General features: G+C 39.2%; 2 protein-coding genes and 1 long non-coding RNA gene across 3 annotated transcripts; 1 reads left to right on the plus strand and 2 right to left on the minus strand.

Annotated features, from left to right (window-relative positions):
• Nucleotides 1-8,984: 8,984 nt before the first annotated feature.
• fgf6.L (fibroblast growth factor 6 L homeolog) lies at nt 8,985-25,121 on the minus strand. Its single transcript, XM_018251939.2, has 3 exons — nt 24,815-25,121; nt 20,639-20,742; nt 8,985-9,578 (listed from the first exon to the last, which is right to left on the minus strand). Exons 1-3 carry the CDS (start codon nt 25,119-25,121, stop codon nt 9,402-9,404), a joined length of 588 nt encoding a protein of 195 aa, XP_018107428.1. The 3' UTR covers nt 8,985-9,401.
• On the plus strand, nt 23,124-25,844 carry LOC108710782. The gene is made up of 2 exons (XR_001934793.2): nt 23,124-23,213; nt 24,857-25,844. It is a non-coding gene; the product is annotated as an uncharacterized LOC108710782 (long non-coding RNA).
• A 10,621-nt stretch (nt 25,845-36,465) lies between these two features.
• Nucleotides 36,466-65,589, minus strand: slc45a3.L (solute carrier family 45 member 3 L homeolog). Its single transcript, NM_001086538.1, is given in 5 exon segments — nt 36,466-38,943; nt 41,115-41,380; nt 43,862-44,686; nt 50,807-51,086; nt 65,422-65,589. Coding segments are annotated over 4 exon segments (1,683 nt in total). The 5' UTR covers nt 50,955-51,086; nt 65,422-65,589; the 3' UTR covers nt 36,466-38,499.
• Nucleotides 65,590-68,631: the final 3,042 nt, after the last annotated feature.

Below are 68,631 nucleotides of genomic sequence, written 5' to 3' on the forward strand. Positions count from 1 at the left end.
CCATTTAATAGTTTCAGAAAGAGCTTACAAGACTTGCAACATCGCAACAGCACAGAAGTCCCCTATATTGCCAATGGGAAATATGTTTTCTTTACATATTAATATAGTAAGTTACAGTTGAAAAAAGACAAAACTTCAATCAAGTTTAACCTTTTAACTCTATTTTAACCTGCCTAACTGCTAGTTGATCCAGAGGAGGCAAAAAACTCAATTTGAAGCCTCTGAAGGTGGAAAAAATTCACTGAATCCTTTATATTGTTATTTAAATTGAAATGCCTATATTGTGGCCCAAAGGATCTCAGCTAAAAATCTCGTTTTCTGTTCTTCTTGGTATCATACACATTCATTTTTTTTGTCTGTATCATAATAGTATTACCTTTCTATATTTTTAATAACACCTGGTGTCAGACTTTTGGGCCCTTCCTACTATCGCCAGTACCCAGATTTATCAGTGACTTTATAAAGAGGATATAATAAGATCAAGTGAAAAATATCTCAAGAACTTCCCTTGGTAGCAGGACACATAAATGGCAGTGCTAATAACTAATTGTGGCCTTGGTTCCCAGGAGCCGATGTGCAAATACAAACCTGACCTTTACTCTGTGCTTTATATTTTTAATCCTTCTAAATAAGCTTGGCATAAGGAACACAATCGATATTTGTGCTTGCCTGGTAGATTCTTGACATGAATAGGAGCCCTTAAAATAGGTATGTCCAGTACACTGGGAACTCCTAAGGAATGAGAAGGACACAGCCCTATACAGTTATATATAAAAAAACTACTTATGGAAAGTTATATGTTTTTGCCTGCTGTACTTTCTATTTTTGAACCATTGATGCTGACCATGACTCAGAGTGATGCTGTACGTGGAAGTACTTACTGTAGCAGAGGGTGGTGTCAGCACAAAGAAAACAGCATAGGTAATGTAACTTTATACTGTATGTGTATCAGACCACACCAAAAATCCAATGAAGCATGGCTTGAAGGGAAGCTTTATTTCCTATTTCTCAAACATAGTGTTTTGATCTTTCTTCTATGTTGGTAATTGTCAGCTTTTCAGGAGAGCTTTCCTATGTATTTTATTAAATGTATTATTTAGTTATAGGCATAATTTTGGTTGGTTAAATGCTGGTCAGATGGAAACCCAACTAATTACTGTCCTTGTCTGTTGCCCATTCACCCCCTTTGCTCTTGCCCTGCCTGCCTCACCTTCTTCCCACAATCACCTTTTGCCAGGGGCATAACTACAGAGGAAGCAGAGCCTGCGGCTGCAGGGGGCCCAGGAAGTATAGGGGCCCCATGAGGCCCTAATTCATATACGATTTCAATCAATATTGGTAAAACTTAGAGTCTCAGTTAATAAGTAATTTCATTTGAGAGTTGGCCATACCATTAGATCTGCTCATTTGTTGAGGTTGTCATAAGACTGTGGGGCTTATTTATAAACACTGGACAAATCTGCACCTGGGCAGTAACACATGGCAACCAATTAGATGATTGCTTTCAGTGTTCAACCTGCAGCTGGCTGAAAAAATCTAATCACTGATTGGTTGCTACGGGTTACTGCCCAGGTGCAGATTTGCCCAGTGTTTATAAATGAGCCCCTGTGCGTCTACAGAGACCTGTCAGCCAGGAACTGCATTAAAGGGTATTTTCCTGCCCAATAGGTAGTAACACTTGCATCAATGTTAATGGGGCTTTCTGTTGGCTTCTTGTGTGAATTTGGGTGTTTTTTACGCCTCACAGTGGGTGTTAGTGTCAGTGAGTATCTGTCTGTGAAGTTTTGGTCTGTGAGTTGCAACTAGGGTTGCCACCTTTTCTAAAAATTTTTACTGGCCGGTGGGGGGACGGGGACAAAAAGGGACGGGTCGTAACATAAAAGGGGCAGAGTCTTGCACAGTGATGCAAAAAGGGGGGGGAACAACAACCGAAATGAACAGAAACCTAAAAAAAAGTACTGAGTGAATTGGGGGCGGACCAAGGGCTTTTTCTTAACAGTATACAAATTACCGGCAACTACAAGGCCCCAGTCTTGGCAGGTGTTTTACCGGCTAGGCCGGTAAAATACCGGCCAGGTGGCAACCGTAGTTGCAATATAGATTGTTTGCGCCTCTACCCCTTCTGTTTGGCTTCACCTTCTACTATCCTGAGCAGGTGCTGGCCGAGGCTCCAGCACAACCCCCACCCTCCTGAAGTACACACATATATACACACACACACGCAGGCACACATACTCCATAACTTCTGCTACTGCAGCACGCAAACTTGCATCTGGGCTTCCATCAGGCCTGGACTGGGAGTCAAAATAGGCCCTGCCATTCCAAGTACACAGAGGCCCAAACAGCCCCCTACCAGCCCAAATAGCCCCCTACCAGCCCACTATATGGTAACTTTCTATGGAACCATACAGCAGCCCCTCTGGCATTTGCCAGAACCCACAGATTGCCAGTCCGGGCCTGGCTTCCATGCAGCCTTAACTTCTGCTCAGTACATAAACAACCAGTCTCATGCACACTACAATCACTATAGTCTGTCTACTGGCACTTTACCCTCCGCATACAATCCATACTGTTTATTAACTCACTCAGAGGGGACAGCTGTTTTTTGCTGACATACTACTGCAGCTTACACTAGTTCTAATCATTGCAATATACAGTATTACGGATCCCTATACTGGACACTAGTACTTTTACTGAGGAGATGTCGGGGGGGGATTCTCTGACCATATAAAGGCACAAGGCTGCAGGTTGGGTTACACAGGGAACTCTGAGTATCACTCATGTATTATAAGGATAATGTACCCCCTACTGTAAATGATAAGGATATTAGAAATCACTGAGGGGTTCCATGACTACATAAAGGCTCAAGTCAGCAGAATCTTGAACATATTTTACATTAATTACACTTACGTGAGAAATGCACATACTTTATTGCAGTTTTACTCCAATATATGAGTGGATGAGTACAAGACCATCACTTGTTTACATGTGGGCTGATTTGTTTTTTTTTGCCCAGGCTGCTTTTTACTCCCAGTCTGGCCCTGATATGCAGTAGGGGGTGCATTATCGCTTATAGTACATTAAAGTGATACTCAAAGTTCCCTTATAACTCACGGTCACAGAACACCACAGTGATTTTTATTAACCTTATACTTCACAATACAAGGTATGTTATACCCTATATTATTACCCTTCTTTAATTATCTGCATTATCAGCATTTACTTCAGCAATGTTACTAATTTGAAATGGTGATACATGCATTAAGCACCAAAGAATGATATTTACTGCACTGCTCCCATATTTTTTGAGCCTCAATTTACTTTTCATAACAAAACAGGGAAGGTTACACCTCTGGATGTTCAGTGAGAATCAGCTTCCGGTTTCAAACTAAGGCTAAGGATAGTGGGACTTGTAGTTCACAGCAGCTATAGAGATGGGGGTTTTACATCTTTACCCTAGAGAATATACTATTTCCAAACACCATATCCTCTTACATCTTGTAAACTAGTCTTTTCCATCTATCAGCCTTTGTATCTTCCGGATCCCTTTCATTCAAGTCAAAATATATTTCCATATTTAAACCGATGCTGCAAATAAAACACAGGCAGAGGAAAGTTATTCCATCTGGGGGCCTTTTGCTAAATAAATTACGGGATTCCTGGAGCAGCTCGTGACAGCTGGAGATGCCTACCCATGGCCTATGTATAGACGGTAAAGATAAACTTCCCAATTATAACCTGCTGCTCAGAGTTCTGAAGTGCCCTTTGCATTAGCAGAGACGTCAACTAACTCCAGATCTCAAGTGAGATAACCACCATGCACCCCAGTTATTTTCAGATTTTTGTTTCTCTTTAAAGGGTATATAAACCTACTATAAAATTATCCCATCTGCTCCAGTGTGGGCATTGCAAAGTCATTAGGATTTTCCAATGAAAATCATCAATTGTCTTGCTTTCATGTAGCATTGAAAGGTTATGAAACGATTTAGGCTTGGCCAAATAACAATATAATCAGAGATTCGAATGGTTTAGCATTTTTTAGGAGTTCAGAGTGGAAAGTAACATTTCTGAGTCTGATGCCTATAGTAGACGAGCACTTAAATGAAAAACTAGGCATTTCCGGGCATCTCAGAGAATGGAGAATCTTCTTGCATTAAATGAACAGTAACACCAACCTATAAAAGTGTTTTAAAGTAATTAATATATAATATACTGTGACTTGCACCAATAAAAGCTGTGTGTTTATTTCATAAAGACTAGTATGGTTTATACAAACAAGCTGCTGTGTAGCCATGGGGGCAGCCATTGAAGCTGCTGTAAAAAAGGAGAAAAGACACAGGTTACATAGCAGATAAGCCCTGTATAATACAACAGTTTTTTTTTTTATCAGTTATGTGCTGCCATGTAACTCGTGCCTTTTCTTGAATAGCTGCCCCATGGCTACACAGCAGGTTATTTATATAAACTATAGTAGTCTTTCTGAAGCAAACACACAACTTTTACCAGTGAAGGTCAACACTACATTATATTTTTATTACTTTGATACACTTTCAGTTTTTGGTGTAACTGTTCCTTTAAGAAAGCTTTAAGAATCTAGTCCTGGTGTTTCTGGATTACCTTTAAATGGAGGATGCTAACAGATGGAGTTCAACAACATTTACCAATACTGCTGTGGAGTCTCTTCTTTAAGATCAATGAATGGCTTTCCAAGCAGATTGTCCTGCTCTGGTTTAGCTCTCTGGGTTCAGAACTGGAGGTATTAAATACATTTGATTTCTTGCACCCTATACCTACACCATATAGGTCTGCCGAGGCCTCGTGATCCCCAAAGCACTGCAGGCATGTTGATGTTATGGGGGTAGGGGGCACCACTGCAAAGGTGAAGCCTTTAGTAACATCACTGACCATAAGCCTAAAGTTATATGACCCCATTTGGATTTGATATCACTGTCTCTATGCCTTCTGTACTGTGCTAGAGAAACTTTCTAAATACCTTCAACTTACTCTAAGGTTTATACACTTGACTTTAAACTTCAGCTTGTGTTTTTGGACTAGTATTAATCTCACTTCCTAATGGAGAATTTGAGATAATTTTAGTGTTACATTTTATTGATTTCGATGCAGACCCTCTCCTATTCATCTTCCAGTCTCTCATTCAAACCCACTGGCTGCTAGGGTAACTTGAACCCTAGCAACCAGATAGCTGCTAAAATGCCAAACTGGAACACCTAATACAGGTATGGGACCTGTTATCCAGAATGCTCGGGACCTGGGTTTTTCTGGATAACGGATCTTTCAGTAATTTGGATCTTCATACCTTAAGTCTAGGAAAAAATATAGTAAACATTAAATAAACCAAACAGGTTGATTTTGATTCCATTTAAGATTAACTATATTTAAGTTTGGATCAAGTACAAAGAACTGCTTTTTTATATAGGAAATTATTTTAAAAAAATGTGGATTATTTGAAATAACATGAGACGGCCTTTCCATAATTCAGAGCTTTCTGGAGAATGGGTTTCCAGATAACAGAATACCTGTACTTCTAAAAACACTAAAAATAAAGACCAATTGCACGTTGTCTCGGAATATCACTGCATCAGTCTAAATCTACCTTTAAAGGATACCAATACATTCTGAACATAAAATGCAGCATCTAACTGTAGCAGGAAGTAGAGTGGGAATAAAAGACTACATACATTCATTGGCTGATATAACCTAGCATGTATGGGTTCCTTTGGTTTGTGTGTGAGAGCAGTGCCTCATATGAACCTTTAGTATAGACAATGAGAGTTCTTCTGCAATATCCAATAGCACATACTGCTAAAAAAAAGTATATATTGATTTTAATGTTACATGAAACAGTATTTTTAACATTCATGTCTGCCCTTGCAAGATCAGAGACATTGTACCTAGGCGTCTCTCATGAAGTTCAACATAAAAGCTGTCATAGTGTGAATTCCCACTGACACTATAGGGATCTCGGAGAAAAATGCCAAAGATTTGTATGTGAGGAGCCTTGTCAGCAAGCCCGTTATTACTTGTCACATTGCAAAATGTTTCTGTTCATTAGTGACACCAAAATATAACATGCAAGGTCAAACTATGGGGAGGGTGACAATCCCAGCATCCCCTTCCCGAACAGAACTCAATCCATAAAACAGAACAGGGCTCATTTACATCCCATATCCAGATGTGCTGGATTAAAACTCCCAGAGTTTTGCTTCTTATAATGTAACGTTGATACATGATGCAAGCTTTAGTTACGCAAACACAGAGATGGAACTCTGACCATAATAAAGCTTTTTTTTCTGAGTATTTCAAGGCCAGCAGCCCAACAGAGTACAGGTATGAGACCTGTTATCCAGAATGGTTGGGACCTGGAGTTTTCCAAATAAGGGATCTTTTTGTCATTTGGATCTTCATACCATACGTCTAGTATAAATTTATGTAAATATTAAATAAACTCAGTAGGCTGGTTATGCTTCCAATAAGGATTAATTATATCTTAGTTTGGATCAAGTACAAGCTACTGATTTATTATTACAGAGAAAAAGGAAATCATTTTTAAAAATTTGGAATATTCAGTTAAAATGGAGTCAATGAGAGGTGGCCTTTCCGTAATTCAGAACTTTCTGGATAACGGGTTTCCGGATAACAGATCCCATACCTGTAGATGATCCTAATAATAATTCTGCAAGTATTCTGTGGCATTTTTTGGCTCACATGCCTGTATCAACAGAACAGACAGCCAGCACTCACCAAACGTAAACATTTCAAAAGGGAGGAGAACATCGCATGGTGTCCTCTACAACCAGTTCTGTAGATCATTGCTGTACAGCACCATCAAAGAAATACATTTAAAAAGCCTTTTATTAGCAGCATTGGACTGGGGTGCCCAGGGCCCACCAGCCGCAGAGCCCCCTCTCCCCTCATCCCAGCTGCAACCTGCACCTCACCCCCGCCTTGCGTGTTTTGCACATTTTCCTGTTTGCCACAGCCAGGGTCAGGGAGGGAAGTTAACAACGGCAGAGCTGGTCTGGGCTGGCGGAACCCACCAGGTCCCACTGGCCCAGTCCGACCCTGCTTATTAGCATCACATGGTTTAGATCCGAAAAAATGTGACGTTTCAGGCCAGTACTCTGCTTTTTATCAAGCTACAGTATCTTGATGAAAGGCAGAGTACTGGCATTAATGTAAAGGTGAACCATGCCTTTAAACCTTGTTATCTCTAAACACATATGCAGAGAGGCCAATTATTTCCAAGTCACCTGATCCTTTTTAAAGGACACTATACTGAGTTATTGATTTTTCTTTTAGAGTAAAACAAAAAGGCATCAAAATTCAAAATGAAGCATGCATGATTAAGACATATTTGGCCAATTGGAGTACTGCCTCAATGGCAACCATTAAGTATCAGTATCTTACCTATGTAGAAACAGCAGCATGATTATTCCTACCTGTATTTAATAAGTATATCTAAAATAAATAAGGGTCTATGTTCATATGTCTTTTTGACCAGTGATATAGCTTGGCATAATCTCACCTGGATCATTATTATAACAGAGGTTGAGTCTACCATTGGTTTTCATCCAGTTTAAGAACCAACTTCAATTTCCATTTCATTTTAACTGTTTAATCCCCATTTTTCTTAAGAAGTACCTTTTGTTCAAATGCTAAAAGTGCAGTGTCCAGTAATACCCCCCTTTCAATTAAATACATATTGGTGCAAGCTATTCTCTTCCATTTTAAATCAAGTAGCAGATTTAGAGACCCTTTAAGCAGTCTCATAAAATTCCTCTTTTGAGTGATATTAGGACGTTAGAATATTTCTTATTCATTACAGCTATAAACATGCACATAATATTCAGAAATAAAAAAAGAAATACAGAAAATCTTAGATTGAGGTAACCGATGTATCTAAAATACTTCTAGAAGTTTGCAAGGACTTAAATGTTCACTTTTCCTACAGAAAAATAGAATGGTCAAAAGTCCTTTAAAGAACAATATTTGTCCTCTATCCTTCAGGGATAAATTAACTTTACTTTAAGGGCCTTATTTATTAAAGTCCGAATTTTTCTGGCCAGGTGGTAATATAGTAAGTTAGGTTAAAAAATTTAAAATTTTAATTTTAATTAAAAAAAGTCTGACCAAACTAGAATCCACAATTGGAGTTTATTTATTATTAAAAAAGCATGATTTGATCGGATCGGGGACAAACCCGAAAAAAAAAGACCAGAAATCAGAATCGTACAAATTTTTCGGAATTTTTTCTGAGTTTTTTCACGAATCCATTTTTTCGGATTTTTGCCCGAAAAGTCCGAAATAGTCAGATTTTCAGTCTAATTCCAACGTAGACCACAGAAAATTACAAATAGGATAGAGACCTCTCCCACTGACTTACTGTATCTACAACCTCAATAGGTCTGAGATGCCGAATTTTCAGATTGGATTTTTCCATCCTCGGAGTATAATAAATCTCAAAAAATCCAAGTTTTTTTTAAAATAAAAATTTAGATTTTATAGTTAAAAAGAAACTAAATTTTTTGAGTTTTTGTATTCGGACTTTAATAAATAATCCAACTGTACTTAATAAAGTACAATGTCTGGTTTAAAACACACCTAGAAACAATAATGGTATCTCCTATATGGTTTGCAAGGTCATATACCTTGTTAAAGTCATCGCTAGGTGAGGTTTGATTTAGGGTTGGTTCTGGAGAAGGAATATACTGTCATTCTAAGGCAGGAGAGCCCATACATTATTAATGTGAGGTCTATTTTTAGTGATGTTTTCCCATTATGATCTACAGTATATCCATAAAAGCATTATTAGCATTCTGTTCCATGGAAAATATTACTTAAATATTAATTTGTGAGAAAATTTATATTGCTTTATTTGAAAAACAACTATTTCTTATGTAACCTTAACATAATAAATATCTGAATGAAAAGCATGAAACAGGAGGGTGATTTAGACAATTGGTTTGTTGGCAGTGTCTTGAGATCTAACAATCACCAACTAAAGATCTACTGGTAGATCCAGATCTACCTATTGGGCACCTCTGTTCTATGGAAAAGGGGTGTCTTGAAATACCATGAAGGTGTGGTAGAGCCAGAATAGGGCAGAGTAAATGTATTACATTCTTTAGGAGCAACCAACTATCTGGCCTTCTTGGAGATCATATGAAATCAAGGACAACACCATAGTGTTTCTGGTTTATAAATTGTATCTACGTAGTACAGTAAGTAGATTACCCATGGGTACTGGTTGTAATGGATCGAATACAAACATTTTGAGCCAAATATACATATATTCTGACACTGTATAAATGTGTTACCTGGGAGTTAAATCATATGTGCAAAATTAAATGTACATATTTCGCTGTAAGCATGATTCGTTCTTATATCCGTGGAAGAAAATGCGTCACTGTCATTGCGGGCGAGATTTTAGTTCCTCTTTTTATCCTCCCGTGTTTGCTTATTCCAAGATAAGCACCGTGATACAGTGCAGATTCGTAGGCATTGTAATTATTCAACAACAGGATTTCTTTAAACTTGCATTCATCCTGGAAGGTAGGCTGTTAAAGAAAAAGAATGCTATGAAGATGAGTGAGATTATATGGACAGTGCAGTAGGGAGAAAGCAAAACTGACTGAAGAAGCATGCATAGAAAATATAATAAACAAATGTAGTGTAAACACAACACACCAGAAAAGGAATAGCTGGAAAAATAAAAGATTACATTACGTGGTGTTATCCACAGACTAATGATTTCCTGAGACTTATTACTGGTATTAATCCTGTTGCTGAGGGAAATTACCAATAAATATATTAAAAAATAATTTAAAAATTTTTAGTATAGCATTATATCACAACATAAATTATTTTCATGGTTGCCCTTTAAATAAATTCAAGGTGCTAAATATCAATAGTTCCTTAATCATTGACTATGAAGACTTTCATTAATCCAGGTCATGGTATATCTAATATAAGTAATTCAAAAAACAACTGGACTTGCTGGGTAATTATTGAAGACGTTTCACTACTCATCTGAGCAGCTTCTCTCGGGTGAGTAGTGAGACATCTTCAGTAATTACCCTGCAAGTCCAGTTGTTTTTTGAATTACTTATATTAGATATTCCTTAATCATTGTGACCATGCTCTGGGACAAACACTCATCCATAATCTTGTAAATTTAATTTAGGCCACACACTTCTCAGAGACAAAATAAATCTCATAATAAAACAGTTGAGTGGGGCGATGTTTCTGTATCATGATACAAGACATATGGGGGCAGATTTACTAAAGAGCGAAGTGGCTAACGCTACTGCACAGGCGCCAATTCGCTGGCGAACTGTACTGCCGCTAGCGGTCATTTGCAGGTGACTTTTTGATCTGGCAACGGACGTTACTCCGAAAATTCACTAAAATGCGGATTTTATTGAACGTTAGCTCTTCCGCCAGAGTTGCCTTTGCCACCTCAGACCAGGCAAAGTACTATAAAGCAGCTAGATCTTCCTCAATCTTCTGTCACATACATCATATCCTGTGTGCTGAAAATACATTAGAGTTCAAAAAATGCTAGTGCGTTTTCCTTTTTTTAAGCAGGATTGGCTGCAAAAGACCTAACTTTTCTGGGTAAGCGGTTTTCTCCACACACTTTATGTACACATATGGAACATTAATTTTACAATGGGCTCATGTGTAAGGCATTAAATTAACTCTCTTGTCTTTTTTAAGGTTCCCTGTACATGTGTAATATAAACCGGTAACTTAAAACATTTGCAACAACATTTATAATAAAAACGTCCATACAACTTTAAATTTCCCGCCCTATGCAAATTGGAATTGGAAATCTATAGTAGAAAAGAAATACTAGCGTCCCACTCATGTAATCATGAACTATTCTGCCCTACACACAAACAGGACACTCTGGTGAGGAAAGATGGAGGCGCCCATGGCTGAAATCAGGTCTGGACTAAGATGCCATTTCAGGTACACAGAGGCCCAAACAGCCTCCCATCAGCCCAATAAATAGTGACTGTCTGTTGCATCTTACAGCAGCCCCTCTGGCATTTGCCTGAACCCACAGATTGCCAGTCTGAGCCTGGCTGCAATGCTGTGACATCGGTAAGCCAGATAGGCATTTGCCATTATCTCATCTTGTGTGAAATTCAAAATTAAAAAGATGCTAGTAACCCTAGATCAATGCCCACACATAAAGGGTCTTCTCCTGAGAGATTCTGGGTGCTCTATAATTGCCATATTGACTGATTTCTGGTTCTTGACCTTTCTGCTTCGACTCCTGACTACGCTGATCGCTGATCGATGCCTGCCCCTGACTTGACCATGATCTGCTTAGCCCTTTGCAAATTGGACTGTTTTCTGTCAGCCTACACACCAGAATCCTCCTTGGTCCCAACTTCAATCCACTAGAGCCACTAAGCCTCGATAGTATATTTGGCCATGGACCCTACTGAGGAAGCTCTCCCTGACTTGGAGAGAACTCTTCACTGCATGGTGATTCATGCAAAGGCCTATGAACCCCACATTCCTTCACCTCCTAGGTACAACAGGGATCCCCTGCCATCTCTCTGAGCATGAGAAACTCTGAAGACGTACAACTTGTTTGTAATAGACCTCTGAAGTTGGAAATCTGAAACACCAGGGGAATTACCTCTAACAGTTGAATCTCTGCATAAAGAAAAATTGTTCTTTTTCATTAATAATTGCCCTTCTGCTCCAGTGGTTTTGGGGTTATCATGGCTCGCTTACATAACCCCTCCATCTTCTGGTTTCCCAGCCAGATCTCTCATTGGCGTCCCTAGTTCCTCAAAAATTGTCTATACTCTAATGCTATTCATCGGATATATCTTGCCTCTGTTGATCTTCAGTCCTTGCCATCTACAAAGATTTATCTGATGTTTTATGTAAGAAATCTGCAAAACTCTTCCTCCTCATCAGCTTTACGACTACTCCATCGTTTTTATGCTGGAAACCATACTCCCTACAGGACACTCAAAGAAAGAGTAAATGAAAGAGTTTATTCAACATAATCTTCCGAGAGGGTTCATACGACCAACTCCAAGGTAGAGTTATATGCCTCAATAAGATAACTATGAAGAACCGCTATCCCCTACCCCTCATCTTTGAGTTAAAAGTAGTTAAAGATCTGTTATCTGGATACGAGTGAGGGACGAGTGGAAGATGGTTTTTAAAACCAGAGATGGGCATTATGAGTGTCTGGTGATGTATTTTGGTCTTTGTAATGTTCCTGCCGTATTCCAATAAATTTTTATGGATTTTCTGGTTTAACTTATGGATGTTTACTTAGACAACATTCTTGTTTTTTCCAAGGACTGTCAGTCACAGAGACCAGTGCATGAAGTGCTTCTTTTGAGGAAAAGCTCTCTTTATGCCAAACTGCAAATGTGTGTTTTTAAAGTCCCTAAGATTCGCTTCCTAGGCTATATTATCTCTCAGGAAGGGTTTGAAATGGATTCTGCCAAAGTCTCAGCAATACAGGATTGGCCTCTTCCTACCAGCACCAAGGCCATACAGAGCTTTATTGGTTTTGCCAACTGCTACAGGTACTTTTGCAAGGGCTTTTCCACACTCATCGCTTCTATCTTGGCACTCATGCCCAAGAGTTGGAACACTAACCCTTGGCCTTGGCCTGGGACATCTGGAACCTAGTCAACCTTCTTTATTGAAGTGGACGCATACACTATTGGCACAAGAACTATCTTGTCCCAAAGGCAATTGTCAGATGGGAAAATTCATCCTTGTGCCTATTTCTCTAAAAAGTTTTCCACTGCCGAACAGAGACCGAGATTTTCTCGCTGTCAAGGTAGCCTTGGAAGAATGGTGACCTTTCATTGAAGTTTCACGGCCCATTGCTATTGCTGCCAATCATAAGAACTATACATACAAACCTTAAAGAGATTGAATCCGCGACAGTCTTCGTGGGCACTCTACTTTTCCTCTGGTCGAAGACCAGAAATAGTATGAGGTAGAAAAAATTCTTGACTAGATTCTCCAGAGGTTCCTTCTAATGTTTTGGAAAGACTTTGGTCCTGAGGAGTGTTCCTAAGTAAAACATGGCAATGTCCATGCTCCTCGTTTGATTTGTGACTTCTACAAACAGTTCCCTCACAAAACTGGCAATGGTGGTCTGGTGCCCCACCTAGAGGAGGGGGTAATATCAGTAGCATTCTGGTTAGGAGAGTTCCACTCCATATTAAAGGTGGCATAGAGTTGCGCCGGCATGTGACATCATCACGCCTGGTGTGAAATTCAAAGTTAGAAGAACAACATTAACCCGGGTTAAATGCCTGAATATAGGTTATTCTCCATCTTTTTGGCTGATTTCTGGTTCTAGATCCTTCTGCTTCAACTCTTGACTACTTTGGTTGCTGCCTGCCCCTAACTTCTTGCCTGGATATTGACCTTGATCTGCTTAACCCACTGTGTACCGCAAATTAGACTATTTCCGGTGAGTCTGCATTCCAGCTTCCTTCTTGGTACCGACTCCAACCTACTGGAGCCACTAGGCATTGACAATCAATTCTCAATGTCAATGACTTGGTAAAAGACAGAATTATTAATCAATTATATTTTTAAGCTAAACCCATCAGCCCCAAAATGAAAGGATAGAGGTCATATACTGGTATGAAGGCAACGCCAGAGTTACTATTTATTGTTTTGCTACCCTGAAGCATGACTAAGCTTACAAATGTATCAGAGCAACTAAGAACTTCTCAGGACAGCCTTCCAGTGAGTGGTTGCCCCAGTGGCAAATAACTGGAGTCACCATTTCTCCTTTTTCCTCCAGTGAGTGGTTGCCCCAGTGGAAAATAACTGGATTTACCATTTCTCCTTTGCCTCAGCATTCAGAAGTACAACTTATTAATGTACCTCCTTGAGGCACCTAATAACTTTTCCCATTCATCTTGCTTAACAATATCAACCTCCACCTGATGGGGCTTACAGGAATATTAAGCAACCAACTCTTGTGGCATCACTTGGTTTCCCTTCTTCCATCAAAGCCAGCAAAGCATTATGTTACTGTGAAGATTAAAGTGTGTTTGGTGTTTCACATAATATGAAGTGGTTATTTCATATCTGGCTCCTAACATGTGCACAAACATGTGCCAAGCTGATGCCGCGATGTGGATAATCCTTAACTCTAATAGCTAAAAGAGTCTTAAATTGCACCTTCATATCTATGGATGAAGTAAGGCATCGATAATAGATTCAACTAGAAATGATATGACGTAGGTCCCTGCAATGGTATCCCTGTATACTTCTATGCTGAGTGACCTTACCCGTGAAGTCGACTAGGGTATGATTGGGTGGCTTCGCAAGGACACTTTAAAAGCTTATTATTTGTAAAGGATAAGAGTGTGTTATGACAGACGGTGCCTGAGTGTCTGCACCCAACAATAAATCTCGTTCTTCAGCTTTCAGCCTGTGCGGGTCAGATGCCACCTGTTTCCCTTATACTCTCCACTTGCTGATATACATTAGCAAGGCTCTCTTTTATTCGCCTGTTACATATTTATAGTGCAATTTATATTTGCCAACAGATACACTAAATGCAACCCGATACACAGACCAGAGCTGTGATACATTTTATATTTAAAATGACCACATGGCAAATAATCAGTAAATCCCCCCTGACTCGATTAAAAGACTGATACATATGTAGCTTGATATATTCTCAAGTATTCTAGGTTTCTTGGACCAGCTGACTACCAGAGGGGGTTTGTGAGTATAATGGTAAGACTACAAGAATGTGACAGTAAAGGGAGACTAATACTTTATAGAGGTTTCTGCTGCATAGAAGAGCATGGCTACAGAGGTAGATACAGAGATAATCACAATTATAGGAGCAAGAGGATAAAAATAGAAGCTTCCCTAAGAAAAATACTAACTCCCATCCATCAACACAACCAATTAGCCCCTCAAAACACCATGCGACCGTGCATGCCTGACTACGTGCATCAATAACCTTGTGTTATGTGAAACCATCATGTTTTCTGCTGGGTATGAAACGGCTGCAAGAATGAGCAGCCAAATGAGTTGATTTACTGTGTATTTACATCGAATTTGTATTGATATTTTATACAGAGAATGAAAAGCATTGCCCTTCCTTTATTTTCATTTATAATACAAAGAAACACATTTCCTAAAAACTCAGAGAAATATCATGCCTTAGTCAAATTTTTAAGTACAGGTATTGGATCCCGTATCCAGAAAACCCATTATCCAAAAAGCTATGAATTATGGAAAGGCTGCCTCCCATAGACTCCTTTTTATCCAAATAATCCAAATTTTTTAAAAATTATTCCCTTTTTCTCTGTAATAAACTGTACCTTGTACTTAATCCCAAATAAGATATAATTAATCCTTATTTGAAGCAGAATCAGCCTATTGGTTTTTTTTAATGTTTATATGATTTTCTAGTAGATTTAAGGTATGAAGATCCAAATTAAGGAATTCTGTTATCTGGAAAACCCCAGGTCCTGCGCTTTCTGGATAATAGGTCCCATATCTGTACTATCCCAGGGGCAGTTACATGTATAATACCCCAAAACACATGGTAGGATAAATGCAGTGTTGGTTTTATATATAATACCCCAGAATACATAGCAAATTTAGCCAATATTGCCTTAGAAACCTTTTGTTTTACTTGGTGTTAAGAATTTTCAGAAAGCTGCTGAGATTTTTTAATTGGAATGGCAATATTTTATATTATAAATTACTATTTAGCTTATCACTCAAAGAGTTCTGCATTAAATGGAGACTAAATGGAAACAAAATGAAACAAACAGGCAGATAATTTATATACAGGTAGAGGATCTGTTATCCAGAAGCCTATTATCCAGGCACCATTTTATCCAAATAATCCATATTTTTAAAAATGTTTTCCTTTTTCTCTGTAATAATAAAACAGTACCTTATACTTGATCCAAACTAAGATATAATTAATCCTTATTGGAAGCAAAACCAGCCTATTGGGTTTATTTAATATTTACATGATTATCTAGTAGACTTAACGGGGTTGTTCACCTTTGAGTTAACTTTTAGTATAATGTAGAGAGTGATATCCTGAGACAATTTGCAATTGGTTGACATTTTATTATTTAAGTTTTTTTTAGCTATTTAGCTTTTTATTCAGCAGCTCTTCAATTTGCATTTTAAGCAGTCTGGTAGCTAGGGTCCAAGTGGCCCTAGCAACCATGCATTAATTTGAATAAGAGACTGGAATATGAATAGGAGAGAATAGAGAAACACTGTCTTGCATTTCCAGTAATTTGCCCTATTGTTTGGACCAATTTCCACCAGGTTTTTCCCAACTGTTACAGTTTTTACAATACTTCTACTACATTATTCAATTTTATAATGCCACAAACGTTAAAAAAATAATAAAATAATCTAATTCAAACAATGTGCCTCACGAGGAAACTTCGGACGACTTCGGAAAACGAATCGATCCGAGTGCCATCCAGCCGGCGATTTCGATTCTAGCCAGCAGGAAGGCATTTTGTGGAGATTTGTTGCTGGACGAATAAATCTCCTTGAATCTTAGCGTGTGCCCCTACCCTAATATGAAGGAAAAAAACAAACAAACCCCTGGGTGAAAATTATTTCTCGCCCCAAAGTTAGTTGAGCAATTACTATTTATTGTTGCAGTATGTGAATAATTGCCTGATGTAGATCATAAATTCTGCAGTGCCGACAGTCAGGGACTTCACTGCCACTGACATCAGTTTTACATTTCCAGGTTCCCCTTTGATCTATGACGTCTGTTGTCTTGCAACATGTGGTGTGATAAGATCAAAGGCCCCCCCCAACAAGAACAGGGCTAAAGACTGAAATGGGTTAAAGGGACATGTATTATAGAGCTACATTAACAATGTATAAACAATTAAATGTAAACTCTATAGTTTTGAAGTTATATAAAATAAACAAATAACATATATATATATATATCATACCTCCCAACTGTCCCTTTTTTGGAGGGACAGTCCCTCTTTTGACAGCTCAACCCGCAGTCCCTTATTTGTACTGGAAAGTCCCTATTTTCTCTGCACTGAACAGCCAGAAAAAGAAACAAAGTTTCTCACGTAATTAGCTTTTAGCAGAGAACACAGAACAGGTAACAGGTGCACATAAGATACTTTGTAACAATTTTGAGACACAAAAAAACAGTTTAGATAAGGAGAATTATTTTCAAACTTTCATAATCTGGCAAATGTTGTAAAATGAACACGGTAATTAGGAGGTGTGGTCACAGAAAGGGGCGTGGTCCAAAAATTTTTGCTGCGCTACGTGCGGAAAAATTTTTTGTCCCTCTTTTTACTTCCAAAAAGTTGGGAGGTATGAGATATATATATATATATACAGGTATGGGTCCTGTTATCCAGAATGCACAGGACCTGGGGTTTTCTGGATAAGGGATCTTTCCCTAATTTGGATCTCCGTACCCGAGGTCTACTAAAAAAATAATTTTAACATTAAACCAAAAAGGAATGCGTTTGCACCCAATTGGGATTTATTAAACTTTGTTGGGATATATATATAAATATATAGGATATATATATAGGTATGGGACCTGTTATCCAGAATGCTCTGGACCTGGGGTTTTACTGATAGAGGATCTTTTTGTAATTTGGATCTTTATACCATAAGTCTACTAGAAAATCATGTAAACATTAAATAAACCCAATAGGCTGGTTTTGCTTCGAAAAAGGATTAATGATATCTTAGTTGTGCTCAAATACTAGGTACTGTTTTATTATTAAAGAGAAAAAGGAATAATTTTAAAAAACTGGATTATTTAGATAAAATGGAGTCTATGGGAGACAGCCATTCCGTAATTTGGAGCTTTCTGGATAATGGGGGGGTTTCCGGATCATGGATCCCATACCTGTACATATATATACAGTATCTATATATATATATATATATACATACATACATATTAAATATTATCTCTCTGACCTAGTATTTATACAAATCACTGGTCTCAAGGGAAATATAACCTTCTAAATACATTTTAATGTTTGAGAGTCATTTTAAAACTTGTCTCTCTACCTCTCTTTAATTTCCATGGAAGGATGCAATGCCTTTTTCTTTTACGGCTGAACTCCATCCCCACCCCCTAAAAAATGCTGCAAAATTGATCACAAATTCTCCAGGAGAGGTTTCTACAAGGGGCACAAAATAACAAAATAACCTTGCACATAGCCAAACTGAAATGTTCTTAATGGTAACTTCCCTTCTAATTAACAAAAAGCTATAACATTTACAAATCGGCAGAACATGTGAAACTTTATGATAAATAACCCTTTATTTTAAAAGGAAACAAAATAATTTGGTGCTACCCTGCATCTGTCAAATTAAAATAGGGCTTTTTGTGCTCAGTAGTGACTCTATTCTATTCCTTTGCCTAAATCACAGGCAACATAAAGAATGTGTCAGTAAATTGCCTTTATCGCCAAATCTGTTATCTAAAAAAAGCTCAGAAATAATTGATTTCCTTTTCACACTATAATAATAATAATAATAATAATAAAACAATACCTTATACTTGGTGGTACACAATCCTAATTGGGTTAATTTCACGTTTAAATAATTTTTAGCGGTATGGTGAGTCAAACGGCAGAAAGATCCCCAGGTCCTAAGGATTTTGGATAACAGATCCTATAACTGCATTATATTTCGCATTACTATACTGAGATTATACATCATTAAAATCAATCCCTGTCCCAGCAGAATGTATAAGGTCCATATCACGTTCACACTATGGTCAGTTTTACCAGCCTGAATATTGTTGGAGTGTGGGAGGAACCCACACAAGCATGGGGAGAAAAAAAAAAGAATTGCAGTGATCAGGGTGGCATTGAGTCTAGGACACCAGCAATGATTATTATCAGGAACATTAAAACAACAAATTGTGTCAAATACATGGGATAAGCTAAACTTGATTTGTAATAGCAACAAATCATATATTACGGATACAAGACAGATGCGCAACAAAAATAATCTACATAGATTTATATAAAGTAATATAAGCCTTTCATATCAGTGTTGCACCACTAAACATGTTGCTAGACTACAACTCCCAGCATCCTTCAGCCTATTAGCAAGGATTACAACACACTGGGAGCTGTGGTCATAAAACAATATGATGAATTCTTAAAGCAACATTGCATACTAAGACATAAAGCCCTCCATAGCAAGTGGCTCAAAATGCAAGAAAATCCTACAATGAGAATCCCCTCTCTTTTCAGTGTTAGAATATTGTCACTTTTTTTTTTACACTTAAGCAATGCTCTTTCTGACTTTCTGAAGTTTAATGTGGGCAAGCAAGTTGCATAGTAATGCCAATATGTTAGATTACAATGAGATGACTGAAATCACTAGCAGGGAAGAGTCTTTTTGCACCTGTAATAATGTTTCAGATGTTTTAAAGTGGTTTTACCTCCTCTTTCATGGGAATGTACAGTGATTATTCTCTGAAAAACGTTCCCATTGCCCTTTCCAGTTATGCTAAGTACATCGCCCATAAGTAGGGGCTTAACTACAGAGGAAGCAGATCCTTTGGCTGCAGGGGGACCCAGGAGCTGCAGGGGCCCCATGAGGCCCTAATTCAAATACAATTTCAATAAATTTTGATAAAACATTTTGGGGGCCTGAAAAATAATTTGCTGTAGGTAATATCTAGTTACACCACTGCCCAGAATAATACTGCATATCATATTCTTTATTGCAATTTTGACTTTGCTGAGATCTATACTAGGGTCTAAACTACACGTAGATGTGGATTCTCCAGCAAGAATCATCCATACTAGAGCTTTGCTAGTCATATCAATGTTGTCCAACATTTCCATACTTGCCTGTACTGGTATGGAATCATTTATACAGAAACCCATTATCCAGAAAGCTCCAAATTATGGAAAGTCTGTCTCCCATAGAACCATTTTATCCAAATGACCCAAATTTTTTAAAAAGATTTCCTTTTTCTCTGTAATAATAAAACAGGACCTTGTTCTTGATCTAAACTAAGATATAATTATTCTTTATTGGAAGCAAAACCAGCCTATCCGGTTTATTTAACGTTTACATGATTCCCTAGACTTAAGGTATGAAGATCCAAATTACAGAAAGATCCACTATCTGGAAAACCCCAGGTCCTGAGCTTTCTGGATAACAGGTCCCATACCTGTATTATACTGTAATTAAACTTCAAGAGGGCAGATAAAGCGCTGTTTAGGTGTTCAAACCTAGAACGATTATGTTTTTAATACCTAATGACGATCATATGAAACAAAATACAGGGAGTAGGAGAGAGAAAGACAAATACATTTCTTTAGAGAAACTGTCTATCAAAGGGTAAGTAGATAATTATTCAACCACAAATTCTCGCTAAAATACTTGGAAAAGCTTATGAGGCATTACTCACTGATACATATTCATATTTCATCAATTAAATAAAATATCATCAATACAATATAGTATATTTAATATTTTTCCTGTTTAAACCCTATGAAAAGAATGAATCAAATTAATACCCCCGTCCCAGCAAAAAGAAACCCGACCCTACAAGTAAAACCATGTGTTTACTTACCGAAGCATATATTCTGCCCTTGCTGTTCATAGCCACAAACAGGTCACTTTTCACACCAAACAAGCTAATAATCCCTCGATCTACAGTTGAAATTTCTAACAGACCTAAGCAAACAAAACAGCTTAACGTTATTTGTTGAATTGGTATATTCCCGTCCAAATATTTATACAGAAAGGGTTACAACAAAATGAGAAATACAAGTGACAATATTCTTTGCACATATGAGATTCCACATTCCCTTTGTCCTTAAAGCTCCAACATACAGCACTGGCATTTGTCACAGAGTCCCAAAATATTTATCATTTATAATTGAAAGATTCATGAAAGACTGAACTTGGTAATCCAGAAAGATTCCCAACAGTTTAATCTTTTCTTAAATCTATTAAAATATTTTTTTAAGGAACTGACAATTTTGTCACATGAGATACAGGTATTGGATCCCATTTTCCCTAATACTTTATCCAGAAATCTCCCAATTACAAGAAGCCCACCCCCCATAGAGGAAGTCCAATATAGACAAAATTTCTGCACCTCTTCTCCTTTCCTATGGTACTCCTGCCTCCCATAGAGTACATTTAAGCAAATAATTATTATTTTAAAAAATGATTTCCTTTTTCTCTGTAATAATAAGACAATATTATATTTACAACAGTCTTTTACTTGATCTTGTATAACATGCATGAATCAAAACAATCCTAATGGATTTATTTTAATATTTACCTTTTTTATCAAGGTATTGTGATCCAATAAGGGATCCAAAGATCCCTTCTCCAGAAAACCCCAAATCTCAAGCATTCTGGATAATAGATCCTATACCTGTACTTGTGTCAGTTTGTCAGAATGTGTTCAACATTATTCTGTGATTCTGTGATTATTATGTTCCTCCCAATATGTACTTTGAATTCCTAATTGAAAGAAAATATGTGGAAAAAGTATTCTGACAATTCTTTTCCATGTTGGAATGATTTATTTCCAGCACAATTAAAAGGGTAGTTGACCTTTAGTTTAACTTTTATAATGTTTTATATTGCCCTTTTCTTAACTTTTTTTTTTTTTTTTAATTATCTCTCTTTCTCTTGTGTCTCTTTGTAGCTTTCATATGGGGTCACTGATCCCCTGCAGCCAGAACAGAATTGCAGTATTGGTTATTGATTGTATTTTTTTACCTTATCCAATGTATACAACTATTTATTGTACAGTGCTGCAAATAATAGCACTTATGTGTTGTTGTTAATAATAATAATAATAATAATAATCTCTTTTATAACTGGCACTTATTGATACTGTTCATAAAAAGACATATAAATGCATGGTTCATGAAACAACGATGCAGGGGATACAGGTATATATGGCCCTGGCCTAGCCACTCGCCAGTAGTGAATTCAAGAAAAAAATTGCAAATACCTGTGCTTGCTTTCAAAAGGGGTGCTCCCAAAAGAGGAAAAAATGTGGGAGACTATGTGGTACACACTGATATGCAACCCCCAGTAGTAACCAAGCAGAGATTTCTGGGTAAACCAGTAATAGGGACGTTTCCCTGTCTCTCATGCCAGAATTGCAACAGCATTATAAAGGGGGACACTGTATCACACCCCACACGAGGAACTCCGATTAAATTACGAGGGTACCATACGTGTTTATCCAAAAATTTAATTTATTTTTTAAAATGCCCTTGTGGAATGGGGTATGTAGGGAAGACAAACAGATCAGTGAGACTACGCCTAAATGAACATCGAAGTTCAATTAAGAATGCACACACAAAAGCTACCACGGTCGGTCAACATTGGCTTGACCATAGACATAATGTTTCGCAATTGAGGTGGCAAGTGTTAGAAGAAGTTAGCCCCAGACATATTAATTCGGAGAAAAAACTATTACAGCGGGAATGTTTTTGGATATGGAAGCTGGGGACCCTAGCCCCTAAGGGGCTGAACGAGAGTTGGGGTCTTAACTGTTTTCTTTAAGCCTATAACAGGGTGCTAGTGGTGTTAATCTGTCAGTGCCATTATTAATTTGTCTATATTTTCCTTACAGCCTTAAAATAAGGAACATCTACAATAAGAAGTGAGATATATGCATCTTCCAGCTAATTGTACTATAGTCAGTGAGTAACAAGCATCAGTACGTTTTTGAAACTATGATATTGTAAAGTGTAAATAGTGTTTTTGTAAGTATGGATCATATCACTCAGGTTGATTAATAATTGGTTAATGCTACCACTGGTAAAATAGAGAATAATAACTCACGTACACATGATTTAAGGAGGGTTTTAGTAATTTTAATCAATTTGTAGGATATTTATAAAGACAGTCACATTGTTAAACAGGTTGTAAAATTGATATTGATACTTTTGTTATGCTTTTAACATTGTTGCACTACTATTTAAATAATTTTAAAGTATTTTGTATCGACCACCACAAGAGGTCGCTGTTTAAATGTCTATAAATATGCACATGCTCTATGGTTGGGTATCACTGAGGAAGGGCCATGCGGTCCCGAAACGTTTGATCAATTGTAAAGTGTCTGGAAGCACCTTGAATAAATGTGGGAGCCCCCCTTTTGAAAGCAAGCACAGGTATTGGCAATTTTTTTCTTGAATATAAATGCATGGTGCCTCACATTAGATACTTTATCCAGAAAACTCCAGGCCCTGCGCATTCTGCATAAGCGATCCTATACCTGTTCATATAATACTGCATATGTTTTCTCCTGCAAACTGTGGAGCCATATTTCCCAGGCATCTGATTTCCTTTGGGCATAGTGCAATGGAGCATTTTCTCTAAAGTTTGTTTACAGGATTACATTGCCTATTAAAGGGCCAGTTCTGCCTTGGAGAAACACCTACTATGTAATCTAAGGCGTAATTATTATTTTTAATAGTTTATCTTGCATTGTACAATTTATGCTCCATACTGGCACAGAAATGACTGCCGAGTTACTATGGTGAGCCCCCATAGCAACCTGATAACATTTTAAATTGCAAGAATCAACACCATAAAAATTAAAGGCCAAGTGCCAATTGTCTTATGAAGCCATTGTCTGCAACATACTGAAGTTAATTGTAAGCAGAACTTATAATATCATGATGCAGATTGTTGGTGGCATTGGTTTGGCAGTACCTGTTTTCTAGGTTAAAAAGTTAAAGGCATTCACAAACATTGTTCACTTTTAATCTAATTTAACTCTTAGTTTGATATAGAGAGTGATATTCTGAGAAAATTTGCAACTATTTTTCTTTTTTATTATTTGTGTTTTGCTTTTTATTCAGCGGCTCTCCAGTCGAAACAATCTGGTTGCTAGGGTCCAAATTACCCTAGCGACCAACCATGCATTGATTTGAGAGACTGGAATATGAGTGGGAGAGGGGCTGAGTAATAAAAAGTAGCAATAACAATACATGTGTAGCCTTACAGAGCATTTGTTTATTTATATGGGATCAGTGACCCCCATTTGAAAGCTGGAAAGCAGAAGCTGAGTCAGAAGAAGAATGAAAATCATTCAAAAACTATAACAAAAAGAAAAACAATGAAGACTAGTTGAGACGTTGCTTTATAATTAGCCATTCTATAACATACTAATAGGTAACCTAAAGGTGATCCACACTTTAATGTCATAAAAGTGTACAATAAGTACATTTTACAGAAAAAAAAGCCCAGATGGTATTGCATATGATATCTCCCGAAGGCTGTTGGATAATCATCCTAGCTTTATACGTCTGCCCAAGAATGCCAAAAAGGCAACACATTTGTAATTTGGAATGCCTACATGTCTAACATTCTTTAGAGTACGTTTCTGTCAATGTTATCACAGCTTCTATATATCAACAATGTGTAAAATAAATAGCTTTCCATCCACAATAATTACATTCTGCACCATAGTCTTAATCTGTAAATGGGAATGCCTTCATTAATCCCAGGCGATAAAAAGGGGTTTCGCATGCACCCAAATCTTATTATTTCCTTTCATACAGTTGTTCACGAACAATAAGTATAGAGAATGAAGTTCAGCAAACTAGAGTATATTAATAGCTGGTTTAAAAAAGAAAGATATTTTGCACTAGGTATCATATGATGTTTGAGCTAAAAGGTATCAATTGCTCACAAACCATTACTGATATTGTAATTACTAATCCAGGTTGATTTAAAAGAATAATTTTTTTGATAGCATAAAACTCACTGTAAGGATTTTCATTATGAACCCCACTTATGCTTCCATCAGGGAGAATTTGAAGGTGAAATCCAATTCCCACATTGCAGTAAAGCCTTCTGTGTCTCTTGATTCCGAGCAAATAGTCGCTCTTCCATGTTACATCCAATGTATCCGGAGGCATCCCAAGTGACCTGGCAAAAAGTGACCCCCATCTTCTTTCAAGTAAAGTTCCGTTATCTCTGATTGGAAGAGGATACGACGGAACAATCCCCACCAGAAAACATAGGACGACAACAGTAGACAACGTCCAGTGAATGCCGCCTCTGTGGGACATAGTGATGGGAAGCCTTTGGGAAACGGCAACCCAGTGCAACTTCTGGACACGTGGTCAGAATTAATGGCCCTAAAAATACCTCCCTTCTTGTTTTTCTCTCTTTAGCATGGCGGCAAAGGATTATTTTTGGCAAGCAGAAAGAGATAGCTGACATCAAACTAAAGCCTTGAAACAGTTGAGTAGGGAAGATAGAGAGATCAGGAAACATCAAAGTGTTGGGGACCATGTTTTAGAGTTCCTGATTTCCAATCTAGGGCTACCTAGATATATTAGCCTGACCTATCTTTATAGATCAGAGGCTGGCCTATTCCACAGCATCATTCTGACATCAGCGGCATGCCGAGGATAAAATAGCAGCACAGTAATGCCCGTACCACTGACCTGCTCTCCCCAAAGCCTGCTGTGAGCTGAAATAAATGTCTCCACTAGACATCGGAACAACTATCTGCAGTTATAATATGTATATGAAGGAACCCTTCAAGGTCCAAACTTGTGTGATGGTCATATGTCTGGCAGGCACTTTCCTTATTTAGAGAAGGAGAGTAAAAGCAGTTCTTTGCCTCATCACCGAGCAATGATAATCTTGCAAGCCACTTCCTCACTGCTCTGTCCCCTGAGTTAACATTAGGGTAGCTAAATATCAGTCAAGGCTAAGGGAAGCAACATCTCTGCCCTGCATGACTGGAAGTGTGAACTGGCAATAAATTCTCATTTGTAATAAGAGGAATGGGGGAATCACTTTAAAGGATTATTATTTTAAAATTCCCTGCTGGAGGAATTCCTGAACATAAGGCATACTTTATATAGGCTGGGGAACTACTGTAGCTGTAATATACAGTGATATAAAGTGGAACCTACAACATACGTGAGAGAATTATAGAAAGATGCACTCTACACAAAAACGTTGTGTTTCTTCAGACATATACACACGCATATATATTTGTGTGTATGTATAGATAGAATATATATGTTGTATAAACAGGGGGAATATGTTTTATGTTGCACACCCTTTTTTTCTGTCAACACACTTTCCGCTGCTGTGTAAGACAGAGCAGGATGAGTAAGTGCTATTAATGCTATTTCTAATGGCAAGATATTCCCCTCATTTAGCCATGATCATTCAGTTGACTTTATGTAATAAAAAAGGAGCATAAGCACTACCTTTGCAGGGGGCAAATCCCTGAGGGGAGACATTGGAGGGTGGCATGGTAATATTTGGGCAGATCCATGACATCAAGCGGTGAGCCAGTGATATTGAAGAGCAGGGCTGTGACATCACATGGTTGAAAACAGGTGGCCAGCCATTGCTGGTTAGGGTTGGGTGCAGGACAGATGGGGGAAGTACACTACTCCACTGCTCCAGAGGTACAAAAAGTAGTAGCATGGAGTGCAAGAAAATGCGGCTACAGGTTGGGTGCAGGTCCTACAATGACAAAATTCTGTGGGTTAGTATCGGGTGCAGATTAAGGTTTTGCAGGTTAGGATTGGGTACGGGTTAAGGTTTTGCAGGTTAGGATCTGGTGCTGGTTGAGTTTTTCCTAAGCGTCACATCATTATTAGGCAGTATGTCAGTAACCCATAGCAAAAAAATCAGGGATTAGCAGTTTTCAGCCAGTTGCAGGTAAAACAATGAATACAACAATTTGATTGGTTGTCATGGGTTGTCATGCCCAGAAGCAAATTTCCCCCCAAAATGTTTTAAACTTTAGAGCCCCATGCTGTGTAATTTAAAACCACCTTTATGTCTGGCTGAGACCGGGCGGGGGGCGGGTCTGTGACGTCAGTGGGCGTGTATGTGGCATCAGTGGGTAGACCCGTGACGTCAGTGGGCAGGGCTATTGGCCGATTGCCATGTCAATCAAGGGAATCCCGCCCGGTTTTCCTTATTTGGAAAACCAGGTAGGAAATATAGACCCGGGCAGCCCCTCAAAAACTCTAACCCTATCTGAACTATAAATATAAATGTATTTTATTTCACAGATCGAAAGTCCTGTAGTGTATTGTAACCCCTCCCTCAACCTGTTCCATTGTGAAGTGATGACCCTCTGATTTCCATAGTGGGTGGTGCACAAATACTCTTGGGAAAGCAGAGGGACTTCAAGTTCCAAAATCCATCCCTTCAACATGGAACATGGTAAGGTCACATTACACTAAGAGCATAAGGAGGCTCTGTGAGTCAGAGACGGCAATGTTAAAAAAGTATTTACATATATACATTTTGGGCAGTTCACATATTTTATGTTTATGTACATTTTTTTCATAAACCCAACAGAATTAGATCATGAAAAAAGCATGGGGTGGTAGAGCCTCTGCATGCATATTGCCCCTTAAAACTAGGAGAATGTTATTTCAAGCATTGTTGCTAATTCCATCGCAGACAATAGAAATTTCCAAATAGGATAAGGAACCCCTCCCATTGACTTATATAGAACCATGGCAGGTCTGAGATGGCGGATTTTCATATTCTGAATTTTTGCAGCATCGGACTTTAATAAATCTTGAAAAATTCAAGTTTTTTTCCATTAAAAATTCAGAATTCATAGTAGAAAAACTCAGATTTTTCGAGTTTTTTCCATTCGGACTTTAATAAATAAGCCTCTTACAGTTCAATATTATAAAGAATCGAAAATATTGATGGCAGTAAGTGCTATTATCTACATGATTTAGTCTCATAATTATTACTCTTGATGCTTGCCCATAAATATATCCCCTTGTATACCTGATCCCCTTAGTAAAGCCACTGAACAGGACTTGCATTCATGTTGGCACTGCACCCAGCCACACAGGAGTCTGTCCCTGCGCGTGGGAAGAAGCAATACTGAAAAGGGCTAATGTTCATAACATAAATACCATCTGCTAGGGAGATCTGGCATCTCATCACGAGAAGACGTGCTGAATCCCTCACTGTAGGTTTTATATGCTTGGCACGAGTCAGAAACAGTTTTATAGCCTGATAATTGTTGTTCTTTTCAGGCAAGGCACAAGCATTTGAATGGGCAGCTGCTCAAATGGATCTCTACTGTGTTAGAGGTCAAATGAACCTAAAGCCAGACAAAGATCTATTTATTTAGGCGCCATTTGTTCCCACTGTTGCAGGCATGGAATTCTGGTCTTGACCTCTCTTCTCGGAAAGGTCTTGAGGTTTTGTATGAAGGTATGGGGTTACCTTGCTGCTTCTACAGCACCTTCTCTCTGCAGCCTAGAGGGTCCTAGTGCTCCACTTAAGTATCCATCTGGAGACACTTCTGTAATAAGTTCAGTTTATTGTACAAATGGTAGGTAGTATCACACATATAACATTTATTTGGTGCACAAAACAATCATAAATGTTTCCAAAATTTTAAAGAATCAACCACACAAAAAGGACAGAAGTATCTCAGTGCTTCATGGTTCCTGTGCTCTTCCTTCCTAACGCGTTTTGTGTCATTGGATGCTTCATCAGAGGAGGTGACAACTTTTATATTGTCCACTCAGGGTCTAAGGTGGTACCCACACATGTATCATATGGCTTACTCTAAAGTACTTGATATAATTGATCATAAGTTCAATTTGCCCCCCTCATTTCCTATAGTTTTATATATCTTTCCCAGAATACTATGTTTTGGCATGTCAAACAATATATTTATATAAATCACTACAAGGATGCTTCCGTGGCGGAGCTCATCCCTGTAACTTAGCGTTTCTCACCAAACAAAGTGTTTGTTTCGTTTCAGGCAATTGAAACTGTGAGATTGGGAAAAAGGAAAGCAGTCATTAACAGATTGTTGTCCAAAAAAGAGGTTAAGTTGGTGTCTCTATTGGAAACAGTCACATCACAAGGGTTAAATAAGGAATGTGATATTAAATCCTTTGTGGATTGAGAGAATCAGATAAGGATGAACTTATGTACTCATATGGATGATCTGGTTTATGTTTTTGCACAAGGCTAAATGTGCTGTGTAATGAGATAATTACTGGTTATTGATTAGAAATGTTCGATTATTAATAATAGATATCCTCGTATTATGATAACAACATGATTATATTATTACTTTTCACGTGTTTTGCATTAACATCATACGGAGTGGTTTATAGATATATAATACACAAAAGCCATGAATATCCTGTAAAATATATCGTTATAAACGGTGAGTTCTGATGTCATCAGTTATAAACGGTGAGTTCTGATGTCATTTCTGTCACATGACTCACTTAAATTTGTGTATTATAATAAATAAAGTACCCCCAGTTGCAAAATATGAGGATATTAGAAGTTACCTCGGAGTTCCATGACCTGTATAAAAACACTCGGCCTTCGGCCTCGTGTTTTCATATGGTCATGAAACTCCTGGGTAACTTATAATATCCTTATATTTTACAAGAGGGGGTACTTTATTCACTATATACACTTTGTTACAAGTATTTAAACACACCAAGGGAGTGTGTATAATATATGAAGTAATGGAGTAAATCAAACAATTGTTGTTTTTAATATTATGGACTATGAAAATGATATAGTATATAAATTAGTTAATTTAATCTGATTTAATTTGATTGATCAATTGATCGATTTTTTTTTTTGTATCTATTTATTCAGATTTTTTTTTAAAAAAAGAAATAAAGTACATGATGGGACAATACAGCAATAAATGTTTTCTCATTACATAGTCATCTTTGACACATATAGTACATTTATCTGTATACATAATCACATAGAAAAAAAAGAAAAAGAGGGAAAAAAAAAATTGATCGATTTGACTTGTTCACATTACTTCATTCACATTTGCACAAGTCACTTTATATCTAGGTTTTATAATTCTTAATACACAGAGACATTGTTTTTGTGTCATTTATTCTTCATTATCATTCTGTATGTACTTTACCTTTAACACTGTGATTGATACGTATTAGTGACCCTATTTAAGTATGCTAACACGTGATGCACACTAGACTCTGAGGAAGTGCCGAGCGTAGAGGCACGAAACGTAAGCTTAGCAACTCCGGTGAATATATGAGCCAGTGCTTGATGCGGGTAAACAATATTGTGATATATATAGTGAATAAAGTACCCCCTCTTGTAAATTATAAGGATATTATAAGTTACCGAGGCGTTTCATTCCATATAAAAACATGAGGCCGAAGGCCGAGTGTTTTTATACAGGTAATGGAACTCTGAGCGGGTACAAGGGGTACTTTATTTATTATAATACACAAGTTTTAGTGAGTAAAGTGACATTAATGACATCACTACTCACCGTTTATAAGGATATCATTTACAAGATATTCTAGACTTTTGTGTATTATATTTATACACCCCAAGGAATTAATGTCCCTTACTGGTTCATGAAGTGCCCTTTAGGAGGGAAATGTCCCTTATTTGCCCAGGGACCCATGCTATGGATTTCCTGCCTATAGTTTATATAATGAGGATGTGAGCATTCTTATTTTCTCTTGTAATCCATTTGTGACTGCTGGGGACCCTGAGAAGTATCAAGTTGAGCCTTAAGGTAACCAAAGCCTTAAAGGAGCTGGGCTGCAGGGACTCCATTAGTGAGGTCCAGTTATTGAAGGCTAGCTCCTGCCATGGTTTACCATTGCTCCAACAAGGAGACGTAGTGGGGTTATTAAATCCCAGATGAAATCCAAGTAGTGTGGTAGGGCTCAGTGTAGTGTGCATTCCCTTGGCGCATTATTGTATGTGGCGATATATGGGGTGGGACTCATTTATGGAGGGTTTAAATCCCCTTTATGAACTGATTTTTGATATTTATAAACTACAGCTCCCTGCATGCTTGAAACCATGGTGTATACTGTAAGGGGGTTATTTATCAAGGTCCAAAATTATCTCAATATTGGCTGCTACAAACTCAAATCTAAGCCGCTCGGGTTTTTAACGCTTATTTATTATTACATTTTCCCAAAAATTTGCTTTGCGATAAAAACAATTTTTTCTGAGTTTTCACCGAAGCCTCAGATTTTTGCCCAAAACCTCCGAAAACTTCGGGGTTTGGCACGAGACCCAGTGCAAATCAATAAAATCATTGGAACTTCTCCCATTGACTTATATGCAACCTTGACAGGTCTGCGATGCCGGGATTTCAGATTCAGAGTTTTCCAGCCTCGGGGTTCAATAAATTCCGAAAAAATCAAGAATTTTAAAATCCCAACTTTATAAAAAAAAATCCCAAATTTTTCCTGATTTTTGCATTCGGGGCATAGCAAATAACCCCCTAAGTGTATTTCAGTAGCACTGATATGTCCTGTGTAAACCCCCTTTGCTCTGATTAGATTTTGAGGGATTTTGAGAACTCCCTAGAACTCGTGTCAGACAGTATCTATAGAGTAAATAATATTGCATTTGCAGTGGGGGTTTCTTTCTTTAAACCTTTAAATGCTGTCAAAGCTGGATCTTTACATAACCCCCATGATGACCTGTTGTATTATTATAAATGCCTATACTAACACCTCACTAAATTAGAATCACCCCTGAAATGAGATGGTATGTTTGTGTATCATTCACTTTAACAACAAGGTCTGACTTTCTAAACTTCCCCTGCACCCATCAAGAACACAGCGTCCCAGTATGTCTTTTAAACTGCAGAAATCCATCACGAACCTAAAGTGATGGAGGATAGATTTTGATTGACAGCTATTTGCAGAATTCCTTTGATCCAGCGCCCCTGCAGAAAAAAATCCCCTCGCTGGCACCGTGTAAATACCTAGGGATCATTACAGTATAATTAGACCTCAACTACAATATGTCCAAGTGCTAAACAGAAAAACAGAAGTCGAAGCAGTCGCTGGCCAGGCAGCCCTGCACGGATTGCTTTTGTGGCTCCCCAAAAAACAGTTTTCTTTAAACTTTTTATGCCTATTTCAAGCAAGAGAATTTGAAGACGAAAATATTCTAGACTTGTGCATACAAATAGTGTCCTTAATTAATAAAAAATCTTAGGGAATCCCAAATGCAGTTTCATTCCTGGTAAAGGGAGGGTTTCGTTTTTAAGGGTCCACTGGGTTTAGTTATAGGGATAATTAAAGCAAATGAAACACCCCATAAAGCTTTATTTTCAGTAGATATCCAAAGCAGGCCTGTAAATAAATACCAATGGAAACTGTCCTTACAGTGGAAAGCTTTTTGTTTGGTAAGTCCACGACTGAAGTCTTAAGGAGTTCATACACAGGCAGATTTTCTTGTGTGAAACAACCTTTTTTTTAGCACAATTGATGGGATGCAAACGATCGTATCGTTCCGACAAAATTGTCCCAGCAGTTTAAAAATTTTCATCATAAAACAATGAAACTGGTCAGTGCATGGTACAGGTCATTGTTAAATGATTGTTCACTGCGCATGCCTTTTGCAATAGTAAACAATGGGACAGACAGCCCTTGGTTAATATATGTGAGATCTTGTAGCCTACACAATATATATTGATTACCATTGGTAGGTGAATCATTCATTCAAGCAATCATTAAGACAATAGATCGTTCACAGAGAGCCGACAAATCTGCCTGTATATGGCCAGCTTAAGCCAACAATCTTTGATTGACCTACAGTAGAGGCTTGTGTGATCCCAGTCAAATAGACCTGTGCCCGACCCAGACCCGCTGACCTGCAACCCAACCCGCACCCCCCACTCACTATGCTCCCCTAATATTACACTTACCTGCTGACCCAGCACCTGTGAAACCGGAAGTGACGTCAAATCAGAGCCTAGGGTACAAACTTTTACCACAGACTCAGGGGAGGGTGGGAGGGAAGTGTCCTGCAACTTAGCCAGGTACCCAGCGAGGTTACCAACATACATATTCTTCGGCACACCACTTACTTTTCTTTTTTCTTTAGGGTGCATTCAACTCCTCCAGCTACTTCCAAGCCCGGTTTTCATACAAAAATTCCCATAGGGAGGAAGCACACCAAACATATGGTTTTGCCTTTTAAGACATTTATTCAGCAGTGTTGGCACAAGCTTTCGGGGTCAACCCCTTCCACAGGTTACCCACACAATCAGGCAATCAGAAATCTCTGCCCAAAACCTTGGTCACCTTGCCATATTACGTGGGTACACAACCCAATGAAGGACTCTAACCTACAATCAGACATCAGTTGGAACTACTAGTACTAATGGCTACTGTTTTAGCTACTTACATAGGGCAAACTTTCAGGAGTAACCAAGTCAGCAACCAGAATCAGCCCATCTACAGGCAAAATATGACCTTTCAGTGTTATTTCGCCATCTTGCTGAAATGCAGTTCACATTATTTTCCTCTCAGGCCACTTGCCCTAATGAGGTGGAGAAATTAGTTATTGTGCAGAGTTGCTTTAAAAATATATCCCTTATGTTACTGGACTAAAGCTCTTAGAATCACTAAGCTTTGATAATATGTTGGTGGAAGATGCGGGGAGATGTAGAGAAGTCAAACTGCTGTTATGATCCTAATCATGCCCCTAACTCTGCACAGTGCTGTCTATATCTGAGGTAACTGTGGGTGGGAGGCAGGTGACCTGTGTGGACACTGAAGTGTCAGGGGTGGTGGTTGGTCAGAGTGAGCAGGTGGGGAGGGTGAGCATATACGTAGAGTTCTGGACCATGTGGCGTTGCTTTTGATTCCATCGAAATATTCAGAAGGGATTTTTTTTTACAGTGAGAGATGTAAAATTCTCTGCCTGAATCAGTCTTGCTGGCAGATACATTAGATAGCTTTAAGAAGGGGTTGGAGTGCTTTTTAGCAAGTGAGGGAATACAGGGTTATGGAAGATAGCTCATAGTACAAGTTGATCCAGGCAGGGCTGGAACTAGGGGTAGGCAGAAGAGGCAGCTGCCTAGGGCGCAACGATTGGGGGGCGCTGGGCAGCTACCTCTTCTGACTACTCCCAAACCTGGCACTAGAATTGCGCCTGAGTGTGCATAGGTGAAAGCTGTTGCCACGGACGCAAGCGCTGATGCTGCACATGTGATCAATGATGCCGGCCCGCGAATACACAGACGAGCGATGATGCCTCGCATGCAAGCACTGGTAACTCGCACGCGCTAATGACTCACGCGCTGATGGCGTGCTTGCGCACGCATGGGCCATCGATGGGGGCGAGCTGTTTGGCTGGACTGCCTTGGGTGCCTGATCAGCCAGGCCCGCCTCTGGATCCAGGGACTGGTCCCATTTTGGAGTCAGGAAGGAATTTTTTCCCCCTCTGAGGTAATTTGGAGAGGCTTCAAATGGGGTATTTTTGCCTTCCTCTGGATCAACTAGAAGCTAGGCAGGTTATATACAGACTTAATGTTGAACGTAATGGACGTGTGCCTTTTTTACCCTAACTTCCTATGTTACTGCTTGGCCAGTTCTACAAAGTGCTGAAATCCACCTGCTCTCCTGCACAGCCTATTAAGTTTTGGGGAAGTTTTCATTAAAGCATTACAAACTTAGATTCTTTCTACTATAATAGATTAGTAAGACTATAAGACCCTTTTACATCAAAGTATGATTTTACTGGTAAGATGTCATATACAGGTATGGGACCTGTTATCCAGAATGCTCGGGATCTGGGGTTTACCGGATAACGGATCTTTCCGTAATTTGGGTCTTCATGCCTTAAGTCTACTAGAAATTCATTTAAACATTAAATTAAATAAACCCAATAGACTGGTTTTGCTTCCAATAAGGATTAATTATATCTTAGTTGGGATCAAGTACAAGCTACTGTTTTATTATTACAGAGAAAAAGGAAATCATTTTTAAAGATTTGGATTATTTGGATAAAATGGAGTCTATGGGAGACAGGCATTCCGGGTTTCCGGAAAAGGAATCCTATACCTATATAATAAATATAATATTCTACTGGGCTTCACATTAAAAAGCACCCCTATATTTTTCTTCTTCATATGCAACAAACATACATTCATGAATGTACCTATGTATTAGTTCTGAAGAGGGGACCAAAAATAGCCTTGATGTGTACAGCTCAAGTAAGATTGCATTGGCAGGAACCCATCTGCTGCTTTAATCAGCTAGTAGAAATATTAGGCCCAGATACATGAGGCCCAGGCTTCACACGGTACCAGCAATGAAAAATATGAAGTAACTCAATTACCCTGCAAGAGATTTGTAATGTGTATCTATGCCCCCTGGACTTGTCAACAGTCCATACCCTGTCAGCATGGCTACAATTCATATATTAGCTAGATTCCCTAAAAGGGCAGAAGAAAGCCTTCGATAAACCACCCATGCTGCACTCACCCAGCTCTCCAAATTATGCAGTGACGGGTAGGTGCAGTTCTGAGCGCAGAGGAAAGCTGAACAGTGGCAGAAAGATGGTGAAGGACCGAGTAACGGCTTCAGTAATGACTGTGCTGGGTGTAGGGTGTTTGACCACGCAGGGGGTGTAGGCTGCCTAGGATGTCACTACTACTGGGCCCAGCTCTGGGTAGCACCAATATTAATTACACATGCAAGAAGTTTCCCAAATAAGGACCCTGCATTCTCCATCTAACATAGGAAGATTCCTTGCTAATATTACATTGAAATCAAAATTTAGGACAAAATGCCTAAATGTTAACCACTGCCCAGTGAAATACATGGTTACATGGTGTCATTTAATTTACATCCCAGGCATCCATGGTAATGATGCAAGGGTTAGAAATTTCCAATACCCAAACCCAATTCTTCTCAACCTGGTCTCAGCTTGAGAGGAGACTTTGAGAACAAACTAGTGATGTCAAAGAATGATAATGTCAGAGAGCTCTGCACCACACTATAACACCAACGACTATGAGATGGGGATACCAACCAAGCCCAGCGTCACCTATGCAGTTTTGGAAATTGCATGCCTGTATTATATATTCTGATCAGGGCCGGATTTACCCCTAGGCCCACTGTCGTTCGTCGCCCCTGTCCCCTCCGTTTAATTTGTGCAAATTTTCATCATCTGGACTGGAGCAATGGGGATTGGCGCATGGGAAATTAAAAAAATTATTGTATCTCCAGCGCATCCCCTGTATTTTTAAATGAATGTGGGTGTGGTTGGGCAGCATGCCGCCCCCCTAAAATCCTGCAGCCCTAGGCCCGGGCCTAGGTGGCCTCTCCACAAATCCAGGCCTGATTCTGATTGGCTATTGGTAAACATTTCATTGCTATTTCTATTTCAAGACTGGTTGCCCATAGACATGGCAAGAAAAGAGAGAACATGATTACAACAGGCACCTCACTTCAAAACAACTTTAAAAGAAACACTAACTATTGCGGCTCTTTGTGCACAGTTACAGTACAATTATACAGAAACACCATGTCCTCTGTTCAAACAAACCACCCCTTACTTAATATAAAAGGTTTAATTATACAAAAAGTAATATACTGTACGCCACACTTGTTGTTGGCAGTTTAATAATTTATTAAAATTTTGTTAACTGAACATTATTTTATATATACGAATATGGCTTACAAGTTACAAAAGGATCTCCATATCTACAGTATAAATTAGATTTGTTTTGGTACAGAAAATAAAATTACTATAAATAAGTCTGCTTTAATTGCATTGCTCAGGCACTTTCATGACAATTGTCACCATTTACATATTAAAAGGAAAGAGAGACAAAGATTTACAGTTAAATATGAACAGTCTTTCCTGTATCTAACAGTCATTAAAGAATTTTCTGGGAGCACTTACCGGCACCTCCGGATCCAGTGCCTTTAACATCCCTTTCATATCTGTTTAAGAGAAAATCCTTTGCATTCAGTCTGAGTGGTGCTTGGGTGTAAGTGCCTGCAGCCCAATATTAAGCTCTAGCATCTCTTAAAAGCCCCATATTCTTTTTTTTTCAGGCCCCATGCCCAATGGTGTTAGACCACATTTCCTTTATTACTGTGCCCATATTCTCTTTTGTTGGTTATTTGAAAAGGGCATTAGGACCATCAAAGCATGTAAGGAACGTTGTAACCAGACAGTATGAGAAAAATGGGCATCTTCTTCACTGCGACAAGGGAAAACCAATGCAACTGATAGAAAATGTAAAAAATAAAATGATGGGAAAATTAAAAATGGAAGGCATAGTGGCTGGTTTAGCTGCTGGTTTATGTAGGTATGTACTAAGGTCAAGCAACAGTGTTATGGAAGGTTTATATTCCCTTTATTGACAATGCAATTTTGTCATTCGTAGGTAGCAGTTTTAAGAGGGCAGACTGACAACTGAATGAAATTTTAAAGGGGCAGCATACCCATTTTCATTAGAATTTCAACGAATAGGGCTTGTGCTTAACATACTTTTATGCCTATTGTTTTATTTCTTGAGCTAAATCAGGTACAATCAGGTACAATGAAGCTACTTCATGCTGGGTCCTTGCAAGATAGATAACTAGATTCCCAGTGCACAAATTAAAGGGGCTGTTCACCTTTAAATGAACATTTAATATAATGTAGAGAGTCATCTTCTGAGACAATTTGCAAATGGTTTCAATTTTGTATTATTTGTGGGGGGTTTTTTTTGGGGGGGTTATTTAGCAGCTCTCCAGTTTGCTATTTCAGCAATCTGGTTGCTAGGGTCCAAGCTACCCCAGCAATCATGCATTGATTTCAATAAGAAACTGGAATATGAATAGGAGAGGATATGAATAGATAGACGAGTAATAAAAAGTAGGAATAACAATACATTTGTAGCCTTATAGGAAGAAGGTGGCAAATCATTCGAAAACTATAAAAAATTAAGGCCGATTGTTGCTTAGAATTGGCCATTCTATAACATACTAAAATTTAGCCTGAAGGCGAGCCACCTGTTTAACTCCCTGCATACAAAACTGCTCACAGCAAAGAGTGAAGGGAATGGGTTGTACACACTGGTAATCTAATTATCTGCCTTGTAAGGAGCCCAACTGGAGAAGCTTCAGTTTCCCTGTTTGCCCAGTTTAGCTCAAGACATATCAAAAACCATTGATTTTTCTCACTTAAAGCAATAGACAAAGATCATCACAAACCCTATTCATTGCACTCATGACAGAAAGTTTAACTTTAGAATTATTTAGAATTATTCAATGAATAATTCTCACTGGTCTGTCCTAAATTCTAATAACCATTTTAAGACACCTACCCCCACCTCTGCCAAAAAAAAAACGAATTCTCCAGTTTTGTGATGTAAAAATACCCAGTTCTTCTGACAAGTAAAATTCAACATTGGATACTTATTTCTCTCGCAATCCTTGGCACATTGGTAATGATACATTTTGCATGTTTATCAACTGTGCCATTTTGGATGGAACTTGCTTGGACTCATTTGGGTCGTAGCAAAAATACCTTGCATTTTGAATTGGGAATGTTTGCAGGTATGGTTAAAGGTTCTAGTGCTGGAAGTTAGGACTGAAAACGTAGCAACCATTTAAGTCTTGTAAACATGAACACAGTAAACAGCAAATATCTTTAAAGTTTTAAGTCTTTTTGGTCAAACACAACACGGCTGGCCAAATAAATAGCAAAAACCCCAAAGAGGACAGATGAGGCTATGTACACTGTCACGTTTTCCATAAACTGCACTATCATCCCCATGAAGAGGGAAGGGAAGACCTGGGAGAGCAAGAAAGCACTATCAAGAGTCGCAAAATCCAGTCCGATGCCCCTTTGGGTGTAATTGTCCTGAGATGTTTCCTTCTGGACGGCAGGAAGAATTGAGTTTGAAGGATAGGGATAGTCCTGAGTATAAGTCTCCAGTTCATGAGGAATATATATGTGTTTTTCTTTACCCTGTGGTGCCCCATTATGCTTAAAAGTACCATCCTCATTATTGTTGGATGAAAAATAAACTGCTTCTTTGGTGAGGGTATATCCATTCTTGTTTTGGGACAGCACAGCTCTTGGCATGAAAACCTTTTGTAATAAAAAAAAAAAATTAAAAGACAGGAGATAAATAAATATACAATCCTTTAATGGGGTGATGCCCTTTAAGTTACGTTTTAGTATGTTGTCAAATGGGAAATTCTAAGCAATGTTTCAATTGGCCGTCACTTTTTCTTTTTTATAGTTTTGGAATTATTTGCCTTTTTCTTCTGATTCTTTCTAGCTTCCAAATGGGGGTCACTGACCCAATAACAAATGATCTGTATTGCTATTGCTACTTTTAATTACTAATCTTTCTCTTCTATTCATATTTCAGTCTCTTATTCAAATCACCGCATGGTTGCTGGGGTAATTTGGACTTTAAATAACAAGTAAATAATAAATGCTCAGGTACAACATTTGATGCCTTTTTTTCCCATTGGCACAGCCATCGGAGCCCCATTTCATGGGGTTATTGAGTTATTGGGAGTGCCAAAGTGGCAGTCTGCAGATCTCACTGACTCACTCCTTGTATGGAGCCAGATCACAAAATATTTTTTACAAAACACAGGATCTTAAGGTCAAAATACAAGGCTTATTTGCTTGTCTGCTTGACAGTAAATGGACATGCCTTCAGAGACAAACAAGCAAATCTTTTATTTTAGCCTTTGCTTAATAGACAGTAAGGACAATGTTCATATTATTACAGTTTATTTCCTTAGGTAAAGAGCAGAATAGCTTATAGCCCGGGACAGTAGCAGAAAAGAGAACAAATACTATTGGTACCAGTAAAAATAATAATATATGAGGAAATAGCATGGTTTAGATCAATAAACAAACTTGCAAGAACATTAAGGGTTTTCAATTAGAACAGTAATTGTTTTTGTATGTAATGAGATTATGGTGTAAAATATGGAGTCAAACTAAACAAGAAGACCCAAAGTATACGGGATGATAAATTGGCCTGTCATGGAATTAGACTATGTGCATATGTGTGTGTCTATGGAAAGAAATTCGATGCAAAGCTTCAGTGGGGCAATAAAAAAAAATTTAAATGCGAGAGCATTTGCACTAAGGCACAACAGAAGCACAGGGGCAAGGCAATCTTTTCAATACCACCTAGTGCAAGTACAGGGCTTCATTGCAGATTGCACCCACCAACATTATTAAACTTGCATGTGTGAGTGACACAAAAGTTAAGGGATGGGGCGGGGCTCTGTTTTCTTGGGGTACATGCACTTAATTCTGCAGTACAGAGACCTGCTGCAACTCAGACATTCTGAGTTCTGCATTAGGTCGGGTACTTGTGCCACCCGCAAAGCAATCAGGTATAGGATTAAAAGTTCCTGATTCCCTGATTGTGTAGCCAGTCTGCAGGTACCATGTCTGGATACCCTAGAAGAGTGCCTCCCTGAAGCAAAAAGATTTTTTAGCCAGACCCAGGGTCAAATAGCGGGTCTGGGGAATGGGCATAGCTGAGGTTCCAGGTCTGGTAGCAGGTCAGTGGAAGTGAAGTTGATTCACAAGTTACTGGATGAGAGGTCCTAATAGAATAAGGCAGAAAATAGGAATTTCAAGTACTGTACCACGTGGGGTTGATGCATATCTTTTCCTGAATCAGTCTTATTGGTTGATACATTAGATAGCTTTAAGAAGGGCTTGGATGGCTTTTTAGCAAGTGAAGGAATACAGGGTTATGGAAGATAGCTCATAGTACAAGTTGATCCAGGGACTGGTCCGATTGCCATCTTGGGGGTCAGGAAAGAAATTTCCCCCCCTCTGGGGCAACTCGGAGAGGTTTCAGATGGGTTTTTTGCCTTCCTCTGGATCAACTGGCAATTAGGCAGGTTATATACAGACTTGAGGTTGAACTTGATGGACGTGTTACTTTTTTCTACCCAACTTACTATGTTACTATATAGTGAACTGTACAGCTATCCCACAAAGAAGTGTCTTTATGTGGCTTGAATTTTCCTTGTGGTCAACCCTCATATTTGTGCTGTGGATAACCAATGTTGCTAATGGTTACTGGAAGGAGCTACAAGCAAACAATACACAGATGTCTGAGACATACACACACAAAATATATATATATATATATATATATATATATATATATATATATATATATATATATATATATATATATATATATATATATATATATATATATAAATACTAATATAGTCACACAAACTTTCTCAGTTTTCTGCAATACTCACATCTTGTTCTTTGTGATAGAGACAGATGAGGGTATATGGGAGGGTCTGCAGTGTGGCATAAGCAAATCCAGTGAGTGATGACATAATGGTCACAATTACAATATTCTGCGATAGGCAAATCACTAGGGCGGATGAAGTGAAGGTGACCATACTGGCAAGGTAGATTCTCCTTGAGCCAAAGTGCTTGGTGAGTTTGTTCATGATGACAGAAAAGAAGGTGGAAATGGCACATTGAAGGAAGAGGCCAATGCTGCCCATGCGGATCCCTGCAACATAAAGAACAGGCGGTGGTCAGCATTTGGAACAGTCTGCTTAAAATCTGGGCAGTGTGGTAATGGCACAGATTTACTCTATAGTGGTAACCTGTAGCAATTAGTCAGCAATTGGCTTTAAAGGGCTTGAAAGCTGTGGTAGCTCCAGGGTTCTTCTGCATCAGTACATGAAAGTCAGAACAGAAGGCGAGATGGACGCGCAAGCGATGAGCGGAACTATACTGAAGTACAAAGGATGGTGTCAACTCACGCAACTACAGTGTCCATTTTTGTAGAAAATGAGCAATACAGTCTTTATTGGCTCTAGGTTTGAACCCTGGCATGAAGAATATGAGCCTCACATTGCTGCTGCAAAATGCATTGCCCTGTTTGGAACTGACCACATCCCAAAATAAAACTATTACTCTATGGCGGTTAATCTGTGATGGTATTAAGTGGGTACAAAGTGCTGCTCATGTGCCTTTTATATATAGATGAGAGCCAAATCCTTTAGAAAATGCCAGAGGCTTCCTGTTGCTCAGCACTGCATGTACAATATCACTGCAAGTCCTACACAAAAACCAGGGTTGGACTGGCCTGTCAAAGAACCAGAGAATCTCTTGCTGGACCCAGGTACTAATGGTCTCCAGGTTAGGACAATTCCTATCAGCCCTTCCTTATTTTAGCCCTAGGTCTCTATAAAACCTATAGCATTTACCACGGTCTACTCAGTTCCTAGTAGATGTCGGACTAAAAAATTCTAATCATGCAGTGTTGATTGTAGAATCTATTTTCTGGACTACAGTTCCCATAATGCCAGGCAAATAGCTTGACCTATAAATCTGCATGAGCAATAAACCTTTACCAGTTTAGGGACAGAATTATTACAAGAGGCACTGTTACCTCTCTCTAATTCTTTTTGCCAAAAAAACCCTGAAATTAATAATTAAAAAATATATTTTGCCTTAAGACACTGGTAAACATATGGGATCCATTATCAGGAAACCTGTTATCCAGAAAATTACGAATTACGAAAAAGACTGTCTCCCATAGACTCCATTTTATCCAAATAATCCAAATGTTTAAAAAATGATTTCCTTTTTCTCTGTAATAATAAAACAGTACAGGTATGGGACCTGTTATCCAGAATGCTCGGGTCCTGGGGGTTTTCTGGATAACTGATCTTTCCTCAATTTGGATCTTCATACCTTAAATCTACTAGAAAATCATGTAAACATTAAATGAACCCAATAGGCTTGTTTTGTCTCCAATAAGGATGTATTATATCTTAGTTTGGATCAAGTACAAAGTATTTTTTTATTACTACAGGGGAAAAGGAATAATTTTTAAAAACCTGGATTATTTGGATAAAATGAAGTATACGGGAGACAGCCTTTCCATAATTCAGAGCTTTCTGGATAACGGGTTTCTATATAACGGACCCCATACCTTTATCAGTGTCTTAAGGCAAAAATTTATTTTTTAATTATTAATTACATTTTTTTCTTTGGCATAAGAATTAGAGAGAGATTAGAGTGCCTGGGATTCCTGAGAGGTGAAGGTGGCACTCCGGGCTGGCACTTTTTTCTAAAGAAGAGGAGCCCCAGCCTTGAGTGACAGATAACCCAATAGTCAATGGGGAGGGGGGGATAATAACATGATGCCCCCCCCCCAGAGAATTTTAATGTTGCAATCATTGCTGTTCAACCAAAATACTGGACTATAACTTCCAAAATCCCCAAAATTGGCCCCCCAGTGACTTTCAGTCTCCTGTACTGTGTGTGTGCACATCAAGGTGGATAATAACAAACAAATAAATTGTGAGGTTAATTTATAGACATAAGGTCTAAATTATAGAACTAAAACCAGTCAGAAAATAGTTTTGGACAGTCTATTACAAGTTGAAAAATGAAAAACCTGCTTGGTTGTAGTTACCAGCACTTGTGCAGCTTAAAGGAGAAGGAAAGGCTAAAATTAAGTAAGCTTTATCAGAAAGGTCTATATAAATACACCAGTAAACTCTCAAAGTAATGCTTCCCTGAGTCATCAGTCAAAAGAAACACAGCATTTCTTTCCTTCTATTGTGTACACATGGGCTTCTGTATCAGACTTTCTGTTTTCAGTTTAAACTTCCAGGGCAGGGCTTGAGCATGCTCAGTTTGCTCCTCTCCCCCTCTCTGCTGTAATCTGAGCCCAGAGCTATGACTGAGCAGGGAAACTCAGGCAGGAAGTGATGTCACACCAAGTGAATATGGCGGCTGCTATCCTAAACAAACAGAGAGAGTGTCTAGAGCCGTTTACTCAGGTATGGTAAAGCATTCCGCAGAATAACTAGTGTTATAGCTTGCATTATTGTTGCTAATCTATTAACAATAAACTTTCGGTACCTTTCCTTCTCCTTTAACAGGCTTTCTTACTTAAAATGCATTAAAGGGCCCTGTGAATTTTTAGATCCCACAAAGAAAAAGATGTCAGTACTTAGTATTAAGGCCATACCTTCATCATAGCGCAGCCTGGACTCAGTTCCTGGAGCAGCACTTGGAATTCCATTGTACAATCCCTCTCCAACAAAGTCTGTGTAGAACAACATAAAAGACATCACAGCCATCCAGCTGCAGAGTTGGGCAGCGCACAGTTGCTTCATGACTGACGGAATGCGACAGTAGCTGCTGTAAACTCTTGGGGTAACCGACCAGCACAGACTCAAGAGGCAGAACAGAGGGTTGCATTTCCAAGATCTTAGCTTCCATTTTGGCATACAGCAGCCCCTATGGAGCAAACCTGAGGTTGATGTAGGCTTCAGGTCCATCCTTTGTTGTGAGTTATAGAAAGGCTCCTCTGAGGTCTTCATTGTAACAAGGACACTTATTATAAATATAACAGTTAGCAATAGGAAAAGGCACTCATCTTGACCCCCAAAGTAAAGTGATATGTATGTATAATTCCAGTTAACCGATGTCAGTAGGTACCCGATGCATCCCCCAAAGCTGATCATAAAGGAGAACATGGCAAACGCCTGACCACAGCCATCATCATCGTGGCACAGGTCCGATAAAAGAGCCTCCAGTGGGGTGAAACAGACCTGGACACAACAATCCAACAATCCGACCCCAAAAATGAGTATAAAAATATGGGCATTTTTTTCCCTGTTACTGAAAAAGGAGGCCAAGGAGTCTGCATGGGGAATGATGAAAAGAGAAAGGAGGACGCCGACGGAAAGAAGCCAGATGAACGGCCGCCTTCGGCCAAGGGTGCTTTGGCAGTTATCACTAGCTGATCCAATCAGGGGCACAAAAATGAGCCCTAGCACAGGTCCAATACCTGCAGAAAAAATAAAGGAAATAAATACTTATGTTTGAATACAAAAGACATAAATAATATTACAACTTTATACTCTAGCAGAATGAGCCTGCATTCTCTACAATATTCTGCCCACAGGGTACAGACATTTGCCAGCATGCCAAGCCTGACACTTGCGACTCTTGCCTGCTGTGTATGAGGCACTGAGTAAAACCAGTTGTGCTTAAAGGAAAACTATACCCCCCAAAATGAACACATAAGCAACAGATAGTTTACATCATATTAAGTGGCATATTAAAGAATCTTACAAAACTGGTCTATTTATTTAAGTAAATATTGTCCTTTTACATCTCTTGCCTTGAGCCACCATTTCATGATGGTCTGTGTGCTGCCTCAGAGATCACCTGACCAGAAATACTGCAGCTCTAACTGTAACAGGAAGAAGTGTTGAAGCAAAATACACAATTCTGTCTGTTAATTGGCTCATGTGACCCAACAAGTATGGTTTGTTTGGTACATTTGTATGCACAGTGAATCGTACAATCCCAGCAGGCTGCCTATATTTATGATTACTCAATGGCACATACTACTAGAAACGTATATTATTATGCAAATTTATATACATGAAGCAGGGTTTTACATATGAGCTGTTTTATGCAATATCTTTTTGTAGAGACCTACATTGTTTGAGGGGTATAGTTTTCCTTTAATATTCACGAGAGGAGGTGCAATGGGAGAGTTTTATGGGGGATTTACTTCCACTTTAAAAGGGAAATAAATCTTTTATAGTATGTTGCTCTATTCAAATATAGCTGGACAATATTTCCCAGCATATTATCAAGGGTTTGTAAGGGCCTAAACAGGGGGCAATAAGAAAAGTCTCAAAGGGAGGGGAAATGGTCCCTGTAATAATATACAGAGAAAGAGCCAATGATAGCCTGTAAGCTTCGTGATGTCATTTCTGTCACAAGACACTGTAACTTGTGTACTATAATAAAAAAATGTACCCCCTGTTGCAAAATATGAGGATATTAGAAGTCACCTCGGAGTTCCATGACCTGTATAAAAACACTTGGCCTTCGACCTTGTGTTTTTATATACATAGTAAGTTAGGTTGAAAAAAGACACACGTCCATCAAGTTCAACCTTTTAACTTTTTTTAACCTCTCTAACTGCCAGTTGATCCAGAGGAAGGCAAAAAAAACCATCTGAAGTCTCTCCAATTTGCCTCAGAGGGGGGAAAAAATTCCTTCCTGACTCCAAGATGACAATCGGACTAGTCCCTGGATCAACTTGTACTATGAGCTATCTTCCATAACCCTGTATTCCCTCATTTGCTAAAAAGCAATCCAACCCCTTCTTAAAGTTACCTAATGAATTCGTGTGTACGAGTGATTCAAGGAGAGAATTCCACATCTTCACAGCTCTCACTGTAAAAAACCCTACCGAATATTTAGGCGGAATCTCTTTTCTTCTAATTGGAATTGGTGACCTTGGGGCAAATTTACTAAAGGGCGAAAATTCGCCAGCGTGACATCATTTCGCTACTTCGCCGATTTACTAACAGGTGCAGGTGTAAATTCGCTAGCAAAGTGGACCTACTCTAGCGCTACTTTGCTTGACGAATTAACTATATCGCAACTTCGCTACCTTTCGCCTCCCTGAGCGCAACTTCGGATTTTAGTGAATTAGCGGCGCCCTGGCGAAACTTCGCCTGGCTAAGTGAGGCAAAGCCAACGCTGACGCAACTTTGAAGGTAAGTAAATTTGCCCCAATGTGTCAGCTGGAAAGACCTACTGGTAAATAAATCATTAGAGAGATTATTATATGATCCCCTTATATATTTATACATAGTTATCATATCACCCCTTAAGCACCTCTTCTCCAGCGTGAACATCTCCAACTTGGCCAGTCTTTCCTCATAGCTAAGATTTTCCATACCTTTTACCAGCTTAGTTGCCCTTCTCTGTACCCTCTCTAATACAATAATGTCCTGTTTGAGTGATGGAGACCAAAACTGTACAGCATATTCTAGATGAGGCCTTACCAGTGCGCTATAAAGAATGACCAGCTCCTCCCTTGAATATGGTCATGGAACTCCTCAATAACTTGTAAAATCCTTATATTTTACAAGAGGGGGTACTTCATTCACTATATTTCTGGAAGTTCAGAACAATTTCAGTCAATAACCCTTTACAGCCTAATTAGTGCTGTACAATGGAAGCAGACCTGGGGCAGGGGGCAGTTTTGCTTTCACTGAAGGAGAGTTAAAAATAAAGCTGGATTTTTGGGAAATAATTTAACAGCAGATTTGCTGCACCTTCCCGATGATTCTCCATACCCATGCACATCCTCTAATTTCAAGGGGATAAAATAAGACAGATAACAGCTGTATCTTTTTGGCTAGACATAGCTGTAAGAACATACTGTTTTAAGGACAGGGGTGCAGCTGGTGCCAAAAATTCTCATAGATTCCTTACATAACAATAATGAATTCATCATATGGCAGAATTAGGATCCTTGAATCAAATGACGATTAAAGGGATAGTTCACCTTTAAAATATATATTAATATGATGTAGACAGAGATTTTAATTATCTAGCCCAGTATGGCATTTCAGCAGCTATAAGGATGCTAGGGTCCAATTTACCCTTGCAACCAGGCAGTGGTATGAATGAGAGACTGGAAAATGAATAAGAGAGACCTGAATAGAGAGAAAAGCAATAAAGAATACCAAGAACAATAACTTTTATCTCACAGAGCAGCAGATTCTCAGTTGCCGAAGAAATGATTGCATCATGAAACTAAATGCTCAAAGGGGACGAAGGAACCTTTGCTACAGATTCAAGGTTGCAAGGATTCCCCTTGCATCATGGGTAGTTAGAGCGTAACCTATACCCAGATGATTCAGAAGTGAAAAAAAAAAACCTTATAGCTAATTAGCAGTTATGACACCGGTGTCGAAAGAGACCAGAGACAGGCAACAAAATTAATTAAGGGGCTAGACTTGAGTTATGAAGAATGACTTGCTTAATTAGGTTTATTTTAATTACAAAATACGCTGATGAGAGGATAAGATTAATCTGCCAAAATGAGTTAACCCCCTCGCTGATGAGAGGATAAGATTAATCTGCCAAAATGAGTTTACCCCCTCTCCGAAAAGAAGATTTAAAGGAAAATATTTGCTATTTACTATATATTGAGGAGCTTGTGATGTGGCTCAACAGCATTTCTAGCCTAATTCTTTAGTTTACCCTTAACAGTAAAAGGGTGGGCCAGCAAAGTCTGACAGCTAGTGCTTATACAAGCAAATGTTTCACAGTGTTTAGAAAGCTTTATAAAGCTCAGTATGAACATTACTGTTATTAGTATTACTTGTGATTCAGCAATTGAAGTGCTGGGGTATGATACAAATATGGATTTCTTTTGTACACTTCAAAATCCTTTGCCCATACTGGCATTATTCACTGCACACCACAATAATCAACTGAAAAGAGCACACAATGATTACAGAAAGGATCAGTATGATTTCACATCTGAGCCAACTACATGAAATAAGCAGCAAAATATTCCAGAGTCACATATCTGTCTGTTGTGGTACTTTGCACTGCTGTGATTATCTTAAGATCCACCCTTTGTTAAGGTCCCCATAGACGCAAAGATTTTTTCTTTGGTGAACGACAGATTTTAGAGAAATCCGACCCATCCGTCAAATTATCGTGAGGTTAGTGGGAATCGAACGATCGTACATCATGCGATTTTTCCACATCTGTCAGAAAATTGATCGGCCAGGTTAAAAAAATGTTATCAGTCCCAGTGCAACATATCTATGTTTGCAGGGCCAAGCAGGCAGCTACCCTCAGTTTTAATGACAATATCGCCTGAAATGGTCTTTTTAGTTGATGGGCAAATCGTACATTTAAACGATCGTTTCAAGATAATCGTGGTTGAACAATATCGAAAAGATCTTTTACATGGCCAGCTTTAATACGACACTGTAGATCCAAGTGAAGGAACATATATCCTATTTTTTTTTTTAAAAAAAAAAGAGCTCAGGTTACCGTCGGCAGATAGTAAAGAATAAGCCGAGCTTTTTGCATGCCCACCGCATTGTTATCTGGATACTGATGCAACAACACTCATTGGGTTTAAGGGGAATGCCTTGGATAATGCCAGAAGATGCCATTAATAGTCAAATAGATTAAAAAATACCTTCATCTGCAGCAGGGCAGACAAGCAAACCTTGTGTATACTTGTGTATACTTCAGTGGCCTTTCTAAAGCCTAATGTCATTTCTTCGCACACTAAATTACATACAAACAAAAGGTGGTATAAAGTAAATATCTTTTATATAGGTATAAAAATGTACAGAAATCAGAATCCCAATTGACAAAGGCTAGTGTGCCAAAACGTTGGGGTATTCTCATCCTTTGGCAAAGTGTATCTGCTCCTTGTGGTTTGTCTTCATTTTTTTTGCCTTAAACTTACAAAATTGGTGGTATGTATTTACTTGTTAGTATCATTGTGTTTAGATTGTCTTGTATAAGATATTGATCTATCTGACTGTACATTTTTATACCTATATAATACACAAAAGCCATGAATATCCTGTAAATTATATCCTTATAAATGGTGAGTAGTGATGTCATCAGTTATAAACGGTGAGTAGTGATGTCATTTCTGTCACATGACTTACTAAAATTTGTGTATTATAATAAATAAAGTACCCCCAGTTGTAAAATATGAGGATATAATACACAAAAGCCATGAATATCCTGTAAATTATATCCTTATAAACGGTGAGTTCTGATGTCATCAGTTATAAACGGTGAGTTCTGATGTAATTTCTGTCACATGACTCATTGAAACTTGTGTATTATAATAAATAAAGTACCCCCAGTTGTAAAATATGAGGATATTAGAAGTTACCTCGGAGTTCCATGACCTGTATAAAAACACTCGGCCTACGGCCTCGTGTTTTTATATGGTCATGAAACTCCTCGGTGACTTATAATATCCTTATATTTTACAAGAGGGGGTACTTTATTCACTATATTATCGGAGTTCCATGACCTGTATAAAAACACTCGGCCTTCGGCTTCGTGTTTTTATATGGTAATGAAACTCCTCGGTAACTAATAATATCCTTATATTTTACAAGAGGGGGTACTTTATTCACTATATAAAAGATATTTACTTTATACCACCCTTTGTTTGTATGTTATTTAGAGTGTGCGAACCCATTCATGTTATTGAGCTTTTGAGCTACTTGTTGGTGGTATCCCTGGGTAATCGCACCTCTTTTTTTGCACAATTTTATGCGGTTTGAAATGCCCTCCTTTGATTTCTGTTTCTGGAAGAGATAGAGCACCCAGAGGTAACCTGGACAAATATAGGCAGAATAAACAATTCAATCATTATTGAACTGAGAACAAACCACGGCAGAATCTAACTAATGAAATGTAGAGTAAGGCTCATTATGTCAACTCTATCCCTTCACCTTCCTCTTATACCAGATAAACAGTTATTTTTCATATACTGTGTAGGCTTTACCAGGCACAGCAAGTAAATATCCACTACCCTACAGGTACCCCAACATTCATCCTGGGTTATACATTTATGGGTTTACACTTAACAGAACTTAAGATGGCCATAGACGCAAAGATCTCATCGTACGATTCGAGGATTCATACGATTTTCGGAACGTGTGTGGAGAGTCCCAACATTTTTCGTCCGGCGGAGATCGGTCGTTTGGACGATCGGACAGGTTAGAAAATTTCTGTCACATGCCGATAATATCTCTGCATGTATTGCCGATCGTACGATTTTCAGTGGGAGACTGTCACTAGCTTTGTCTATCGTACGTACGATTGCTGTCAGGGGCAGAACATCGGCTGATCTGTTCATTAAAACTACTTTATTTGGTCAGAATGGTAAGACTCTGATCTGAATGGTTAGTGGCAGGTTGGGAGATGGGAAAGTCCGATTGTAAATTCATACGTACGATCGGATCTTTGCGTCTGTGGCCAGCTTTAGTAGTGGAGGGCAAATGTTTTTGTTTTGTAAAAGGTTATTTAGCTTCATGTTAAATCCAATTACATGCAATGTATATTAAAAAAAATGGGATAAACAAATCCTTACCCAAAACCATGGTCATGTACTGCTCTTCTACCCCTGCTTCCAGGAGTAAGGGGGGCACGTATGTGATTCCAGCTGCTACGCAGATCTCAAGGCCACAGGTCATGAAATTGAGCAAAACGAGATGCCACTGGAAATTGCAGAACGTCATGTTTCAGCTTGAAGGAGTTAAAGGCAGAGGGTTAAAGCAGTGCAAGCTAATTTCTGGGGCCGGAGCAGAGAGAAGCCATTGAAGTGTTTGCTTCCATTTGCCCTTCCTGGGTGTCATTGTCACTGGAGCATGCTACAAATGGTAGAAAAGGACAAAAAGATCATTAGAGCTCTTGGAAAACATTCAAACAGATGGAGTCAATGGCTGCCTGTCATGTGTAAGGCACATAGAGATACCAAGGCTGAGATATTCCCCTTTGATCTTTACATACATTCCCTCCCTTACTTACTGTTCCCATATGATTATGACCTCATCCCAAAACTATTTACTACAAAGTTCAGAGTCAGGGTGTTTATAAGTTTATGGTTAAGGAGCGACAGGGAAAACTGAAAATCTGCAGGATAACTGCTTCCACCTCCCTATAAGCTGATCGCTGCCGTTCGCCCATGCAGTTACTAATGAGAGACTCGCAGAAAAAACTGATAAATGAAATTAATTTAAACTTACATTAGCCCAGCCAGGAACTGAAGGCTGGCTGTGCTTAATGCACGTGGTCTGTACTGTGGATTTCATTCCGGGGCGGTGGAGAACAAGAAAGAATTATCCTCATTGGAAAGTGAATTCTGTGTTGGGCTAAAACCCCTAGAAACGCCACGGAAAATGCTTTCCCTGGGACAGTGCTCACTTTAACTAACTTCTTACTTTTCATTCCTTTCAGTGAGCCGTTATATGAGGTCAATCATTTAGCAGTTCTGAACACGCCAAAGTAACTCCTTTGATTCTTATACTTTGCAGGAGATCTGGGCCCTCCCAGCCACTGCCTGAAATGTAATTCTCTGTGAAATGTTCAAATATGTTTTATCTAGTGTGTATAATTAAAACAGCTGCCCCTTTTTCTTCCCTTCCAGTGATGGATTTCAAGGGATATTGCCAGGAAAACTGAGGGTAGCTGCCTGCTTGGCCCTGCAAGCATAGATTGCACTGGGGCCAATAACATTTTTTTAAACCGATCAATTTTCTGACAGATGTCGGACAAAAAATCGTAAGATGCGCGATCGTTCAATTCCCACTAACCTCATGATAATTTGACGGCTTAGTCGGATTGCACTGGAATCGATCGTTCACCAATGAAAGATCTTTGCGTCTATGGGGACCTTTAAAGCCACATTTGTTTCCAGGCTGCTATTGCCTGACAAGAACCAACACGATTCAAGGCCATGGGGGGCTGTTTGGTGAATAACAGCAAGCTTAAAAAGATAGTGATGTTCCATGTTTTAAACACTTTTTGCAGTTCAATTGTTTTCAGATTGTTCCCCAGAAATAAAGACTTTTTTCAATTACTTTTTATTCTTTATTTTTTACTATTTTTTATAAAATCGAAGTTTAATGTCTTGTGTCTCAGTCTAGCAGCTCAGTAGGAACACATGGTCATTTTTGGCTGTGCTCCCCTGCGTTGCATTTTCTTTAGTTCAGCCGAAGAGGAGTAGACACACTCAATTATTTTGATGGGGCTGTACTCACGGATGTACAGACGCATGTATGCGCCGAACGCAGGTGAAATGCAACATGCTGCGTCCCACCTGCGTTGAATGAAACCTTACACTTCAATATTAGAAAAAAAACAGACATAGAAAACAATTACAAAAAGTCTTTATTTCTGGTGAAACCAGAAACCAACTGAACCGAAAAAAAAGTGTTGGAAAGTGAATAACCCATTTAACCTGAATATTTCATTATTTTTTCTACAAACCCAGATACCACTAAGCTTTCCCAATGCAAGTGCCCCCCCCTTGCCTGCTGCTTACTAACTCTGCCGATCTCCAACACAGAGCAACTTCACCAGTACATTGTGCTTTGCGATATACAGGTTTATAGTTGAATAGTGACATGAGCCTGTTAAAGCACCGTCCATCTTTATTTGCTTCCCAGAGGGTCTTTAACCAGTACGGGACCATGTGCATTAAACCAGTGTGGGTGGCAGATCCTCCCTAATAAAGGACTACAGGGTACAGAACCCTAAAGCTAAAAATGACCTATAGCATTTCTAGTCTTATTCTTTGTTTAGTTTTCCTTTAATAGAAAGTAAACAATCACATCTCAGACTGAGTTATAGTGGGTGCAATAAAAAAAATATCAATAAATAAAGATTGCATCAATCAAGGTGCACTCCCAATGCAAATAATATAAAAAAATAAAATATCAAGGGTTAAATACGCTGATCAGTAAAAACTCTGACCGCTTTATCTTTCTTGGGAAACCAAGTACTGAAAACACCTTCAAGAAAATACATTAGAGGGATTTGTCCCAATGCTGCAGCAAAACACAGTTTCTCAGCGGGTAATAAAGCCCAAACCCATCATATTTCAACCCAGAATTTGCACCGAATATTAGATCAAATAAAGTTGTAAAACAAGAGGAAATCCTGGAGCAAAATATATAGAAGTTGTAGAAGTTGTTGTTTTTTTACCTTTGGGACATACATACTACAGATCTCCAGTATACATGAGCAATAGCAATTAATGTCCAGTGGAAAGTTGTTTGAATTACATGTAAAATAGTATTTGTTTGGGGTTTATATGCCATATCTTTAACCCTAAATTAACGATTTTTAAATCTGCATGTTATTTTCATGCACTTCTAATTACAGCTAGGCATTTTTTTTTTAAAAAAAATAATTACATATTAAAAACTACCTTTTTAGCATCTAACTGCCTGTTACAGGCTGAAAACCGTGCAGTGATGTAAATGATGAGCCTCGGCAGTAAAGCATGACAGAACTGTTGTTCACCGAAGTCAAGAAAGGGAGGTTATTTGTTCGCTTTTAACAGTGCAAGCACAGAATTCACTATATTATACTTTTTTTTGAAATTGAACTAAACCAATATTTTTAACCCCCAAATCAAACTGAGTATCTTTTATTCCTCAATAGGTCTCCTGTATATGTTTGCTGTTCTTGAAATATGATTCTCAGGAGAACAAGGGAAGAATGCAGCACTTCGCTGGATGGCTCTTACTCACTGGGCTTCTTGTAACATAGTAACATAGTCAATTGAAGCGCGGTGGTAAATCACCATGCATACACGGTTTGTTTTATGACTTGTAACATTGTATGAAACTACTGGTCACGGTGAATAATTGTGTTTATATAGATGATCTCAGCAGGATCAGTATTGAATGGATCTGCCACACATGGAACATAACTCAATAACTCTAAAGGGAAATCTCTGCAATTATTCCCTGTGACCATGCACTACTGAGTGGGTATTGCAGCTGGAGATATGTCTGGAAGCACAGCTTGGGGTGCTCTAGGAGTGAAGGCAGAAAAGCCCATCTCATTTGGTTGTTGTGATTGGTTGCACTAACGAGTGTAACAATGAGGATGACCAGCATTCACACTCAACGGCAGATAAGATTTTGCTACGGAAGCCATTGGCTAACAGTTCTTGGAATTATGTTTAGAGTATAGCTGAGCAAACATGGGAAGATCCACTTGTTAGGCAGGGTCACCAGACAAACTAGGTTAAACCAGGTTGTTCCAAATGTCTGTGCCCAGGCCAACGAGTGGATCACAACAGGCCGGCCAGGATAGGACGTCATAGGTCCTCGTAGGGCAGAATTTTCTACATTGATGATCAGCCTACCTTACAACAAGCCTGGGGAGCAGCAGACCATATGAACAATGGGCAATTGGAGTGATCAGTACAATTTAGTCACACCTCTGCATGGCACAATTGCACTGAGCTAAATTATGTATGAGCAGGTCAACTTGTTGCCACCCTTAAAAAATACAGACCTGCTTTGATTATAAAAATCTCTGCCGACTGGAAAGTTGGCCATATTAGAGTTAATATAAACCACCCCTCCGGACCAGTGAATGGGGATGTGTTTCAACCTCCTGCTTGACCAATATCTGACACAATGTTGACCAGATATCTGTTGGGACTGTTAGAAAATCCTTTTCGGTAGGTATAGAAATTGTGAATTTTACGACTCACACCCACCATAGCCTGCCTTTATGTACCCAACCTGTCCACGGTACTCTATGGAGACTTCAGGGCGGGGTGCTCCACAAAAGCACCAAATGGCGGAGGGAAGGGAAACTAGCTGCAACAATAGTAACCCAACAAGCCTACATAGGCTTGTCTTAGGATCTGATCAATGGCCTAATGACTGTATTAGCCTGATTTTAGCCAGCAATCCAAACCAGGCAAAGTTCTGCTCATTTGGGAACCTCACCAGACAAGCAGAATATACAAGCCGAGTGAATCAGAGTTGGACTGGGCAGACAGGGCACTGGGAGAAAACCCTCTTGGGCTCCACCACCCCAGGAGAGCTGGTTTTGGGGGGCCCACAACCCGATAATTTTCAAGTAGAAGCAAAAGGTCATAAGGTACGATTTTGGGACGGGAGGTACAGGGTTAGAGAAGGAGGTTTGAGGTGGCTGGCTCGTAGTGGTGGGAATGTTTACAATGGGGTGGTGGTGAAATGGAGACCCCGATAGGGCAGGTCTGTAGCCTCCAATTCAGCAGCCATAAGGGCTTGTGATTGGCTACGCTTGTATGCATGCTTAATAGAGAATTGAGCAGGCACTGGGATAAGCCAGGGAGGGCAGAAATGTTGTTGAATTGGAATGCAGAAATAAAATAATGATGATGTTAGTACACAATGACAACATTCCCATAGCATTTCTGCTGCAAATGACTACAGAGTATTTTAGCATCCACTGGTTTAAGTGTCTGTAAATGTGTCTTCTGGGAAACGCGCTGTTGACTTCAATAATGTATTTATCCATTAAGTCATGCACTTTATTGCTTTCAGATCTTCACCCTTTTACAGGGAATAAAGCAGCAAACTGGGGGGGAAACTGGTATTGTACCAAAGACCAAAACAGGAAATGGTCAGATATTTGTGTAATGCAGTACGTGTCTGTGCCCTGCCCCAGCTCAGTATTTATGTAAAAGGCCACACATTACTAAATCAAACTGGACTTCATGTGATTTCTCATCCAACTTTAAACAATGACCCTCCATCCCTCATGGTTGTTGAACTACAAGTCCCAGCATATCACTGACCATAGATAACACTTTTCCCCGAAGCAGTTCAGTGGGAAAATTGAGGAATTCCCCTATATGACAATATCCTTAACACAAAACATTGTGATCCTTATTATATAGCGATGTCATATTCTGCAGCAATTTACAATGACTGCACATTATTCCTATCAGTCCCTGCCCCAGTCGAGCTTACAATCTAAGATCCCTATAAAATACACACAGACATTGGGTCCGTTTTATCAGTAGCCAATAAATCTGCCTGAATGTTTTGGAGTGGGGGGCAGGAGTACCCAGAGGAAACCCACGCAGTACTGGGGATAAATTGAAATTTAGCCAAATTAGTAAAGTATTACTACAGGTATGGAACCTGTTGTCCAAAATATTTGGAACCTGGGGGTTTCCTTTTAAGGGATCTTTCCGGATCTCCATACCTTAAGTCTACTAGAAAACAATTTAAACATTAAATAAACCCAATAGGCTGGTTTTGCTTCCAATAAGGATTCATTTTATCTTAGTTGGGATCGAGTACAAGCTACTATTTTATTAGTACAGTAAAAAAAAATTTTTTGATTGTTTGATTATAATGGTCGGGAGACGGCCTTTCCGTAATTCAGAGCTTTCTGGATAAGGGGTTTCTGAATTACGGATCACATATCTGTACTAGACCCCTACATTTAGTGAATATACTTCAATATTAGTAAATACAGCCTCATTGAAAGCTATGTTCCACATTAGTTTTGTATGATGTCCCTTTCCCCTCAAAGGGGCACTTCTTAATACCTTTAGTATTTCTCAGTGACTGCCTGGTATCTATGGTAAATTGGACCCTAAGCGACCAGATATCTGCTAAAATTCCTGGACCTTCTGAAAAAATCTACATTAATTCAAAAACCACAAAAAATTAGGACCTATTGTAAATTTCCTCGGAATATCACTGTACACATAACAAAGACAAAGTACCCCTTGGTACGCCTTAGATGCATCTCCCATTAGCAGCAAAGTCCCACACGTTGATGAGAAATGAATAGCCTAGCATACCATGGGACATGCCTGTGCAACTCATATTTGAATTGTTACAAACAGCTATTACACCAGAAAAGGTTCATTTGTAGTGAGGTCATTTGCCTCCCCTCTGTAAACACAGCTGCGTGATCCCTGTATAACAAATGTAGTCAGAGAGACAAATATGAAAAACACAAATTATGATGATAGCCTGTATAAAGGCAACATTAGGAGCAGACGCAGAGAAAGAACTACAGTATTACAGCCGCTATACAACATTTATAGGTTGGATTGCTGAGGCCTAAATTCTAAAGCAGAACAAGTGCAATGGTTTAGTCAGGTATGGGATCTATTATCAGGAATGCCGGGGACCTGGGAGTTTTCTGATCAGGGTTTTATTCTGATATATTAATCAACGTGTTAAATGCTACATTTAAAAGAAACGGTAAATCACAGGGGATGGCAACAAATTCAACCTGGGGTATATAGTTCTGCCAGTCCTGTGCCTCCATTTTCCTAAATGTAATTTGTCCCTAGTGAGGTCTCAGAGTCACATAGGTGTGCAGTATAGTCAAATGAATGTACTGCTCATGCACTTGGTCCTACCAGCAAGGTACCACTGGGACCATTAAGAACATGATAACCCCCCCCCAGTGATTTATACTGCAGGTATAGGACCTGTTATCTGGAAACCCGTCATCCAAAAATCTCCGAATTATGGGCAGCCCATCTCCCATAGACAATTTCACAGTCAACTTTATTCAAATAATTACATTTTAAAATATATCACCATTTTCTCTTTAGTAATAAAACAGTACAGGTATGGGATCTGTTATCCAGAAACCTGTCATCCATTGTATCCAAATAATCCAAAGTATTAAAAATTATTTTCTTTTTCTCTGTAATAATAAAACAGTAGCTTTAACTTGATCCCAACTAAAATAGAATTAATCTTTATTGAAATGGGGTTTATTTAATGTTTACATGACTTTCTAGTAGAAGTAAGGTATGAAGATCCAAATTACAAAAAGATCCGTTATCTGGAAATTCCCAGGTTCCGAGCATTCTGAATAACAGGTCCCATACCTGTACCTTGTACTTGATCCCAAAGAAGATATAATGAATCCTTATTGGAGGCAAAATAATCCAGTTGGTTTTATTTAATGTTAAAATTATCCTTTAGTAGACAAAGTATGGAGATCACATTACGAAAAGACCCCTTATCTGGAAAACCCCAGGTCCCGAGCATTCTGGATAACAGGTCCGATAACTGTACTACTATTTATACTAAAGTATAAATCTCAATTGGGGGGCATGTCTTGGGAAAAAAAACAGTTACCCCTCTCTGGAGTGTGGGCTTTGATTAGTTTGCACCTTCAGTGGGGGAAATTTGTGTCCTTTAAACATTTAATAAACCAGTCAGAAGGTTATTATTAATTGATTTCCTTTTCTCTGTAATAATAAAACAATACCTTGTACCTGATGGTAACTGAGCTGCATGGATCCATATGTGTGACAAAACAATACTATTGAGTTTATTTCATATTTACATTTTTTTAACAGACTTAAGGTATGGTCAGGGCTTGTGTCTAGGGAAGCAGCTTTTGGGGGGCAGCCCTGGGGTGCCGACGTAATTGAATCGCTATAATTTGGTGTCACGGGACCTAAATACATTGTTGGGTATGATGATTCAATTTATGCCAAGACGGCTTATCCAGAACACCCAGCCGCAAACATTCTGGATAGTAGATCCCATACCTGTACTGTAATTAACATCTTCTAATGTTTTATATGCAAGTTTTAAGACACATTAATTTTCATCATCTATTATAGTTAAAAAGAAACCAGATATAAAGGTTTCACAAAAATGTGCCTTCATGACAGCAACACATAAACAATTCATAATCACCAGTACCACCAAGCTGTTCCCTTATTGCTACACAAACTCCGCCATACATGCCAGGGATCAGTGAGCTCATTGGAACCAGAAGAGCTTTCTATCAGAGTAGAACCATTCGCAAGTCATTATATAAGAGACAAATGAAAACAGTGGCTGGGTGGCCCATCGAGTCAGGACATATATTTGGCTTTTTATTCAACTGCTCTCCAGTTTGCAATTTCATCACTGGTTGCTAGAGTCCAAATTATCCTAACAACCATGCATTGATTTGAATAAGACACTGGAATATGAATAGGAGACGCCTAAATAGAAATATGAGTAATAAAAAGTAACAATAACAAGACATTTGTAGCCTGACAGAGCATTTGTTTTTAGATAGGGTCAGTGACCCCCATTTGAAAGCTAGAAAGAGTCAGAACTCTGGAACTATCCCCACATCCAGGCTGGTGGTAATTCCAGGGGTCCCTTGTATTAATGAGTGAATGTGCAGTGTTCATCATTGCAGTCTTGTGCTGTGGCGCTCCCTGCAAGTAGTAACAAGAGAATGTATGTGTGCAAGTACCTTTATGAATGTTGTTGATACGTCCACTTTAGCATGAGGTCAGTGGTGTATCTATAGAGGCAGTAGACCCCACGGTTGCTGAAAAGAATGCCCCTTCCCCAGACTCTGGCACGTGCCAGGGATTTGGTAGACAGGAGGGTGTTTGGGGATCCCACTGCGCCAGACCCCGCAAAGCTTTTTTTGCAGGGGGGGGGCGACGCACTTTAGTTACTCCCCTGCGTGCGGTCCTACATAAATGAGCCTTTGAATTTTTGATCCTGCTGATTGCTATCTGGCCAATCCCTGACTAGATATCAGAAAGTCTGCCATTTTGGCACCACAGAGAAGCCAATAAGCTTCAGCCGTAGCCGAGTCAATGACAGCTAAACATTATGCAAGTATCAATTTGTGTGTTTGATGAATACACCATTTACAGTGCTGTGGAATATGTTGGTGCTTTATATAGTGAATAAAGTACCCCCTATTGTAAAATATAAGGATATTATAAGTTACAGAGGAGTTCTATGACCATATACAGGTCATGGAACTCTGAGGCAACTTCTTATTATAATACACAAGTTTCTGTTAATCATGTGACAGAAATTACATCACTAAGCTCCGATTAAAACTGATGAGTAAGAACAGTTTATAGGAATATAATTTACAGTATATTCATGGATCTTGTGTATTATATATATATATATATATATATATATATAATACACAAAAGCCATGAATATCCTGTAAATTATATCCTTATAAACGGTGAGTTCTGATGTCATCAGTTATAAACGGTGAGTTCTGATGTCATTTCTGTCATGACTCACTTAAATTTGTGTATTATAATAAATAAAGTACCCCCAGTTGCAAAATATGAGGATATTAGAAGTTACCTCGGAGTTCCATGACCTGTATAAAAACACTCGGCCTTCGGCCTCGTGTTTTTATATGGTCATGAAACTCCTCGATAACTTATAATATCCTTATATTTTACAAGAGGGGGTACTTTATTCACTATATATATATATATATATATATATATATATATATATATATATATATATATATATATATATATATGTATATATCCCAGCAGATGACAGCACGCCAAGGAATGTGTAGCCAACAGCAAGAAAGTTAAATTAAATCAGGTTTATTTGTTCCAACGTTTCGGCTCCATCTTGGAGCCTTCGTCCATTTAACTTTCTTGCTGTTGGCTACACATTCCTTGGCATGCCCTCATCGGCTGGGATACATTTTTTCTATTTTAGGACTGGCACCCAGGCATTGACTTCCTTATGGTTGTGCGTTCCAGTATCGCTCTCTCTCTCTATATATATATATATATAGTCCCTTTGTAAAATGTATAATGAAGCAATAGAATTCTTAATGAATCAGATGAAAATTAAGCATAGGACTGGCCAGATATGGGATGACTTTGACGTAGTTGGCCAGTTTAAATATATTGCAATATATGGACAAACAATCCCTGTTTTGTTTAAAGGGTAAGGCATTTTTTAGTAGCAGTATGCACAAAATGTCGCTGTCTTAAATATATTGATAATGGGTTGAGTGCAGAGGACTCTTGTGTTTGACTATATGTATTTTGTGGTCACAGCCTCATTGCACCCCCACCTAATGGTTTTAAAAAATAGTGGTGAGCACAACTTTCCTTTGTTTTATATATATATAAGTGTAGGACTGGCCAGAAATGGGATGACTTTGATGTAGTTGGCCACCATAAATAGATATTGCAATACATGGACAAACAATCCCTGCTTTGTTTAAAGGGTACGGAATTTTTAGTAGTTTAAGGCTCAAAATGTCTCAATGTCCTAAAATTATTGTTGAGCACAACTTTCCCTTGTTTGTTTAAATATCTATATATATCTATATATATATAATATATATAGATATATGTATATATATATATAGATATATATATATATATGTTGATAATAATAATTATAGCAAAGTATTCCTTTTTGTTATAGAATACTGACATGTCCGAGAAGCTTAAAGGGCCCCATGCGTTTGCTTTGGTGTTTCGAAAGCTGGCATCTAGAAAGTTGCTACTAACTTGCCTGAAAGTTTCAGACTTATTGTTACCTGGAAGTGAAACAAGCAACCAGTCAATGTGGCTCAGGTGCTCGGGTGCTCCTGTCAGCACTTCTGTATTTAAGCTCCATGTTATCTGGTCCCAGACTAAATCTACCAGAAGGTGATACAGTGACGCTAGAGAGACCTTTATTTGGACTGTCAGCATTAGTATGGGAGTTGTAGTTCCTGCCCGTGGGTTAGACAATCAGTGGCAGCATCCTGTGACCTTTTCCACTCCTATCCCCAGGGTTATTAGTTCTGACCACATAGTTTAAAATTTTGTTTTGGAACAAATTCCTCATCCAAATGTAAGAGCTCTTCAGAAGCCAGTCATTAACGTTCATGGTTATTTGGCCTTTAAAGTGATAGGCTAATTTTACAACAGGTGAGCGTCTTACATTCTGTGAAAATTTGAAGGAGCCGCAGTGGAACAATGGGAATCTGTTGCAGGTCACAACATTCAGTCATTCTTTGTTGGCACCAGTCTCATGCCCCTGATGATATACAATGGCACTACACTGTACTGAGAGACAAAGAGCTACACAATATTTCTATCCGCATCAACATGAAATGGAAAAGCACGGATGTGTTTGTTAAAGGGCATGTCACATCAGAAATAAGAAATCATTCATACATTATTTCTAATGTTTTCATTGCTCAAAGTTTGTTTAACCAACTGTAACCTATGTATTGTGTTCAAGAACATTTAATACCACAGGGCAAAGCTCAAAAATGCATAATTACCATTTTTCTGCCCACAATGCATCTTGCCAACCTGTGCTGAAGCTACACTGTCAGGAGCATATAACCCAATAGGATGGGTTTGCTTCCAATAAGGATTAATTATATCTTAGTTTGGATCAAGGCACTGGTTTATTATTACAGAGAAAAGGGAAATCCTTTTTAAAAATCTGGATTATCTGGGTAAAATGGAGTCTATGGGAAATGGCCTTTCTGTAATTTAAAACTTTCTGGATAATGTTTTTCTGGATAACGGATACCATACTGTACTGTGCAGGGCTTGTATTTATCCTTTACTTCCCCTTTAAAACATACCTTTATAAAAGTACAAAGGTAAAGGTAAAGGAGCCATTTAATAACACCTATGAGAGTTCTCTGCTGCTCGACCTGTGATCTCTCCCTGGTAATTATTCTTCCCAGAGCTGCAGATACAGGCGGAATGTTTGGAATGGAATTTATCCGGCTATTCCATTGTGCTGCTGCTGTTGGGTGGCAATGAATCCATTCGTCAGTGCATCCAACAGACACCCTACCTGAATTCCGCAGAGGAACTGCCACCCCTGCTGCACATGCTCAGAATTCTAAATAAGTCAATCGCTTATGAATTAGAAGGATCCAGTTACAAAAAAAAAAACTATTGTCATTCATGTACCATTTTTCACACAGCTATTTCTATTTCCTTTCTGGCAAAGAACAGCAATGCTGCCTTCCTTTATGGCAGAGATACATATACACTCAGGATTAAGCTGGCCATAAATGGACATATTTGGTTGGGTAGTTTGAATGATTTTTGACTAAATATCTGGGTATTGTCAGGTCAGGGGTCAGTTTCGACAGACCGTCCTATGGACTTTAATTTGTCCTGTTAGAAAGTTAAAGGAAAACTATACACCCAAAACGAATACTTGAGCAGCAGATAGTTTATCTCAAATTAAGTGGCATATTAAAGAATCTTGTCATACTAATATATGTATTTAAGTAAATATTGACCTTTTACATCTCTTGCCTTGAACCATTTCGTGATGGTCTGTGTGCTGCCTCAGAGATCACCTGACCAGAAATACTACAACTCTAACTGTACAGGAAGAAGTGTGGAAGCAAAAGACACAACTCTGTCTGTTAATTGGCTCATGTGACCTAACAAGTATGGTTTGTTGGTATGTTTGTGTGCACAGTGAATCGTACGATCCCAGGGGGCTGTCTTTATTTTTTAAAATGGCAATTTTCTATTTAGGATTACCAATGGCACATACTACTAAAAAAGTATATTATTATGAAAATGGTTTGTTTACATGTTTACATGAAGCATTTTACATATGAGCTGTTTTAAGCAATATATCTTTATAGAGACCTACATTGTTTAAGTGGTAGAGTTTTTCTTTAAGTCAATGGCAGGAGGTAACAGCAGTATTGGGGGGGGGTTATGGCTGGGAATTTCTACTCAGCCTAAAGCTAACCTGGCAAAAGTGGAATGTTCTGGTCCCTAAAACACCACAATAATTCAGGACAAGGACAGGGGTTAATAGGCAACCACCTAGTTATTTTAGTCATTCATGTTAGGCCCCTGCCAGGTGCTCCACATCTTTCAAAAATGTGCCGGCCTGGGGTTTGAAGTGATAACAATAACTTGGGAGGGGGAGTGCACCCCCCAGTGATTCTAAATTTCCTTGTCCTTTAATGATAATGATGTACCATGTGCAAATGAACATCAGCTGTTGGAGGATGCTGGGAGATGTAGTTAAAGATTAGATGGAGGAGCACCCCTCATCCTAATCTTTAAAATGATGAACACTATGACAGCCCTTCGTGACACTGAGCCAATGAGGGTGACGTTGCAAGAGAACAGACAAAAAAATGTCTTTCAGTGGCTTTCAGTCACATGACACTGGTAAGAGAGTAAAAGGCACGCTGGAAGACAAAGCATCACGTGTCATGTGGGAGCTTATCCCATGATAAAATGATAAATAGCTGAGATGGCACAGCTGACCTTCCAATATGACTCAACTTCCACAATCCTGGGGCGCAAGTGTTTACAAAGCCACATTTGCGTCATTGGTGGGGGGGCAATCATTTAGCCTAAAGGTGACTATACACTAGTGATGTGCGGGTCGAGAATTTTTCGACCCGCTCCCTACCCGCACCCGCTGCTCCCCTTTATTTATAGACCCGCCCCGCAGTGATGCCACAAAATGGGCGGGGCAGGCGGAAGTCTATAAATTCCGGCGCCGGAAGCCAGCAGTACTAGGTCGTGGGCGGGGACAGCAGGAGAAGAGCTCGACCCGCACCTGCCCACGCATTTTATCCAGGGTTCAGCTTGAACCTGCCCGACCTGTGGGTAAACCCGCGGGCTTCTAGGTCGGCCCGCACATCACTACTATACACGTAGCGATCCACTCGTTTGGCAATTTCGCCAAATGATTGGATCTCTCCCCGATATGCCCTACATTGAGGTGGGCGATGTCAGCCTGAACAACCGGATCATAATGCAGGCGGTCGGATCGCTGGAACCACATTAACAAATATATGCGGCCGCAATCCGAGGGGATTTTTAACCCTGCCCAGATATCAATTGGGGAAGCCCATTGAGAGGCCCAGCTCGGTCTGTCGGCAGCTTGTATGGCCAGATTAAGAACCCCAGTGGGTTAGTTAGAATCTAAATTACCCTTACAGTTTCATTGCTCTTTATGGGACAAGGGGAAAACTGTACATTTCCAGCAGGGAAGGGGGAGGCGATTTCATACTGCAGGTATAGAACGTCCTCACCAGAAGAGCTTACAATCTGTAAGATCTATATTATTATTATTATATGTTTCTGTATGTTGTGTGTGTAAACTACAACTCCCAAATCCTGGAATAGCCAGGGGGAGGTAGTAAATAGTAGCTCAGCAGTCTGTCCTTGGGATCGTTGCAGACAGTATAGGAGCAGCTGTTACACAGGATTCTATGTCCTTCATAGACATAATTTATTCATCCCAAGGGGCCACTGTGGCTCTGGGATCCCAGGACGCATGTCCACTCTCTGCCCGACCCGACCGACTGACAGTGACCAGGATAATCATCCCCCCAGCGCTCGTGGCACCAGTGTAACCACAAACAATATCACCCGGTTTCCCAGGCGGCCGCTCTTACCCCATCCGTCCGGGGGAAGCGCTGCCTCTGATTGGATCCGGCTTCCCGGCACCGGCTGCATTTAAATCCCCGCAGTCCAGGGGGGAAACGTTCAGCTTGGGCAGCAGGAAACGGAAAGTCCTGGGCTGAGTGAGAGACGCGGAGTGGGACTGGGTGGGACTGTGGTGGTGGGGGCCGAGGGAGCTCGGAGTCTGTGAAAAGTTTGGTGGGGAGGGAGGGGGCGGCACAGTCAGAGCGGGCGAGGGGGAGTCATTGTCTGGGTGGGAGGAATAGAGAGAGGGACAATGTGAGACTGAATGTTTATTCTTGGGGGAGAGAATGAGTGAAGGGGGTAGAGAGAGACAGAGAGCTGTAAAGAAACAATGAATTGGGGGTCAGAGAGACCGTGTGTGTTTTGGGGGGAGAGAATGAAGAAGGGGGTAGAGAGAGAGAGAGTGGTGTAAAGAGCCAATGAATTGGGGGTCATAGAGAGGGAGTGTGTGTTCTGGGTGGAGAGAATGAGTGAATGAGTGAAGGGGGTAGAGAGACACAGAGTGGTGTAAAGAGCCAATGAATTGGGGGTCAGAGACAGAGTGTGTGTTCTGGGGGGAGAGAATGAAGAAGGGGGTAGAGAGAGAGAGAGAGTAGGGATGGGCTAATTTTTTGCTTCGTTTTGCTGCAGAAATGCCGCCCATAGACGAGTTGCGCGTCAAAAATCCATAGATTTTGTTGGGCAGCGGTGAATTTTTGGCAAAACGGGTCAAATTCACCCAAGCCTAGTAGAGAGCTAATGAATTAGGGGTCTGAGAGGGGTGTGTGTGTTCTGGGGGGGGGGAATGAGTGAAGGGGATAGAGAGATAGAGAGCTGTAAAGAGCCAATGAATTGGGGGTCAGAGACAGAGTGTGTGTTCTGGGGGGAGAGAATGAAGAAGGGGGTAGAGAGAGAGAGCTGTATCGAGTAGGGATGGGCGAATTTTTTGCTTCGTTTCACCGCAGAAATGCCGCCCATCGACGCGCTGCGCATCAAAACTCCATAGACTTTGTTGGGCAGCGGCAAATTTTTGGCAAAACGGGTCAAATTAACCCAAGCCTAGTAGAGAGCCAGTGAATTAGGGGTCTGAGAGGGGTGTGTGTGTTCTGGGGGGGGGAATAAATGAAGGGGGTAGAGAGAGGGAGATTGTGTGGGTAGGGGAGTCCAAAAATAAATTCTCTTACTGCATTTGTGTGTGAATGGCGTCACTTCTGCCACAGGGTTATTGACGGCATTAGGGTGCAATTTACTGGGTGCAAATTGTTTAAATGTGCAGCCGCTACTCAAATTACTATGTGCAGACTGGTCGGGTTCCCTTACATCAATGAGTGCACCATGAGCACAGGCTGAATGGACTCAGTGACTCTTGCCACTAGATGCTAAGGAGTGTGTATAGATGCACAGCCGCCATTAGTAATCATGGAACATTATACTACTAAGCTACTAGGGCTCTCCCCACATACCACTTATTCATACACTTGTCACCTGGGACCCTTGGGTGCTGGGCCCTAACATAGAAAGTTGGGTTGAAAAAAGACACATGTCCATCAAGTTCATCCTTTTAAAGGGGTGGTTCACCTTTATGTTAAATTTTATTCTGTTACAGAACAACCAATTCTAAGAAACTTTCAATTGGTTTTCATTACTTTTTATTTTTGATAGTTTTATAGTTATTTGACTTTTTCTTCTGACTCTTTGCAGCTTTCAAATGGGCCTCACTGACTCCCTTCTAAAAAACAAATGCTCTGTAAGGCTACAAATGTATTGTTATTGTTACTTTTTATTACTGATCCTTCTATTCAGGCCTCTCCTATTCATATTCCAGTCTCTTATCAAATCAATGTATGGTTGCTAGGATAATTTGGATCCTAGTTACCAGATTGCTTAAGATGCAAATGTAAAAGCTGCTAAATAACTCAAAAACCACAAATGAGAAAAAATGAAAACCACTTGCAAATTGTCTCAGAATATCACTCTCTACATCATACTAAAGGTAAAGTCAAAGGTGAACAACCCCTTTAACTATATTTTAACCTGCCTAACTGCTAGTTGATCCACAGGAAGGCGAAAAACCCCATCTAAAGCCTCTCCCAATTTGTCCTGACTCCAAAATGGCAATCGGACCAGTCCCTGGATCAACTTGTACTATGAGCTATCTTCCATAACCCTGTATTCCCTCACTTGCTAAAAAGCCATCCAACCCCTTCTTAAAGCTATCTAATGTATCAGCCTGTACAACTGATTCAGGGTGAGAATTCCACATCTTCACAGCTCTCACTGTAAAAAAAACCCTTTCCAAAGATTTAGACGAAACCTTCTTTCTTCTAATCGGAATGGGTGACCTTGTGTCAGCTGGAAAGACCTACTGGTAAATAAATCATTAGAGAGATTATTATATGATCCCCTTATATATTTATACATAGTTATCATATCACCCCTTAAGCACCTCTTCTCCAGCGTGAACAACCACAACTTGCCCAGTCTTTCCTCATAGCTAAGATTTTCCATACCTTTTACCGGCTTAGTTGCCTTTCTCTGTACCCTCTCTAATACAATAATGTCCTGTTTGAGCACTGGAGACCAAAACTGTACGGCATATTCTAGATGGGGCCTTACCAGCACTCTATACAGTGGAATAATTACCCCCTCCTGCCCTTATTTGCCCTTGATGCTGCTGACTGGCATTGCTTGCTACAGCCAAGTTTATCATCTACAAGGACTTCAAGGTCCCTTTCCATAATTAATTTGCCTAGTGCAGTCCCATTAAGGGTGTAAGTGGCTTGGATATTTTTACATCCCAGGTGCATGACTTTACATTTATCAACATTGAATCGCATTTGCCACTCAACTGCCCAAATAGCCAGTTTGTCAAGATCCTGATGCCACATCCTGGATGAAGTTAATTGGACGGGATAGTTTTGTGTCATCTGCAAACACTGATACATTACATACAATACCCTCCCCTAAGTCATTAATGAACAAGTTAAATAAAAGTGGGCCCAATACTGAGCTCTGAGGGACCCCACTTAGAACATCCCCAGTAAGAACATTACTCCAAGTAGAGAATGTACCATTAACAACCACCCTCTGTACCCGATCCTGTAGCCAGGACAAGTAGAATGGTAATGGGACTCCAATGAAAGAAATGCTTGTTGATGCATAGTCACATCCCCGATTTACTATGACCGTGTGCCATTATG

The sequence above is a fragment of the Xenopus laevis genome, chromosome 3L (assembly GCF_017654675.1).
Source record: "Xenopus laevis strain J_2021 chromosome 3L, Xenopus_laevis_v10.1, whole genome shotgun sequence".
Classification (NCBI taxonomy): Eukaryota; Metazoa; Chordata; class Amphibia; order Anura; family Pipidae; genus Xenopus; species Xenopus laevis.

Excerpts from the sequence above, each read along its gene's own strand:
- fgf6.L (XM_018251939.2), bottom strand. The coding sequence starts at position 25,121 with ATGTCCCACAGAGGCGGCATTCACTGGACGTTGTCTACTGTTGTCGTC. Across the intron at positions 20,743-24,814 it reads TCATAATGAAAATCCTTACA|GTCTGTTAGAAATTTCAACT; the intron begins GTGAGTTTTATG and ends TTGTTTGCTTAG. Across the intron at positions 9,579-20,638 it reads AGGGCAGAATATATGCTTCG|CCTACCTTCCAGGATGAATG; the intron begins GTAAGTAAACAC and ends TTTCTTTAACAG.